The sequence below is a fragment of the Pinus tabuliformis genome, chromosome 7 (genome assembly GCF_031772625.1).
Source record: "Pinus tabuliformis cultivar Carrire ecotype Pingquan chromosome 7, CPIR1, whole genome shotgun sequence".
In the NCBI taxonomy this organism is placed as follows: domain Eukaryota; kingdom Viridiplantae; phylum Streptophyta; class Pinopsida; order Pinales; family Pinaceae; genus Pinus; species Pinus tabuliformis.
In genome coordinates this window covers 118,629,727-118,701,815 of record NC_142293.1, presented here as the reverse complement: position 1 = coordinate 118,701,815, position 72,089 = coordinate 118,629,727, and the positions used below count along the sequence as shown (strand labels likewise).

At 38.6% G+C, this 72,089-nt stretch overlaps 3 protein-coding genes across 3 annotated transcripts in view; all 3 read right to left on the bottom strand.

The window, feature by feature from the left end:
- Positions 1-39,536: 39,536 nt before the first annotated feature.
- Positions 39,537-43,875, bottom strand: LOC149246014 (uncharacterized). The gene is made up of 4 exons (XM_089439525.1): positions 43,725-43,875; positions 43,353-43,586; positions 39,997-41,192; positions 39,537-39,872 (listed from the first exon to the last, which is right to left on the bottom strand). The coding sequence occupies exons 1-4, from the start codon at positions 43,873-43,875 to the stop codon at positions 39,753-39,755; spliced, it is 1,701 nt and encodes a 566-aa protein (XP_089295651.1). The 3' UTR covers positions 39,537-39,752.
- An 8,583-nt stretch (positions 43,876-52,458) lies between these two features.
- Positions 52,459-53,566, bottom strand: LOC149246013 (germin-like protein subfamily 2 member 1). Its single transcript, XM_089455627.1, has 2 exons — positions 53,330-53,566; positions 52,459-53,213 (listed from the first exon to the last, which is right to left on the bottom strand). Exons 1-2 carry the CDS (start codon positions 53,457-53,459, stop codon positions 52,669-52,671), a joined length of 675 nt encoding a protein of 224 aa, XP_089311753.1. The 5' UTR covers positions 53,460-53,566; the 3' UTR covers positions 52,459-52,668.
- Positions 53,567-71,150: 17,584 nt separating this feature from the next.
- Positions 71,151-72,089, bottom strand: part of LOC149246012 (germin-like protein subfamily 2 member 1) — a 989-nt gene continuing 50 nt past the window's right edge. The window contains exons 1-2 of the mRNA XM_089455626.1: positions 71,925-72,089; positions 71,151-71,814 (exon numbers count right to left, since the gene is read on the bottom strand). The exon at positions 71,925-72,089 is cut by the window's right edge and continues 50 nt beyond it. Of these exons, the coding sequence (XP_089311752.1) occupies positions 71,270-71,814; positions 71,925-72,054 (675 nt within the window). The 5' untranslated portion in view covers positions 72,055-72,089 and the 3' untranslated portion in view covers positions 71,151-71,269. The remainder of the gene's footprint in view (positions 71,815-71,924) is intronic.

The following is a 72,089-nucleotide window of genomic DNA, read 5'->3' as shown; positions in this document are numbered from 1 at the left end:
AATGAAATAAACCAACCTGACTCAATCATGGTGATGGAGTGAAAGTGTCATGTTCAAGAGCAACCTGCTACCAATAAAATTCTTCAAGTTTTCTTCCCCTTTTCCCCAATCATTGCTGACCAGTACCTCTTTATTTTGTCAAGCTTGAGGAGGATAATCTATGCTTGTTCTATAATTTGCCTTTCAGGCAAACCTAACGCTATGTTTTAGCGAGCCTACCAATAGTGAAACTCATTCTTATCTAGATGGACAAGTTTGTCGCTATTGTTTAAACAAATTTAACGACAAACATAACTCAGTCTTTTTCATGTTTAGAGAGTTTGAAAAGGGACGAAAAGGAAACTCCAGTAGTCCATTTTCATAGCATAATCCCTTAAGTCTGAAAAAGTATAAAATAATACGAAAGGGATAACTTTTCGATCACTTTAGCAAGCCGAAAAAGACAAGCGCTTGATCTTTTTGTTTGACAATCCCTCGGGTCCAGAAAGATTAAAAATGTATAGGAGGGATGGCGCTTCCCCTTACTTTAACAAGTTGGAAAGTCCAATAGCTCGACAATTGTTTTATATTTAACAAATCTAAAAAGAGTTTAAAAGAGACTCGTTTTGAGGAACGAGTGGTGTTTTGGGGTAGCAACTAGTTTCGAGTAAGCTTGGAACTTCTAAAAACATGGTGATGTGAAGAGGGCGGCTAACAGGACCACTCGTCGCAGCTATTCCTCAAAAGGGTGAACAATCAAGTGGAAGCGTATGATCAGCCAAAAGAATGGAGGTGATAGCAGGAACACACAAAGGTTTTTTACCGAGGGCGGATTCATTTTCTAATGAGCTTGAACTGGGAGAAACTATGCCCATAGGCGGGTTTATTTTTTAACGAGCTTGATCCTTGCGGAAACATTGCTCATAGGTGGGTTTATTTTTTAATGAGCTTGAAACTTGTGGAAACATTGCTCATACCAGTCGTTTAAAGATGTCTCCCATTGGTAGGTTTATTTTTTAGTTAGCCTGAACTCTATGATAACTTATGCTCATTGCCTTTTTATGTTAGCTAGAAACGACCAAACTACAAAGCTAACTACACTAAAGCTAAGGAACTACTGAGGTTAGGTAAGATAGTTCTGTCTTTCATCTAGACAAAACACTTCCTTTTCTTCTTCCGCGTGATGCAGACAAAGGTGAATGGTGGATCAGACCAATCACCTAACCTGAGAAGTTGAACTAAAAAGCTAAGCTAACTATTGTTTAAACAAATTTAACGACAAACATAACTCAGTCTTTTTCATGTTTAGAGAGTTTAAAAAGGGACGAAAAGGAAACTCCAGCAGTCCATTTTCATAGCATAATCCCTTAAGTCTGAAAAAGTATAAAATAATACGAAAGGGATAACTTTTTGATCACTTTAGCAAGCCGAAAAAGACAAGCGCTCGATCTTTTTGTTTGATAATCCCTCAGGTCCAGAAAGATTAAAAATGTATAGGAGGGATGGCGCTTCCCCTTACTTTAACGAGTTGGAAATTCCAATAGCTCGACAATTGTTTTATATTTAACAAATCTAAAAAGAGTTTAAAAGAGACTCGTTTTGAGGAACGAGTGGTGTTTTGGGGTAGCAACTAGTTTCGAGTAAGCTTGGAACTTCTAAAAACATGGTGATGTGAAGAGGGCGACTAACAGGACCACTCGTCGCAGCTATTCCTCAAAAGGGTAAACAATCAAGTGGAAGCGTATGATCGGCCAAAAGAATGGAGGTGATAGCAGGAACACACAAAGGTTTTTTACCGAGGGCGGATTCATTTTCTAATGAGCTTAAACTGGGAGAAACTATGCTCATAGGCGGGTTTATTTTTTAACGAGCTTGAACCTTGCAGAAACATTGCTCATAGGTGGGTTTATTTTTTAATGAGCTTGAAACTTGCGGAAACATTGCTCATACCAGTCGTTTAAAGATGTCTCCCATTGGTAGGTTTAATTTTTAGTTAGCTTGAACTCTATGATAACATATGCTCATTGCCTTTTTATGTAAGCTAGAAACGACCAAACTACAAAGCTAACTACACTAAAGCTAAGGAACTACTAAGGTTAGGTAAGATAGTTCTGTCTTTTGTCTAGACAAAACACTTCCTTTTCTTCTTCCGCGTGATGCAGACAAAGGTGAATGGTGGATCAGACCAATCACCTAACCTGAGAAGTTGAACTAAAAAGCTAAGCTATAAATGCTAAAAAGCTAAAAAATAAAATTGGTCATTTTTTGCTCGCATAAAAAGGTTTGCATGCCCCTAGGTATTGAGAAAAGGAGAGATTCCAATAACCATATGAAAATCACTGTGGTTAAGCAGGATTCTTTTGTCCGCAGAGAAGATAAAACATTTCCTTGGCTTTGTCCGTAATGTAGACAAAGGTGAATGATCTGTCAGACCAATCACTTAAATTATAAGGAAATTCACATGGTAGGATGGTTTCATCAGTGGGTAGACAAAACAATTCCTGGCTTTGTCCACAGAGTGGACAAAAGTGAATGGTGTGGGTCGGCACCTCCAATCACATAACCTACAAGGAAACCTATATATATATATATATATATAGATATATATATATATATATATATATATATATATATATATATATATATATATATATATTCAGTTGGGTTCGTCTGTTGAAGTAGACCAAGGTGCATGCCCCTTAAGCTTCGTTACATTCATCGGACTACTCGCCACAATCAGGTGGATGGAATTAAGGTTGAAGAGACATTCTCAATGCAAAGAGACCATTTAGGGATGATGTTTGACTTGTAGTTGTGTTTGAACTAGGAAATGAAAGTTGGTCGATAAGCTGTACCACTTTTCCTTCATGCAAAAAACACATCACTTGAAAGAGTGTGGAAACTGTTAGCCTCCTGTAGCAATAGGTTTCATATTTCATGATCGACAGTGGAAGTGCCAAAAATGTTCATCTTTTCCTGCTGCAAAAGTTCCATTTTTGAAAGATTTCTTAGCTAAAGGAAAGCCAAACAACCTAAGCTTGGCTTCCTGAGGTTTAAATTACTTGTCTTAGAAGATAGAGGAAGAAAATTTGTCCAAACAGTTTAATCTTGGCAGGTTAGTAGCTAGGTAGAGAATAAAGAAGCCCAACTATTTAATCTGGGTCCTTGGAAGCAATAAGGGTAGTTTTTAGATAGGAGAGCAGTTAAAAAAGAAAAAAAAAACAATCAAGGTTTGCAAGTCTAAGTGCACCTTTCCTGAAGTTATAAAAGATGTTAGGTGTATTAGGTTCGGTAGGTAGCTTGGGGTTGCAGAAGCAAGATCATATTCAATGTTGGCATTGGCAAAGAAAGCTCATCTCATCAGTGGCAGAGGTACCAACGCAGTGTTTTAATGCCAGAGTTCTAGAAGCATGTCTAATTTCCTCTCCCCCTCAAAGTTTCTTACTAACACCCCTAAAGGACCTTGGGATCTACCCAACAAGTCCTGAGTCCATTTCATTTTTGTGAAACATTAAGTCAAAGTTTTGACTTTCTTCATGAAAAGAAGCCACATTTCTTGTGTAAAAGTCATGTTTTTATATTCTACGCAATCTCTATGTCTATCACCGCTTCATAGACTTGTCATTGGTCCTTATCATTTCCACTCTACCAGATCATATTAACTCTTGATTCTACTATATAGCTCCCTAACCGTTCCCCATCCCCATTTACTACTAAAACTATATAAAATCCCAAAAAATATTAAATAACCCCCCCTTGGCGCTATAGCCATATGTTCTAAAAAACTGGGGAAATATTAAGTCCATCTAGGATTTATATTTAACCTTTCCTCGTTTGTCCCTTGGGATCAGTTAACCCCTGGTTGAACTGATAGCCATTTATTCCCCTTCGCAGTCATTTCCCAAAATTAATGTTTAAAATGCTTTATTAAACATTAAACTCTCATTCCCCCGCTTAAGCCTAACCCACAAAACCCATGTTTCCGAAGTTTTTTCCGCTGGTGTATAACCCATAAAAACCTATCTTTGTTAAAGTTTCCCTCCCCACCACATGAATAATTAAATAAAATAGCGCGCGAGTCCCCGCCCTAATCTTCCACCGACTTACCCATCCCGTCAGCCGTTAGATCTGGCCCGCCCAAGATCTACGGTGGGCAAGTCTTTTCACACGCTAAAAACGCCGAGGGTTAGCATCCGGGAGTTCGGCGGTTTTCCGGTCATACTCCCGCCACGCGTCATCCTCCTGGGCGTGGCGAAGCCCCCTCCTCCCAAACCGCTTCAACACAAAAGCAGTGCGCCCGAAACTGAAAACCGCTCTCACCTACATGACATCAGCGCCATGTTCCACCATCCGTCATCCTCCTCGCCTCCGCTGCTGTGCCACGTTGCCGCCACCTCATCCCTTTCGTGCCCGCGCCCTGCCACCGTGTCATTGCCACGTCACCGCCCCGTCAGTTGCCCCGTCATCCATCCATACCTGGGACCCGCCAATGACGTCACGCTGATGTCATCTCGAAAAAGCGCCCAAATGTCAATTTTTGCTTAGAAAGAGCGCGCAAACGACCGTTGTAGTTCATTTCTATTGGTTCATTTGAAGGCTCCGGTTCGCTGTTTTATTCATTTCCTCATTCCCAAAGCTTGAAATCGAGCAACTGAGCTGCCGCGGCCTGCAAATTCGGCTTCATAGCCTACCTTCGCACCAACTTGTCCACTCTCGGCGCTGTTGAACCAGGTATTTGTCATATCTTCCCCTTTTTCGCTCCTGTTCTTCATTTCATCCACTGCACATACTGCAAACCTGCAAATTTCCCCAATTGGCAGCTCTGCCATGCATAAAACTCCATTAAAACCCACTGGAAACTCTTTACTTCAGGAAAAGCCTCATAAACCTTGTGCCCATTTATAATTGCACTGGCAAGTTCCGTTTAGAACTCGGCCCCCAGGAAAAATCTCGCAGTACCTCAGCATCGCCTTGTTTTACCTTATTCCACTGCTTAAATCAGTCCACTGAAACTATAATGGTCCTCTGCCCCTTTGGATTGTTCCTCGCAGTCTTTAACTCTAGAGAATTCACTAAGGGAAGCGAAGTTGACCCAGAATTCTGCAAAGTTGGTCTCTCATAAGATAAGTGCCAAGCAATCAAGCTTTTATTACATTTTGAGTTCAGTCCCGGGTTCCTCTGCTAGTCCTCACAGATAAGTTTGTTTAGTCAGTTGTTGCCCTGATTTTCTTTTCAGCTCAAGCATTCAAAAGTTGCATAATGGCCACTCCATCAGCTCTGAACATCACTCCCATAAATCCACCAAGCAAAGAACTTGAGTCAATGGCCTTGGCTGATACAGACTATCTTATTCAAGACCTAGTTGGAAACAGAAATCATTTACAGACCTACTGCCAGCTGAGAAACAGTTTCATAAACAAATCTGACATGTATGGCATATGGGAGTCCAATCTGCCACATTATTTCCTCCCTTCTGTCAATATTTTTCCTGAGATTATTCACTTGTGTGCTGCAAATTATGAGCCAAGTCAGAGGGTTGTTAAGTCTCCATCTGGGAGCATACTTTTTCATATCACACCTGACTCCATCAACCAGATGTTGAATTTCAAACAAACTCAAATACTGTTGCCCTTCTCCATGAACAACTTGCTGGAAGAGGCCTCCTGGCTCCCTAGCCCCAAGATTGAGAAAATTGCTAAGATATTTATGAGGGAAAATTGCCAACCTAAGGAGCCAACTCCATTCCTATACGACCATTTCAATGAGGTGGGAAAGTTACTTATAGACATGATGTCTTATGTGTTGGGTTTCACGACCAGTGAGCATGTGGATGAGACAGTATTGGTTCTGTTGTCTTCATTTAGCCAAGGACAGCCTCCTGCTGTCAAATATAATTATGCCAAGTTCATAGCAAATAAAATCCATGACCAGCTCATTAAGCTAGATAGGCAAGGAGTTTTCAAATATTCCTCATACATCTATCATCTGCTCATGTATTATCAGTCTGAAAGTTTCCAGTGTCCCATCAAGAAACTGGATTCAAAGGGAGAAAGGAGATCTGTAGTTTTCTGGTCATCAGTATTCCACCAAGTCCAGTATTCTCCTTACTCGTACTGTGAGTTCATTGACCAGTTCGTATATCCAGTCTCCTGCCTCTTAATGAAAGCTCCCCCTCCCAGACTAACTTATGAGATGCAGAAGTTATTGCAGCTATCTAAGAGCTACAAAGTAGGTGATTGGTACCTATATCAGAACCACACTGTGATTAGAATCTATGGCTGTGAGCTTTGTCCTTACAGGCTCCCAAGATATGTGCCAATGAGGCTCTTTGCCTTGGAATATTACAGGCAGCTTATAAATTCAGATTTGACTCATTTTCACAGCACCAAGAAGAAGGCTCAACTGAAATTTAAAGACCACCTAGGCCCCTTCATCATGAACAAGAAGGAAGGTTGGCAAGATGCTGACCTGATACTCAAGGATCAACTCAAGTTGAAAATAAGTTTCTGGTGGGTCCCTTATGACCCGCTTGGCTTTATTAATGCCAGAAGGGTCAAATATAGATTGACACCCTATGACCACTGCAAAAACCCACACATCGAAAAATATGCTAATCAAGATGCATGGGCACAAGACACTTTAGTTGAAGATTTCACTCAAGAGGAAATTTTGGAGCAAACTGCTAAAGATCTTGAAAGAATTCTTGACTTGGATTCTGCTGGCCAGGTAACTCTCAAGCTGCCATGCCAAGTTGAAGAAGGCACATCCACAGCTGCAGCTCCACAAGCTGCCCAAGGGGCATCTTATCAGCAATAGGTACAACTAAAGGAAAAGAGCCAATCGAGACAGAGCAAGAAATGGTCACAGAACAGGCTATCACTTCAATTGAAGAAACTCAAGGGCGAGCCCCTCCTCAACAAACAGAAAAACTACAAGTGCCACCTCTGCAAACTCTTGTAAATGAAGAAAGAGGCAAAAAGCGAGACCGAGAAGACTCCACACCTGCTAGTGTGTCTACACAGCAGCCTGAATCTAAGAGGTAAAGAGTTTAACCTCCAATCGAGGAGGAGGTCAGTGAAGAGGTCGTAGAAAGCCCGAGAAGGGAAGCAAGCCTGCATACACCTACAAGCTCTTTACAGCAAGAGCAAGACAGACAGCACGGCATGGAGGTGTCTTCCTCCACACAACAAAGCAAGAGACCAGCTAGTGTCAAAGCCAGCTTCAAAGAAATCAAAGCTCAAAATGAGCTACTTAGAGTGCAACTATATGATCAATTTATTAAAGAAACACCTGGCAAGCAGGAAAGATTGATGGCAGCATTTGACATCAAACAAGAAAAGATGATTCTCAGCCACTTCAAGCCCAAGGTTCAGCAGCCGCAGTCAGTTGCAGATTTTGTTAAAACAAGGTTAGAGGTCCTAGCCAAGGATATTCACCCCATGGATCAAATAGAGCTACATAAGCAAACAGGGGAAATGGTCTATGCCACCCTTGCACAGAAGGCCACATTGGCCCATGAGTTGAAAGAATCATTGAAGAATACCAACACTCAGCTGGATTTCGAAAGACTGTCCTCCACAGCCAAAGACAACAGAATCAAAACATTGGAGGACATTATTGTGGACTTAGGACATGATCCTAAGGATCCTAAGGGTGTGAGGGCCCTTATGAAGAAGAAGGATGATGATATTGCTGCATTGAAAAAGAGATTGAGATTTCTTCCTACTGAGCACCCTCAAACAGGAGAACTGCAGAAAGAGAAAGAAGCTGAGGATCAATTGGATTTGATGATGAAATTGAACCAAAGAGTAATTGATTTGGAAGGGGAGTTGGAGAGAGCACTACAAGGAAAGCAGGGAGAGTCGACCTCCCAGCTACCTCAAACAGTCCCAACTGTTGTTGCTATTCCACCTGCACAAGCAGCGGTGACCCCTCCCATTGTTTCGGCAGCCACAACAACTACAAATGCTACAACGGCAACAACATCAGCACCTGAAACAAGCATGAGCATAGAAGAATTGACAAGAGTTGTCAATGAGCTAAAGCTTCAGGGAACAGAAATAAAAGAGGCCAAAGAAAAGCTGGCCAAACTGGAAGAAAGATATGATAAGTCCAAAATGATAATGGCTGAGCAGACAAGGGAAATTAAGGCCCTGAAGGACAAAGTTAAAACTTTGGAAAAAGAACTGTCTTTGGACAAGACCCTGGCTGAAATAAAAAGAATTTTGTGTGACGAAATTAATCAGTCAATCACTGGCCAATGGAGGTCAATTCAAGCAATGTATGAACAGGTAGAACTAATTGGCCTTGCTCAGTTTGAAGTTCAGAGAGCCAAAGCAGCATTGGGAAACATGCCTGAGCAGGCCAACAGAATGATCAATTTTCTGAATCATCAGACTAAGGAAGAACTGGCAACACTGCATATCATGAACATAACAGATGCTATATTGAGAGTAAAGAGAGTGCCCACATTGAGAAGCTTGGTGCAAACTCTGGAAGAAAGGTGTCGAGAAATACAAAAGGATGTGGATAATTTTGAAATAAAACTTGCAGCACTACAGACTAGAGGACTGCCGAGCCTATTGACCAGCGCTGGAAAGTTATTGACACGTGACCAATATGCAACCAGGATTAATAATTATGTCACAAATCAGCTTACTGCCGCATCAACTTCTACAGCAGAGGTCGGGCCGCCTTCAGGACAAACTCTCTATGACAGGATGGAAAGCTTATTTTACATGGAGCATGAAATTAATCACCTGTTTGAAATGCCACCGAACTATTACAAGTAGACAGAGGTCGATGAGACACTTTTCAAAATACAAAAGCATCAGTTACCTCCCGAGGATTGGTGGCAGGCAATGCTGGCCGTTTTGCCCAGGTAATTCAGTTTTCACCCCTTTTTGGTTATTTCAAAAATCTCGGTTAGCTACAGGTCAGCAGCAAACGTAGGATAAGGCACGAAAGCACTGGACAGAGCAGTTAAGGAACGCGCAGGACAGGTTGGATCAGTTACAAAGCAAAGCACTGAGATGACAAGCCTAAGAGCACGGATTTTTGAAAGCACAGCCCCAGCCGACTCAATTGTACTCAAAAGTCAATATTCACTAACAGAAAGGGCAACTGTTACATTTGTATTTATTTCAGCATTTACTTTCTCATCAACCACTCCTTAGGAGTTGGTAAAGAAGTTATTAGTTAATAACTCATCCTCTAGGTATTTTTGTATCTTCTTTTTTTATATATACCGCCCTCTGTATTGTTTTAAGGGTTGGTCGGCTAATGTTTTCCAAGAGAGACTCGCATTGTATGTCTGATATCTTTTTATAATCAAAGACTGCTTACAAGCTTGGAGAATGGACTATTGATGTGTTGTTAATGGTTCTAAAGAATCAAATGTGGAATTCTTGTGCTGCAATATGAATCAATAAGTGTTCCTAACCTTTGTTATTTCAATTTCATATATGCTCAAGTCACAAAACGAAGGATTGGTTTAGACTTTGCTTAGCTGCACTCTATGCCCAGGTTCTGTGGTTTCTTTATGTTTTCCTCTTGATCTAGACATAAATATGAATTCTGTTATGGCTCATGTTTGATCTATTTCACATATGAATGACTGTTATCTAGGAATTCTTAGTTGCTCCTAGATAGAGTTCATTCATCTTCCTTCTGCTAACTTGTTTGAGAGATTCTTTGTTGCCTCTCTTTCCTTAGCATTCGTTCCATCCTTTGAAGCTTAAATATTGTTCATGAGCAGCTACCTTGCTCCTCTTTCTTCTTGTGACCAAGAAAACGCACCAGCAGTCTTACTCCATGACTCCATGCCCAATGGTTTGAAACTTGTTACGCTATGCATTGCCTCTCCACTTGAAAGCATCATCCTTCCCACCAAACTTAAACAAAACCCCTGAACCCAATAGCTAGCCTAAAATTATCATCAACAAAGCTAAATCAGAAAGAGAGAGCCCTCTCTGATTGCAGGTGGGCTAGAACCTGCAATCCAAAGATTGGTTTGTGGTTACCTCGGCTGTATCCTTTCAAGAGCTTAAGGACACCCTGAGTGATAACATAATGGCGACTCTGCTGGGGACCAATCCTCAGATAATTTCATAAATCAAGTTGGAAAGTTCTACTGGGAAAGAAACAGACTTTCAAGAGTTTCTTTCTAGGTTCCTGGAGAAGGTCATCGTTTCCTTTGTTACCATTATTACAAGTTTAGTTCTGATCTATGATGGTGGACAAAGATCAGGCACTCCAAAGGTGATTATCCACCTGGCAACTCTACATCATCTTCACAATCAAGACTCCACTAGGGGAGCGAACCTGAGAGAGAAATTTCCAAAGTTTTTAAGCAGTTCTACAGCCAACCAACCCCTTTTCAAAGTGTTAATAGTCAGACAGGATGACCGGGTGTGTGGAAGATGAAGTTAAACAAGCTGTAAATGAATTCAAGAAGTTGTTATCAGAATATGAACTTGATGAATTTTTTTTTAAATTAGTGTTGCTAAAGGTCAAAGCAATACAACAGCCTCAAATCAAAATGTGTTTTCTTGATTTACTTGCTGAAGAACATCAAAATGAGATTGAACATGTGCATTCTCAAATTCAGCCTTTTGATTTTCAAGATCCTAAAGAATTCCTCCAAAATTTTCCTTCTCCAAGTCATGAGGAAATTGTACTACCTTCTAACTTACAGATTGGGGATAAACTTGGTTTCAAGACAAAGACTGAAGTATTGACTGCAAAATTTGATACTGAGGATGCAGCTGTTCCATCAGACAAAGAAGGCCTAGAAGAAACTCTCCCACATGATGCTTTTGTTGATCCTATAGCAGATTACATGGAGGATCTCTTCAACTCAAAATCTTTAAAATATTTTCTCTATGAGGACCAAATGGTTCAGCAGTGGCCTTTATATGTTACAGTTTTGATTATGAGAGCACATGACCAAACAATGTTTCTGATTTCAACAACTGTCAGTCAAACAGTTTGTTTCTTTCTACAAGTGCTTAAGTGGTTGCACTGGTTGTTTCATTTTACCTAACCAGCAAGCAAGTGCTGATTAGGGTAGGTAGGTAGGATTTTAGTTTTTGTTTAGATGGAAAACTTGCTGTAGTTGAAGCCCGAAGTGAAGGCCCTAAGCTTTTCAAGTCTGTTGTCATATATATAAATAAAGCGGCCAGCAAAGGGAAAGTCTTTAGAACACAACAAATAATTTAAGATTAAGGCAGTCTGACCTGCTGTTCTTGACTTTTCACAAGGAAAAGCCATCCCCAAATGGAGCCACTGTTAGCCTCCTGTTGCAACAGGTTTCATATTTCATGATCAACAGTGGAAGTGCCAAAAATGTTCATCTTTTCCTGTTGCAAAAGATCCATTTTTGAAAGATTTCTTAGCTAAAGGAAAGCCAAACAGCCTAAGCTTGGCTTCCTCGGGTTTAAATTACTTGTCTTAGAAGATAGAGGAAGAAAATTTGTCCAAACAGTTTAAGCTTGGCAGGTTAGTAGCTAGGTAGAGAATAAAGGAGCCCAACTGTTTAATCTGGGTCCTTGGAAGCAATAAGTGTAGTTTTTAGATAGGAGAGCAGTTAAAAAAGAAAAAAAAAGCAATCAAGGTTTGCAAGTCTAAGTGCACCTTTCCTGAAGTTACAAAAGATGCTAGGTGTATTAGGTTCAGTAGGTAGCTTGGGGTTGCAGAAGCAAGATCATCTTCAGTGTTGGCCTTGGCAAAGAAAGCTCATCTCATCAGTGGCAGAGGTACCAACGCAGTGTTTTAATGCTAGAGTTCTAGAAGCATGTCTAATTTCCTCTCACTCCCCCTCAAAGTTTCTTACTAACACCCCTAAAGGACCTTGGGATCTGCCCAACAAGTCCTGAGTCCATTTCATTTTTGTGAAACATTAAGTCAAATTTTTGACTTTCTTCATGAAAAGAAGCCACATTTCTTGTGTAAAAGTCATGTTTTTATATTCTACACAATCTCTATGTCTGTCACCACTTCATAGACTTGTCATTGGTCCCTTTCATTTCCACTCTACCAGATCATATTAACTCCTGATTCTACTATATAGCTCCCTAACTGTTCCCCATCCCCATTTACTACTAAAACTATATAAAATCCCAAAAAATATTAAATAACCCCCCCCTTGGCACTATAGCCATATGTTCTAAAAAACTGGGGAAATATTAAGTCCATCTGGGACTTATATTTAACCTTTCCTCGTTTGTCCCTTGGGATCAGTTAACCCCTGGTTGAACTGATAGCCATTTATTCCCCTTCAAAGACATTTCCCAAAATTAATGTTTAAAATGCTTTATTAAACATTAAACTCTCATTCCCCCGCTTAAGCCTAACCCACAAAATCCATGTTTCCGAAGTTTTTGCCGCTAGCGTATAACCCATAAAAACCCGTCTTTGTTAAAATTTCCCCTCCCCGCCACATGAATAATTAAATAAAATAGCGGGCGGGTCCCCGCCCTAATCTTCCACCGACTTACCTATCATGTCGGTCGTTAGATCTGGCCCGCCCAAGATCTACGTTGGGCAGGTCTTTTCACACGCCAAAAACGCCGAGGGTTAGCGTCCAGGAGTTTGGCGGTTTTCCCGTCGTACTCCCGCAACGTGTCATCCTCTCGGGAGTGGGGGAGCCCCCTCCTCCCAAACCGCTTCAACACAAAAGCGGTGCGCCCGAAACCGCAAACCGCTCTCGCCTACATGACATCAGCGCCATGTTCCACCATGCGTCACCCTCCTCGCCTCCGCTGCTGTGCCACGTTGCCGCCACCTCATCCCTTTCGTGCCTGTGCCCTGTCACCATGTCATTGCCACGTCACCGCCCTGTCATCTGCCCCGTCATCCATCTGTACCTGGGACCCGCCAATGACGTCACGCTGACGTCATCCCGAAAAAGTGCCAAAAGCGCCCAAATGTCAATTTTTGCTTAAAAAGAGCACGCAAACAACTGTTGTAGTTCATTTCTATTGGTTCATTTGAAGGCTCCGGTTCGCTATTTTTTTCAGTTCCTCATTCCTAAAGCTTGAAATCGAGCAACTGAGCTGCCACGGCCTGCAAATTCGGCTTCATAGCCTACCTTCGCACCAACTTGTCCACTTTCGGTGTTGTTGAACCAGGTATTTGTCATATCTTCCCCTTTCTCACTCCTGTTCTTCATTTCATCCACTGCACATATTGCAAACCTGCAAATTTCCCCAATTGGCAGCTCTGCCGCGCATAAAACTCCATTAAAGCTCACTGGAAACTCTTTACTTCGGGAAAAGCGTCATAAACCTTGTGCCTGTTTATAATTGCACTGGCAAGTTCCGTTTAGAACTCGGCCCCCAGGAAAAATCTCGCAGTACCTCAGCATCGCCTTGTTTTACCTTATTCCACTGCTTAAATCAGTCCACTGAAACTGTAATTGTCCTCTGCCCCTTTGCATTGTTCCTCACAGTCTTTAACTCCAGAGAATTCACTAAGGGAAGCGAAGTTGACCCAGAACTCCGCAAAGTTGGTCTCTCATAAGATAAGTGCCAAGCAATCAAGCTTTTATTACATTTTGAGTTCAGTCCCGGGTTCCTCTGCTAGTCCTCACAGATAAGTTTGTTTAGCCAGCTGTTGTCCTGATTTTCTTTTCAGCTCAAGCATTCAAAAGTTGCATAATGGCCACTCCATCAGCTCTGAACATCACTCCCATAAATCCGCCAAGCAAAGAACTTGAGTCAATGGCCTTGGCTGATACAGACTATCTTATTCAAGACCTAGTTGGAAACAGAAATCATTTACAGACCTACTGCCAGCTGAGAAACAGTTTCATAAACAAATCTGACATGTATGGCATATGGGAGTCCAATCTGCCACATTATTTCCTCCCTTCTGTCAATATTTTTCTTGAGATTATTCACCTGTGTGCTGCAAATTATGAGCCAAGTCAGAGGGCTGTTAAGTCTCCATCTGGGAGCATACTTTTTCATATCACACCTGACTCCATCAACCAGATGTTGAATTTCAAACAAACTCAGATATTGTTTCCCTTCTCCATGAACAACTTGCTGGAAGAGGCCTCCTGGCTCCCTGGCCCCAAGATTGAGAAAATTGCTAAGATATTTATGAGGGCAGATTGCCAACCTAAGGAGCCACCTCCATTCCTATACGACCATTTCAATGAGGTGGGAAAGTTACTTATAGACATGATGTCTTATGTGTTGGGTTTCACGACCAGTGAGCATGTGGATGAGATAGTATTGGTTCTGTTGTCTTCATTTAGCTAGGGACAGCCTCCAACTGTCAAATATAATTATGCCAAGTTCATAGCAAATAAAATCCATGACCAGCTCATTAATCTAGATAAGCAAGGAGTTTTCAAATATTCCTCATACAGCTATCATCTGCTCATGTATTATCAGTCTGAAAGTTTCCAGTGTCCCATCAAGAAACTGGATTCAAAGGGAGAAAGGAGATCTGTAGTTTTATGGTCATCAGTATTCCACCAAGTCTAGTATTCTCCTTACTCGTTCTGTGAGTTCATTGACAAGTTCGTATATCCAGTCTCCTGCCTCTTAATGAAAGCTCCCCCTCCCAGACTAACTTATGAGATGCAGAAGTTATTGCAGCTATCTAAGAGCTACAAAGTAGGTGATATGTACCTATATCAGAACCACACTGTGATTAGAATCTATGGCTGTGAGCTTTGTCCTTACAGGCTCCCAAGCTATGTGCCAATGAGGCTCTTTTCCTTGGAATATTACAGGCAACTTATAAATTCAGATTTGACTCATTTTCACAGCACCAAGAAGAAGGCTCAACTGAAATTTAAAGACCACTTAGGCCCCTTCATCATGAACAAGAAGGAAGGTTGGCAAGATGCTGACCTGATACTCAAGGATCAACTCAAGTTGAAAAGAAGTTTCTGGTGGGTCCCTTATGACCCGCTTGGCTTTATTAATGCTAGAAGGGTCAAATACAGATTGACACCCTATGACCACTGTAAAAACCCACACATCAAAAAATATGCTAATCAAGATGCATGGGCACAAGGCACTTTAGCTGAAGATTTCACTCAAGTGGAAATTTAGGAGCAAAATGCTAAAGATCTTGAAAAAATTCTTGACTTGGATTCTGCTGGCCAGGTAAATCTCAAGTTGCCATACCAAGTTGAAGAAGGCACATCCACAGCTGCAGCTCCACAAGCTGCCCAAGGGGCATCTACATCAGCAACAGGTACAGCTAAAGGAAAAGAGCCAATGGAGACAGAGCAAGAAATGGTCACAGAACAGCCTGTCACTTCAATGGAAGAAACTCAAGGGCAAGCCCCTCCTCAACAAACAGAAAAACTACAAGTGCCACCTCTGCAAACTCCTGTAAATGAAGAAAGAGGCAGAAAGCGAGACCGAGAAGACTCCACACCTGCTAGTGGGTCTACATAGCAGCCTGAATCTAAGAGGCAAAGAGTTGAACCTCAAATCGAGGAGGAGGTCAGTGAAGAGGTCGTAGAAAGCCCAAGAAGAGAAGCAAGCCTGCATACACCTACAAGCTCTTTACAGCAAGAGCAAGACAGACAGCACAACATGGAGGTGTCTTCCTCGACACAACAAAGCAAGAGACCAGCTAGCGTTAAAGCCAGCTTCAAAGAAATCAAAGCTCAAAATGAGCTACTTAGAGTGCAACTATATGATCAATTTCTTAAAGCAACACCTGCCAAGCAGGAAATATTGATGGCAACTTTTGACATCAAACAAGAAAAGATGATTCTCAGCCACTTCAAGCCCAAGGTTCAGCAGCCGTAGTTAGCTGCAAATTTTGTTAAAATAAGGTTAGAGGTCCTGGCCAAAGATATTCACCCCATGGATCAAATAGAGATACATAAGCAAACAGGGGAAATGGTCTATGCCACCCTTGCACAGAAGGCCACATTGGCCCATGAGTTGAAAGAATCATTGAAGAATACCAACACTCAGCTGGATTTCGAAAGACTGTCCTCCATAGCCAAAGACAACAGAATCAAAACATTGGAGGACATTATTGTGGACTTAGGACATGATCCTAAGGATCCTAAGGGTGTGAGGGCCCTTATGAAGAAGAAGGATGATGATATTGCTGCATTGAAAAAGAGATCAAGATTGCTTCCTACTGAGCACCCTCAAACAGGAGAACTGCAGAAAGAGAAAGAAGTTGAGGATCAATTGGATTTGATGATGAAATTGAACCAAAGAGTAATTGATTTGGAAGGGGAGTTGGAGAGAGCACTACAAGGAAAGCAGGGAGATTCGACCTCCCAACTACCTCAAATAGTCCCAACTGTTGTTGCTATTCCACCTGCACAACCAGCGGTGACCCCTCCCATTATTTCGGCAACCACAACAACTACAGATGCTACATCGGCAACAACAACAGCACCTGAAACAAGCATGAGCATGGATGAATTGACAAGTGTTGTCAATGAGCTAAAGCTTTAGGCAACATAAATAAAAGAGGCCAAAGAAAAGCTGGCCAAACTGGAAGAAAGATATGATAAGTCCAAAATGACAGTGGCTGAGCAGACAAGGGAAATTAAGGCCCTAAAGGGCAAAGTTAAAACTTTGGAAAAAGAATTGTCTTTGGACAAGACCCTGGCTGAAATAAAAAGAATTCTGTGGGCCAAAATTAATCAGTCAATCACTGGCAATGGAGGTCAATTCAAGCAATGTATGAACAGGTAGAACTAATTGGCCTTGTTCAGTTTGAAGTTCAGAGAGCCAAAGCAGCATTGGGAAACATGCCTGAGTAGGCCAACATAATGATCAATTTTCTGAATCATCAGACTAAGGAAGAACTGGCAGCACTGCATATCATGAACAAAACAGATGCTATATTGACAGTAAAGAGTGTCCACATTGAGAAGCTTGGTGCAAACTCTGGAAGCAAGGTGTTGAGAAATACAAAAGGATGTGGATAATTTTGAAATAAAACTTGCAGCACTACAGACTAGAGGACTGCCCAGCCTATTGACTAGCGCTGGAAAGTATTGACACGTGATCAATATGCAACCAGGCTTAATAATTATGTCACAAATCAGCTTACTGCCGCATCAAGTTCTACAACAGAGGCAGGGCCGCCTTCAGGACAAACTCTCTATGACAGGCTGGAAAGCTTATTTTACATGGAGCATGAAATTAATCACCTGTTTGAAATGCTGCCCAACTATTACAAGTACACAGAGGCTGATGAGACACTTGTCAAAATACAAAAGCATCAGTTACCTCCTGAGGATTGGTGGCAGGCAATGCTGGCCGTTTTGCCCAGGTAATTTCAGTTTTCGCCCCTTTTTGGTTATTTCAAAATCTCGGTCAGCTACAGGTCAGCAGCAAACGCAGGATAAGGCACGAAAGCACCAGACAGAGCAATTAAGGAACGCGCAGGACAGGTTGGATCAGTTACAAAGCAAAGCGCTGAGATGGCAAGCCTAAGAGCGCGGATTTTTGAAAGCACAGCCCCAGCCGACTCAATTGTACTCAAAAGTCAATATTCACTGACAGAAAGGGCAGTTGTTACATTTGTCTTTATTTCAACATTTACTTTCTCATCAACCACTCCTTAGGAGTTGGTAAAGAAGTTATGAGTTAATAACTCATCCTCTAGATATTTTTGTATCTTCTTTTTTTATATATACCTCCCTCTGTATTGTTTTAAGGGTTGGTCGGCTAATGTTTTCCAAGAGAGACTCGCACTGTATGTCTGATATCTTTTTATAATCAAAGACTGCTTACAAGCTTGGAGAACGGATTTTTGATGTGTTGTTAATGGTTCTAAAGAATCAAATGTGGAATTCTTGTGTTGCAATATGAATCAATAAGTGTTCCTAACCTCTGTTATTTCAATTTCATATATGCTCAAGTCACAGAACGAAGGATTGGTTTAGAATTTTCTTAGTTGTACTCTATGCCCAGGTTCTATGGTTTCTTTATGTTTTCCTCTTGATCTAGACATAAATATGAATTCTGTTATGGCTCATGTTTGATATATTTCACATATGAATGACTGTTATCTAGGAATTCTTAGCTGCGCCTAGATAGAGTTCATTCATCTTCCTTCTGCTAACTTGTTTGAGAGATTCTTTGTTGCCTCTCTCTCCTTAGCATTCATTCCATCCTTTCAACCTTGAATATTGTTCATGAGCAGCTACCTTGCTCCTCTTTCTTCTTGTGACCAAGAAAATGCACCAGCAGTCTTACTCCATGGCTCCATGCCCAATGGTTTGAAACTCGTTACGCTATGCATTACCTCTCCACTTGAAAGCATCATCCTTCCCACCAAACTTAAACAAAACCCCTGAACCCAATAGCTAGCCTAAAATTATCATCAACAAAGCTAAATCAGAAAGAGAGATCCCTCTCTGATTGCAGGTGGGCTAGAACCTGCAATCCAAAGATTGGTTTGTGGTTACCTCGGTCGTATCCTTTCAAGAGCTTAAGGAAAACCCGAGTGATAACAGAAACAATAGCTTCCATGCTATATATATAGTCACGTCCAAGAAAAAAATTGTATTCTAATGGTCCCTGGACTACCATCACGTTCAATTGAACGGTTTTCCTTTTCAAAGTTATTGGCAACTTCCGAGGGTTCCCTAATGGTCAACTGGTTCCTTTGTTAAAGCCTGAAAAATGATGTGTGGTAGGCACAAGCGATGGTGAACCAAGCGCTTTCTAAGCAGTTGAGGAAAGGATACTCACTGAAGCCCCTTCATCTATGATAGTGCCAGACACGATCATTTTTCAAACTTGTACTATGATCCGGAATGGTACATTAGATGGAAGGCAAGGTCTTGCTAGTTGATTCCAATCAAAGGAAATAACTAGACTACTTAGAGGAGGTACCGGATAAATGACTGGAATAACCCCTTGAGTAGCGGGAACTAGGGGATTCTCTTCCTGTTGTGAAGGAATGGGTGGATTGCCCCCAAGTTCATCGGACTTTGAATTGACAAAAAGAATTTGAACAGTATCATTCTCACTCTCTTTGGGAATGATATCATTTGAAGGTGGATCTTCTGAAGGCAAGACTGGGTCGACTGCCATCTCGACCTGTTGACTTTGGTCCAGTGTGGACTTAGAAGATTTACTTTCAATGATAGGTGTTTCGACCAATGGTTGAGTTATGTCAGTCGGATTTTCAACTAGTAAAGGACTTGAGGTGAGTTTCTTGTATCTAGACGGAAGTCGCTGCGGTGAAGCAGGATGGTTATGCAAGACTCTCTTGGCCTCATCGAAAAAAGGACAATGGGGAAGGTGATGGTCCCCTTCATATAATCCACATAGAGTTCTGACCTTTCCTTTCTGTCCAAGAATTTCATTTTCACTAGTTGATGGTGTTCTGTCAACATGATCACCAGAAGTTGATGACATCAGATGGTGCGAATGGGGAGACCATACTCTCAAGATCTGATGAAGGCAAGTACTATCAAAATGGTTAGAGTTCTTCTTAACCTTAGATGATGTAGAAGAGATCATATGATAGGTTTCTACCATGGCCACTTCCGCCAGATTACTTGGAGGTGGGAGGGCAAAAGTACCCATTAAGGAAGGGTCTTTTAGGAGACCTACTCTTACATTTTGGAGCAATTGGTAACTTCCATGGATCAATGTAATGCTTCCAGTAGCTTGTGAACTATTGGGGAGAAATTTTAGTTGGTCAATGATTGTAATTCCACCTTGGAAGGGAAATGCAATCTTTCTAAAATAAGTTGACACAACGGCAGCCATAACATAAATCCAGGGCCTTCCTAGCAAGATATTGTAGTCAAGGTTTTCATCAATGACCTTAACTTCAATTTCTACTATCTTGAACCCCAGTTCAACTTGCAAGTTACTTAATATCCCATACGGTTTGTATGTTCTTCCATCGCATGCTTTTGATGTCGTTGATGATCGTGATAAGGGTGGTGAGACTAAAGTTTTCTAGCAACTCATTGACATAATACAGGTAGATGCCCCCTCATCAATGATTGTTCAATGAACAGTTTTATTAAGGGATTTTACTTGTATAAGGAAACCGAGTTGGGTTGGTAACTGAGGTTCATATCCTTTATGGTTGAAGGCCACAAGATTGGAATCCACTGGGTTAATCCCACCTATTGCTGATAACAAAGCCTTCTTTTGGGAGGGGAAATTTTGCAGTACTTCAAGTGTCAACATAACAGATGGCGATTGAGCCAAATCCTCCACTATATTATAATTATGTGCTACTCGAGCATGAGGATTAAATGTCGATTTATGTACTACTCCCTTTGGCAGTTTTACAGTTAATTTAGGAATGATGAGTGGAACAACTTCTGCTAAAGTTGTTGTCGAACTACTGGCTTGATCTGTAGCCTTGTTGTTCGACGGCTATGGATTCCCATAATATTTATTCCTTGTTGATATCAAAGCATAATTTTGTTGTTTCGATATGGATAGCATAAGCACTTGGGATGGGGAAGCGTGATCAATAGCAACCAGATTAGTTTCTAGGTTTGGAAACGGATCTGCCAATACCACTGAGGTACTTGAAGTCTTTAAAAACTTTGTGACCTCAGCTCGATGTGGACAATCTTTTGTATAATGGTCCTTATCACATATGAAACATGGCTGATTAGGTTTCTTTCACCCAGTAGGGTTTCCAGAACATTTCTTAGGAGTTGAATCTTCCTGTTTCTTCTTTTTGTTTTTCCCTTTCTTCTTGCCCCTTAGTTGCTTTGGTTCTTTGCCCTTGTCAGATGACATGGCATTAACCTCCGAGGCAAGAAGTTTATCATTTGCTTTTCTACTAGAAACTGCAAGGGATTTACTATATGGAGCCTTTGTGGTTTGCGTACTTGAGGTACCAATCACGTCATCACCGAAATAAGAGTCCCTGTTTGATTTAGGAGGGGGAGGAACAGAAAATTCTGGTCTAGGAGCATCAGGAATTTTGTCGTAGAGCATGCCAGACTGAGTATAGATCAAGTCTAAATATTGTGCATGAGCAATGACTTGCTCTTCAGTGACAACTCCTCCCTTCGCCACATCTTCAGTAATAGAAGGCAATAATGACTTAATAAACCACTTAGCTAGAAGCTGATCAGGAACATATGTCTTTACCATTCAACGATGACGTCGCCACTCATGAATATGATCATATATGTGAGTGGTTGTTGTCTGTTTAAAGTTGGTAAGGAGTTCTGTTCCTGTTTCGTACCTTATGGGTAACTGAAAGTGGGTTAGAAAAGTTGTGGCAAGGGTGCTGAAGTTATAAAACGAGGCTCTAGGCAATTCAATATACCATTTTTCTGCTAGACCAGTTAGCGTTCACTGAAAAAGGTGAAGCCTAATCGAATCATCATTTAGGGTGTTAGATGAGCACCACAAATGAAAATTCATTACGTGATTTGATGGATCTTCACCTGGATTTCCATTGAATATAGGAATATCAAAAGGATGTTTATGAGGAATTGCTGGCCACCAAGGGGTATAAGCAATTAGATCATTCGTCAGCTGGTTCAGATCTGTTAATTCTAGAGTTGCTACAGAAGCCAACTGTTGATTCATATTAGGTGAAGCATACCCAGGATAAGATGGAATCACCTGAGCAGTAGGTCTTTGCATACCAGCATAATGTATCTAATGTTGGTAACTTTGATAAGGTTGTTGGATATAACCATTATAGTATGGTTGTTGATCACCGTTTTGAAAATGCAGTTGTCTATTACCTACAAAACCTTGTTGCTCAGATCCTCGGTAGGTTTGCTAGAATTGTGTTTGTTGATATTGTACCAGCCATGGTTGTTGGACCATTTGTTGTTGCCCAATACTAGATGATTGACCAAGATGTAGAGTGATAGTACCTGTTTGAGCCTGAGTCATTCCAGGTAAGGAGGCACTAACCTGAGGTTATGATTGAGCCATAGAGACAAGAGGTTGTTGTATTGCAACTTGAGAGACGTGAGGTTGACACACAATAGGTAGTGCTTGTACTTGTGATACAGTCACAATAGTAGGTGTAGTGGGAATATTCGACACAGGTTGGACTGGTTGCATTGAATATACAACCCTTGGTTGTTGAGGCAGTATTGATACTGAACAGCTGGATGTAATTCCAGCTTTACCTAAATTTTGTTGTAAACTCTCATATTTTTGTTGTTCAGGAGGGAACAATGAAAAGGCATACTACCCCCCATATGGTGGCAATCCAGTGCTTAAAGGATAGATCGGTCTTTGAAGACTGGAATGCCCAATTGATGTTAACATACAGGAGCAATTTGTTGAGTTTCAACATAATAAATACCAGATGAGACTTTGGATGAAGAAATAGGAATGGACCATGTCATCAAAACAGTCCCTAAGTGGACTTTATCTATTGGTTGATAACTAGCTGGGACAGATGGTATACCAGCAAACATTGTAGGAATGGCAGCAGGAAGCTCTACCGTAGCTATGTCAGTTGACATAGTCCTAGATGTTTATGCTTGCTCAAATATATTTAGTCTATCCAAAATATTTCCTAGCGATTTGACAGGAACTTGCGATGAAATATGATTAAAATAAATAACTTCAGGAATAGAAGGATATCAGTGGATCCTAGTTCCAAAATGCAATGGAGTACTAGATGGAAGATCCTCTACTATCTCTTCTATGGCAATCAATCCAGGTGGAAGAGGTAGACTATCAGGTCTGTAAAATATTTATGGATACGAAGAAGGTATAGCTTCTGTAGTAACAGATACTGGAGGGGTGGCACCTTCTGAATTCTGGAACTCAACTTCTGGATGTTTAGGTAAGTGAACTTCAGTCCCTGGTTCAACTCTAGATGGAGTTGCCTCAGGTGTAAAAGTGTCTACTATTACACTAGGATCAGTTCTAATGTCCTCTTATAACCACAGAGCTTCTTTTGTAAAGGAAAATGTACCAGAAATTATCGGACTAACTGTAGTCTCTGACGATGTTGAAACACAAGTTTCAAATAAATCAGGTGAATTGGACTCAGTTAAACGAGACTGTTTTGCCCGGAATGGTTTCGTCTCTGGAGTCAAAGACGATTGACTCGCTAGTCTCTGCGAATGACAAGGTTTTGATTGAATTTCTTCGATGATTGTGGATTACTTGATCAACTCAAAAGTAAGGGGAAAAATGTTCTGTATTAAATAAATTTTAATGACGCTTTGACACAACTTTGCTTTTTCAATTTTTAAGAGTCGATAAAAAGCTAAAGATGACTCTAGTCGCCTTCAATTTTTAATGAGCCTGAAGTGACAAGTGCTCAGATGGACCTTTTCTTTTAAGGAGTCAAAAAGGAACGAAAGAAACTACTTTAGAAATCTAGACAGAGGGATTACCAAACCAATTGCAAAAATACAAAATACACCTTGGTGATAAATTAAATAGAAATTACCAAGGACTTATGTATTGCAGTCAATCTTCCCGAATGTTGTGTTCAGTGCATTGCGATCGATAGGGTGGCAGACACGGCTTCCTATGGATAAAGGATATCAGCCTATTGGTATCCCAATATATACTCGACGGTACAGGGAGCACAAGTCCGTACTAGCACTTGTCGTATCAAAGAGGAGGAATCACCCAACCTTCAATGAAAATGATAGTTACCAGGTTTTATGATGCTAAAACACATATCTAGCCTAGACTTCTAGATGTGTTGCGTTAGGTTCCAAAGCATTTTTATTTTCATTGAGATTTATTTTAGAGTTGATCTTGTTTAGAAGTTTGTCTTTCAAGGTTCACCACATGATGTAGATGTAAAATTCCTAAATATGCAATCTAAAATGATAAACAATCGTTTATTTTCTTTTAGCAATGAAAATCCTAGCTACTAAGGAAAGAAGATTACAATTCTTTCAACAAAGAGAAAAAGAGCACACACTAAATGCACTTTTCCTAAATCATTTTCTGCATACAATATAAATGCAAATGCAAATGCATGTATTTGTATTTTGTTTCCTTAATGTGAGAATGCCAAAAAAGGAAAACTAAGTATAGATCTAAACTATTTTCTTCAAAGCGACATTTCGACAATTTCTTTTCAAAATGAAAGGAAGACTAAACGACACTTTTCGATTTTGAATAGAAAACTGCTTTCGACAATTCAAGTCAAATACATGACAAAAAGTACAATCGACTATCTAGAGGAGGAAAACTTTACGACACTCTTTTTTTTACTCAGTATGATAGTTACGACACTTTTTTGCATCAAAATGATAGTTCGATTTAAGCTACTCTTGATGAAGGATTGTAAATGATGGACAAATACATAAAAGCATTTACTAATCCTAATCAATGGAGGCTGAAATATGTAAAGGAAGGAGGCTTCAGCAATGAGATACCGATCATAAGTAGCAACACAATTAAACATAGCTGAAAACAACAACAAAAGACAAATTTCAAAGAGAAAAATGAGATCACTCAGTCATCACACCTGTGCTTCTCAAAAACAGGGATGCATCTCACCTGCTACATAAGGGAGGTGCGATGCATATTGGTTTCTAGTTACAGACAGTGCGATGGGCCAGGGGTGAAACTGAGTTGGGTTTTTGGTCAAATTTGCAGCTACGTTCAGGGATTTAGGTTAAGCTATTATGAACAGTAAAGAACAAAGTATAGGGGTATGATCTTAGGAGGTTATTGGGCTACCACAAGGGCGCTTAGAATGATTGTCAGTCAAATGTTCAACTCATAAAGCAACCCGAAGGTTGACTGAAGCTCATAAAGCAACCCAGTGGAGTCGCCATTTTTTTTCCAGGAAAACTAGTGTCTTTTCGATCTACTAGTCCCACTAAGACAGGTAGCTATCTTAGAAACAAAAATCAAAGCAATTTGCAATTTCCTTTATGTATCATAGATAAGAGAGAAGCAAAGGGGACCAACTTGGATCTTTTGCTTGGCTCCTTGCTTGATTTCTCTCTTCCCTGATAGAGTTTGCAACTCCTCTCCTACTTGTCCCGCTTTAGAGAATACCTGTAGAGTCAAAGTAACAAAACACCATCAAAGCATCTCGATCTATAATATCATAAACAATGCAGAATCATAAATACATTGACCATACATTTGCATTCGCAAATAACAAGATTCACAAATACACGATTATATGGAGGAAAACTCAAAGAACTTTATTAATAGTAGAAGAGAGGATTACAACCCAGCTGTCTGATCCAGCATCATCCTCCCAACATCAAAGCCCTCTTCATCTCATAAAAAATCAAGATCACCCAACAATACAATGTCTCTTCTCAAAGATAAACCAACAACACTTCCTTACAAATTACAAAATTCCAGCCTCTAGATCTCTCAGATGAGGGATCCATTTAGATATGTCTTGCAAGGGTGTGATTCAGCTGTAGGTTTTTTATTAGTGTCATTCCACTTATATTTCTTGGTTCCACTTGGAGATTTCATTGATCTCTTACTCATCCCTCGATGAATTCAAAGACGTAAGCGTCATGGGAGAACTTTCTAGAAGATTCCATGAGCTTCCACTTAGTGAACTGTCTCTGCCATTTGTCAATTCTTTCTCATTGCACCCTACAGAAGGCCTCTTCAGTATGCATTGCACCTTGACCATGGAGCAGTCAATACGATCCAGTTTTGGCCAGTTCTGAGTGGTTTTTCAGGTGGAACTTCTGGGAAATGATGTAATCAGTTGACCATGATCCTTTAGGGTATGAAACAACACTTTTAGGGGTTAATGAGCCCTTGTTTTATCAACATATGTGACTGGGGTTGAAGTGCCCAAATATGTCTATAACATGTAGCCTGGCAACATGAAGTGCTAGCATCAATGTATTAAGCTTCAACTATACTCAGATAAACAAAGGTATTCTTTTTTCAAGATCAAGAAACCATAGCGGAGCCCTGGCTTAAACAATATCCAAAGGTGTTCTTTCTATCATCATATCTACTAACCTAATCAACATGAAAGAAACCATATAGTTCTCAATCCCCATTATAGGCATACATCAGTTAATACTCAATGGTACCTCGCAGGTATCTCAATATGTTTTTAGACGCAACCCAATATACATGATGAGGCTCAACAGAGAATTAGCTCAATGTATTTACTGCTTAACAATATTTGGCTTGGTATTCACAATATAACTCAGTAAGTCAATCAATTTGTGATACATAGTAGGATTCAATAACTCATAGCCATTATCCCATATCTTCTTCAAGTTCATCCCCATAGGAGTTTCCATGCACTTGCAGTCCATCATGCCAAATCTCTAATGAATAGTAACAATGTACTTGCATTGGACTACAAAGATCCCATCAGGTTTTTTCCAAAATTCCAATCCCAAATAGTAATGCATGAGGCAAATAACCTTCATCTCAACTTGAGAAACCAACTTCCTCTTGCATTATAAAATCAGTACTTCGCCTCCTCCTAGAAACAAATCATCTACATACAATAACAATATCATGGGTTCACCTTCAACAACCTTGAAAAATATATTCTAATAAGCATCGCTCTTCTTGAAGCCAAGATTCAAAAGATAAAAATCAATGTGGGAGTACCATGCATGAGGGGCATACTTTAGGCCATATAGGGCTTTCTCTATCGTGGACCTCAAAACCTTGAGTTTGTTCAATGTAGATTTCTTCTTAAATGAACCCATTCAAAAAAGTTATTTGGCATCCATTTGATGAAACTTCCAACCTGCAATAGATGCAAGAGCAATAATGAATATAATATATGCATACTTGACAATGTGATAAAAGGTATCTTCATAATCCACTCCCTCTTTCTAGGAGAATCCACAAGCCATGAATCTTGCCTTGTATTTTTCAACACTTCCATCAACAACATGTTTTATCTTGTAGATCCATTTTGAAGACACAATGAATTTTCCCTCGGGTCTAGGGATAATCTTCCAAACATCATTTTTCAATATGGATTGATATTCTTCAGTCATTGATTCTTTCCATACTTTTTCTTTAACAACTTCTTCATAGGAAGATGGTTCAAACTCAATGATATTAAAAATCAAAATTGTATATCTAGAATATTTCTCTGGCTTCTTGATCCGCTGAAAATTCCATGAGCAACATCATGACCTTAAGCTTTCTTCAATAACTAGCTTGGTTTGTTTCTTGTCTCAACTACATGGGATTTTGAAGATTGAACATGTTCATGATCAATGTCTTCTACATGTGGTTCTTCATTCATAGATTCATTTTCTTTGGTCCTTGATTCTACATTCTTTGGGGCTACTTGTACCTCATCATGAGAGTCCAAGTGTGAACTCTTAGACTTCTAGAATGTAGCATCCTCATCAAATTTAACATCTTTGCAAGTCTCAGTATTTTTTCACTAGAATATAGACCCTAAATGCCTTTGAATTGTCACTATAACCAACAAATGTTCCCTTCTTTATGAATGGTACCAACTTTGTCCTCTTCCCCTTGGGTACATTAACAAAAATAGGACAGCCAAAGATTCTTAAATGTTCAACACTTGGTCTCTATTTCTTCAGGATTCTTGTAATCCAAAATTTGATGTGGGCATCGGTTTTGAACGTAGACAATAGTACTTGTAGCTTCTTCCCAAAGAGGCATAGGAAATTCTTGGCCATGAGGCATGGTTTTGACAACTTCTAATATAGTGTTCTTTCTCTTTGTAGTTCCATTTTGTTGAGGGTAGTAGGGAATTATCAACTCCCTCTTAATTCTAGCATCCTTGTAGAAATAAATTAATTCATTTGCTACATAGCCCCCACCATTATGAAGCCTTAGAGTCTTGATTCTTCTTCCTATATAGTTTACAACCTGTGCCTAAAATCATGAAAATTCTCAAATACTTTACCCTTAGTCTTCAAGAGATATATCCATGTTTTGTGACAATAGTTATCAATGAAAGATACATAATACAAGTATTCTCCCAAGCTTTTATCAGACATGGGCCCATAAATATCATAATACAGAAGCTTCAATATTTCTTTTGAGCTACTATCACTACCATTGCCCTTCCTTTAACATTTTTCCCAAGAGCACATCCTTTGCATACTCCATCATGGTATTTTCTAAGTTAAGGTACACCTTTAATGAAATATTTAAATCTTCCCAAAGCTTTGTAGTGCATATGATCATACCTGTGATTTCAAACCTCACCGTGTTCATTGGTGTTGTGTAGAAGAGATTGGATTGAATGACCAAGGAGATGATATAATCCTCCAATTCATACCCAAATGACTTTAGCAGTTTCAAAATATGATTTACTCTTCCATACTAAGACATTTCCATAAATAAAAAAAGAAACTATATATCCTTTGTCTTAAAGAGATGATGTGGACACCAAATTTTTCTTCAAACCAAGAACAAATAAGATATCATTAATAGATACATTACCTATAGATTCTAATTGAAAGGATGGCATACAATTCCTTTGACTTGATATGTTCCATTATCTCCAAGCTCAACCTTTTGTGTAAATTTCTTTCTAGTCAATTCAGATAGATGATCATGGTTTCTAGTCATGTGCCTAGAAGCACTGCTATCCACAAGCCAAATTTCATCATGATTTTCAATGGATCCTGTAAGAGAAAAAATAAATGAGTATTTAGATTCATAATCATGTATCCTATGCCTCCTCTTTGAAGATTTTCCATTTAGATCAGCAGCAGATGCATGATGCCTTCCTCTTCTTTTACGATCATCATTCCTTTCTTAGTCATCTCTTTGATTCTTTTGAGGACATTGAGCTTGATAGTAATAAACCTAATAGGACATTATGTACTATTCTTTATATTTGAAAGTCAAATCAAATCAGTATCATGACAAAGATTTTCATTGTCTACCGATAATTAGATGATAATCATAACCCCAGTGTGTTGTAGAAAGGAGCAAAAATAGTAACAAACTATATTGAAAATCTTTCAAATTCATATAACTTTGATTATTTTTTCATAAAAATACGTTCAACAATGTAACCAATTAGTATAGTCAATTTCAATATACCTATTGGAGTAATGGACATTAAAAAATACCTAATTGTGGGTGAATTTAGAGCTAATTTTCTTGACTCACTCTCACTTCTCTGAAATGCCTTGGGCACCACATCCTCTATGAAAACATACATCAATCCAAACAAGGTGAATGGAAGCACTTAGGCTCTTAGTAGTTGTTTGTTTAATGGAGTGAAGGTCACGATGCAAAGGTAGAGGAGGAAAACAAAAATAAACAAAAAATTAAACTTATATTCATAAAACTTCTCACATGCAACCAACCACAAAACTACAACTCTCGATTTCACACACTTATTACAATGACCCAACAATGGGTATATAAGGACCACACTTACTAAATATGTAATCATGACAAACTCTAACTAGACGACCAAACTCTGCCTAACGTGTTCATGCAAACTCATACTAAATTAGACTTTTCCAAATTTATTCTAAACTCAAGCTAACACACAATGACTCTTTATGAATTACATGCACAAGGGAGTAATTCATGATTTCAAATGCTCCTATTAGGTCCCTATAATACCAATGTTTCCCTGTTTACTATTGTCATTGTAGCCCTTATTGTTATTGTTGTGCCCCTATTGTCCCCATATTGTTATAATTGTGCCCCATAGAAGCCCACTATTTTTATTTTTGAGCCCTTATATTATTATTGTTATGTTGGCTTTGATTATATTGTGACCCCTTAGACTCCTATATATAGAGAGGAGGTTTTTTCATTTGTATCATCCAAGAATTGTTCATTTGTGTAATGTAAAGGACTTTCCCCCCTCAAAAGAGACTCATTTCTAAGTCGTTGATCTATGTTTTCTATCTTTTTGTGAGCTGGTTTCATAACATTTGGTATGAGAGCTTTGGATTTTAGGGTTTCGCTGCTCCAAACAAGTCATCGTGGAATTTTCGCTATAACTTTTTCTATGCGATGTTTTAAAACTTAAAGAAGCAACCTATTTGAGTCGAAATCTCGATGATCCTTGGATTTGAATTTTAGATCTTTGATCATTATATTTTCGGAGATATGATATAAGGAAGTTAGGGTTTTTGTAGGCTCCCGAATTACATCCCAAAGAGATGACCTTGGGAAGATCGTAATAACTTTCTCCCTAAGTATTAGATTGAAATTTTGTAAGATGTTGTAGAAAGAGGAAAGACTTTAGTTTTCTATGCATCATGTTCAGGTCGGAAGGTTGAAAAAATTACACGTGGCACTTAGTACAAGTTCCCTCTACTGAAAAAGTGTATAATCAGGTCATCTTGGGAGATTGGGCATAATGTTTTCTTGGAGACTCAAATTTTGATTAGAATTGTGGTGTTAGAAAGAGGACTCAAAGGGATACCACATTTCATAATTTCAGACCTTGGAGATCCGAAATTTCATAGATACATCAGATATAATATTGAGTTCCTACAAAGTGAAACAAAGTGTGTAGTTTTTTTAAAATTTTGCATAAGTTTGATTTGAAAAATTAGTTTGTAGGAATTCAAAGGGCATGGTGAAGCATAATTATCATTAATCGATGCCCCAAAGAAAGAAAATGGAAACACCTAGTAAGAAGCCTAAAATCTCTAACATGAACAAGAGGAAGAAATGCAACATGACATATCAAAATTACGAGACCAAGGGCAACAAAATTCACTCTCACAGAAAGCAACAATTGCTAAGATGGATGGTTTAAAGAAAGACATGGAATCTCATATTGATGGCGTGGAAGCTAAGATGGATGGTTTAAAAAAAGTTATGAAAGCTAAGATGAATGCTTTAAAGAAAGGCGTAGAAGCTCAGATGAATGAGGTGGAAGCTAAGATGGATGGCGTGGAAGCAAAGATGGATGGTTTAAAGAAAGGCGTGGAAGCTAAGATGGATGGTTTAGAAGAAAAACTTAAATGAAACATGGAAGATTTGAAGACATATTTGACAAAGTTTCTACAAGAAATGCTTACTAATGGTGAAGGGTAGTAAAGGAAACTCATGATGAGAACGAAATAAATGTTTGTCATGATTTCATAGACTCTAATGTTGGATTGAAGACCCACCATGTCCCAAATATCTATATAAGGAAGTTTGATGGAAAGGATCCTGTAACATGGATACTATAGATGGAGAAATATTTCGATCTCCATAATGTGAAAAACACACGAAAGGTACCCATTGAAACTTTATATTTGGAACCAAATCAGTTTGTATGGTATCGACGACTTTTCTCTCGTAAACAAATTGTCACTTCAAAATTTTTTATGGATGAAATGATAGCACATTATGAGGATACAAAAAGAAACACTTTTTTTAGCCAATTGATAAATCTCAAACAAAAATGTTCAATGTTGGAGCACATTGAGGACTTCCAAAAATTGAATATAAGGGTGAAAGATATTCCAAAGGAGCATAGGATTGATGTGTTCATAGGGAGTTTAAAGGATAACATCCAACATGAGATTCACCTTCGCGAACCTGATTCATTAGAGAAGGCACTTAGGTTGGCAAGAAAAATTATGGCAAAAAGGAAGCCTACCACTCACAATTATAAAGATGGAAGTGTTGCTTCCCCTAGACTTCCACAACCTACAAGGATGTCACCACAACAATTGGAAGAAAAAAAAGAAAAAGGGCTTTGTTGCAGTTGTGATAGAAAATACACTAAAGGTCATAAGTGTGCTGAGAAGAAATTATTTTACATAGATTGTGAAGAGGAGGGAGAAAATGAACAATAAAATTCAAAAGAAGAGGATATACACCAAGAAAAAACCCTAGAGAAAGAAGAAATGAGTCTCACCATATCTTGTAATGCATTGGCCAGAATTACCACTCCTCAAACTATCAAGTTAGAAGGACACATCAAGAAGAAAACGTTAATAGTGTTGATTGATTCAGGCAGTACCCATAATTTTATTCATTCTAAGATAGCTAAGGAATTGAATTTCTACCTATATCCAGCACCAGAGTGTCAAGTGATGGTTACAAGTGGAGGAACCATAAATCGCTCTAGAAGGTGCCATAATATCAAGCTGTCCGTGGGAGAATATGTATTGAATAGCCCAATGATTTCCATTCCAATGGGTGGTGCTGATGTTGTACTAGGAGTCTAATGGCTACAATCCTTGGGTACAATAGCTTTTAATTTTCAAGAACTTTTCATGAAATTTTCTTCAGAAGGATAGGAAGTTGAATTAAAGGGTATTGCAGGGAAATCAGGAAATATAATCATCTCTAATGGAATGACAAAGCTTCTAAAGAAAGAAAAACGAGGTGTAATTGCACAATTATGTTCGCTAGAGGTTCACACATTGAAATAATCTATTTCTCCATATCTCCAAAAAGTCTTGGACAATTATTCCAATGTATGTGAGAGTCCCAAAGGCCTCCCACCTATTCATGATCATGATCATGCTATTCATTTGATTCCAGTAACTGTTCCTCCAAACATGTGGCCTTACAGATGTCCCTATGCCCAAAAGAGTGAAATTGAACATATGGTTGTAAAAATGCTAGAGGGTGGTCTAATTCAACCTAGTCAAAGTTCTTTCTCTGCTCTAGTAGTATTGGTTCACAAAAAGGATGGATCATGGTGCATGTGTCTAGATTATAGGGAGTTTAACAAGCTTACTATTAAAGGTAAATTTTCCATTCTTATCATTGATGAATTATTGGATGAATTGAATGGATCAATTTACTTGACCAATTTGGATCTTCATTGTGGATATCATCAAATCATAATGAAGAATGAAGATATTCTGAAAACACCATTTCGAACTCATGAAGGTCATTATGATTTTTTGGTCATGCATTTTGGCCTTACCAATGCACCTTCTACATTTCAAGGTTTGATGAATTCCATTTTAAAACCCTTCCTTAGAAAATTTGTGTTAGTATTTTTTTTGATGATATGCTAATCTACAACAAGTCTTGGAAGGATCATGTTCAATATGTTGACAGGATTCTCAAACTATTGGAGGAGAAAAAATTATATGCAAAAAGCTCCAAATGTTTCTTTGGAGTACAAGAGGTGGATTATCTGGGTCATATTGTATCTCATGAAGGTGTTAAGGTAGACCCTAGAAAAATTAAAACCATTAAGGAATGGAAAATCCCCACATCCATAAAGAATCTACGAGGATTTCTTAGGTTGACAGGGTATTACCACAAGTTTGTTAAGAATTATGGGAGAATAATAGCACCTCTAACAACATTATTGAAGAAAGATGCATTTTCATGGACTCCAGAAGCAATGAAGGCTTTTGAACATCTTGAAGAGGTAATGTGCCAAGCATCGGCCTTAGTTATGCCAGACTTCACAAAAACCTTAATCGTGGAATGCGATGCCTCAGGAAATGGAATTGGCGTTGTTTTAATGAAAGAAGAAAGACCCATTTCTTTTGAAATTCATCCAATCAAAGGAAAGTATTTACACAAAGCTATTTATGAGAAGGAAATGTTCGCAATACTACATGCACTTAAGAAATGGCAACCCTACCTAATGGTAAGACACTTCAAGGTAAAAACGGATCATGATAGTCTTAAATACTTTTTAGAACAAAGATTATATTCAGAAGAGCAACAAAAATGGGTCACAAAGATGTTGGGCTCTGAATTTGAAATCATCGACAAAAAAGGGAAGCAAAATGTTGTGGCAGATGCACTCTTAAGAAAGGATAAGGATGTGGAAGAACTTTTTTGTGCCATTTCTATTATCCAAGCAGATTGGATAAACAAAGCAAGGGATGAATGGAAGAATGATGAAGAAGTGTGGGAACTCATTCAAAAGCTACAACAAGATCCCAGTACATCTGATACATTTAGCTAGAAAAATTATTCGTTATCATACAAAGATCACTTAAACCTATGTAAGAATCCCCAACTCAAACAAAAGATTCTTATGGAATTGCACACATCTCCCTTAGGAGGTCATTCAAGATTTATAAAAAATTACCAAAGGGTTAAGAAGGAATTTTTTTTGGATGGCCTTAAATCAGATATTCAAAAGTTTGTGGCAGAATGATTGGTTTTCCAACAGAATAAAGTTGAAACAATTAAGACCCCGGGTCTATTACAACCTTTATCCATTCCAAGCCAATGTTGGGAGGAGGTTTCAATGGATTTTATCACAAGCTTACCAAAGTCCAAAGAAAATAGTGTTATCATGGTGGTAGTTGACAGACTTACCAAGTATGCACACTTTTGTGCATTATCTCATCCATTTAAAGCAAGTAAAATTTCTACTGCATTGATGGAAACAATTCAAAAGCTACATGGAAACCCAAAGATTATTGTAAGCAAAAAAGGTCCCATTTTCACTGGAAATTTTTGGACTATATTATTTTCTTATCTTGGTACATAGTTAGCTCATAGCTCATCTGATCATCCTCAATCTGATCGAAAAAATGAGATAGTATACAAATGTTTGGAAGGATATCTTCATTGCTTTATATCTAATAAATAGACACTATGGGTCAAATGGTTGACTTCGACTGAATGGTGGTAAAACACTTTATTCCATACTACAGCAAAAAATACCCCATTTAAGGCACTTTATGGATATCATCCACCATCCATCACATCATATTGAAGAGAAATATCTAAGGTTCAAGAAGTGGAAGATCACATCGAGCATCAATAACAAGTTGTCCAACTCTTAAAGGGTAACCTCACTTTGGCGCAGAATAGAATGAAACAACAAGGAGATCAACATCGCAGCGAAAGAAGTTTTGATGTAGGTGATTGGGTATTCCTATGGCTACAACCATATAAACAAATGTCCCTCAATTAAGCTAAAAAGGATAAAAAATTATCACGAAAGTATTATGGTCCATACAAGGTGTTGCAAAAGATAGGTACTATGGCATACAAATTGGAGCTTCTTGTAGCTTCCCAAGTGCACCCAGTATTCCGGGTTTCATGCTTAAAGAAGGTTATAGGTGACAAGCTTCCAGTTCAAACAATATTTCCAGAACCTGATGAGGAAGGAAAAATCATATTGGAACCTGAAGTAGACACAGAAACAAGAACTTGACAACTACGAAATCGATCAATTTCAGAGTATCTCATCAAGTGGAAGAACTTACTCGCTGAAGATTCCACATGGGAGGAAGAGAATTTTGATATAGAAGAATCCATAATTACTCAAGTGTTGAGGTGATCCAGGTGGATATTGGTGGCCACCTGCCAGGTCCACCTGGACCCCCACCATTGTCTTTCTCAGCATTTTCAGTTTCCTTAATTGTAGCGCAGTTTTTCGGGTCCTGAACTTCCGGAGCCGTTTTGAGGCCCTAAACGACGTTTTTTTGGAATTCTGGGGCGACCGAGCCCTATGTTGCCTCCCAAAGTGGTAGTACTCGAATAGATCTTTCTAACGAGCTATCGTACGCGTCAAACGGAGATCGTATGCCAAAGTTACGACCCCGGGAAATTGATGTACCAATTTACCCAAACGGGGCCCACAATTTGGCGTTTCATCTTCTAGGGTTAGGTTTCGGTATGTGAAGGGTTTTCCATTGTTTCTCAACAATAAATAGGCCTTCGAGCCTCATTGTAATACAGTTCGGAACAGTTCAGAGGCATGTAGCTGCACATCTCTTCTCAGAGATAAGCTACCATCGCCCTAGCTGGTTTATTTCCATTTCTGGTTGTAAGCATATTTCAGTATTTTCCATTAATGAAATGAAGCATTATTTCCGCTGCATCTATGTGTTTATGGTTATTGCATCTCTGTATTTATGGTTATCTCTGTAATCTATTGCGTTCCTGTCTAAATCCGGATCAGTGGTATCAGAGCGGTCTGCTTTTTCTCTGTTTTTCTTTGCATGTCCCCAACGAGGTCAGGATATAAGGAGTTAGGGCTTGAACTGGTCGAACCTTTGCAAGACCAGCCTCGAAAATCCCGATGGCCTCCCATGGCGGATGAGAAGAAAGACGAGGGGGCAGGAGATCCTATCAAAACCTTGCTCGAAGAAGCACTCGAGCGGCAAAGGAACGCGATGATGGATAGCTTTGCGCAGATCCTTCAGCGGCTACCCAGAGGCGACGCATCAGCTTCCAACAGCGACTCTGGAAACGCCACACCGTTTAAGGTACAAGTTAATTTTGAAATCCCCATATTCGAGGGTCAAATAGACGCAGATGCCGTAGATAAATGGTTAAATCTGCTAGAAGGGTATTTTTCTGTTCACGAATTTTCAAGTCGGGAGAAGATTGTTTTCGCTCTTCTCAAAGCAGCCCCCCACGTCAAGGACTGGTGGGAAACCTATTGCGAGCAGAAGGGTGAAAGTACAGGCTCACTATTTTCACCTGCACCCACTTGGAATGACTTCCGGGATGCCATCAAGGAGCAATACTACCCTGTCGGAAGCTATGAGGACAAATACATCAAATGGACCACACTGCGGCAGGGACGAGACCAAGATGTGCCGAAGTTCACAAACATTTTTCATACCCTTCGCACACAGTTGGGTATCAAAGATTCTGAGCTGCATTTGGTACTCAAATACCGCGGTTGCCTACACAGATACATCCAGGAAGAGATGGTGTTCTTGAACATCTCCTCACTCGGCACAGCATACCGATACGCTGTCAAAATCGAGCAAAAGTTCAAACAGAAGAAGCGAGACTTTGGATCTGCAAATCCGAAGCCCAAAGGACAAAGCCAAGGCGGGGTGACCCAAGACAACCCGTCGAAGCCGCAAGAAAAGAACAACACCATGAAGCCGAAGAAGGACACAGGGAAGTGGTGTGAGTTCCACAAGAGTCCCACTCATAACACAAGTGAGTGTCAGACCAAGCAGTCGCTGGTGGCTGAGTTGAAGGCTTCCGAATCAGATGCATGTTCTGACCCTGAGCCAGAACCTGACAAGGGGAATGGCAAAGGGAAGCAGATCATTGATGCGGATCCCAGCGCCACTGTTGCCACCGCCAAGATCAAGAAAAATGAGCCCGAAGATCCAGAGGAGGGGGAGCGTCTTTTCCACTCACAGATGTGGGTGAAGGGTTCACCGCTACAATTCATTGTCGACAGTGGCAGCCAAAAGAACCTGGTTTCAGCAGAGGTCATGAAGCGGTTGGGCCTACCGACTACACCGCACCTGCAGCCGTACAGTATCGGGTGGCTTCATGAAGGACGAGATCTGAAAGTTCGCCAGCAGTGCCGCCTTCCCTACAGCATCAAACCCTTCACAGACGAGGTATTGTGTGATGTTACACCTCTGGATGTTTGTGATGTATTGTTAGGCCAACCATACTTGTGGAGGCGACATGTTGTGTATGAGTCAAGGCCTCGTGCTGTCATTATTTCTTTGAATCATTCATTATACAGGATACCGGAGGTAGCCCCACCTACCGCCACATCTTTGTTCACTACCAAGAAAGGCAGCAAGCTCATATCACAGACCAGGAAATTCATCTGTCTAGTTCACTCCCAAAATAAGGGGAAGATCGTTGCTACATCCATGACCCCTGCAAAGGGTTCCTCCATGCAGCAGCAGCAGCAAAGGGATACGGTCATGAAAAAACACAGGAACAACTTCTCCTCACCCACATGGGTACCACACAAGTTTCAGGTGGGCAACAAAGTCTGGTTGCATCGACAGAAAGAATGCCTTACCAGAACCCATCAGAAGCTCAGACCACTCCGACATGGTCCTCACAGCAGTACCAAGGCTATGGGCAACAATGCTTTGAAGCACAACATTCCTCCATTCCTTCGCTTGCACCGAGTATTCAATGTGGATCATCATCGACCATGCTTCCCACCATCACTGGACACATCAGAGATTGCAGGACAAGTTCAGCAGATGGAGGAACTCAACGCAATGGGGACCATTGCTTCCTAAGGGGGGAGGAATGATCCAGGTGGATATTGGTGGCCACCTGCCAGGTCCACCTGGACCCCCACCATTGTCTTTCTCAGCATTTTCAGTTTCCTTAATTGTAGTGCAGTTTTTCGGGTCCTGAACTTCCGGAGCCGTTTTGAGGCCCTAAACGACGTTTTTTTGGAATTCTGGGGCGACCGAGCCTTATGTTGCCTCCCAAAGTGGTAGTACTCGAATAGATCTTTCTAACGAGCTATCGTACGCGTCAAACGGAGATCGTATGCCAAAGTTACGACCCTGGGAAATTGATGTACCAATTTACCCAAACGGGGCCCACAATTTGGCGTTTCATCTTCTAGGGTTAGGTTTCGGTATGTGAAGGGTTTTCCATTATTTCTCAACAATAAATAGGCCTTCGAGCCTCATTGTAATACAGTTCGGAACAGTTCAGAGGCATGTAGCCGCACATCTCTTCTCAGAGATAAGCTACCATCGCCCTAGCTGGTTTATTTCCATTTCTGGTTGTAAGCATATTTCAGTATTTTCCATTAATGAAATGAAGCATTATTTCCGCTGCATCTATGTGTTTATGGTTATTGCATCTCTGTATTTATGGTTATCTCTGTAATCTATTGCGTTCCTGTCTAAATCCGGATCATGAGGACAACACATTTTTGAAGGAGAGGGACATGTTAGGTCCCTATAATACTAGTGATTCCCCCATTAGTATTGTCATTGTAGCCCTTATTGTTATTGTTGTGCCCCTATTGTCCCCATATTGTTATTATTGTGCCCCATAGAAGCCCACTATTGTTATTTTTGTGCCCTTATATTATTATTGGTATGTTGATTTTGATTATATTGTGACCCATTAGACTCCTATATATAAAAAGGAGGCTTTTTCATTTGTATCACCCAAGAATTGTTCATTTGTGTAATGTAAAAGAGGTTTCTCCCTCGAAGATGTTGATTTCTAAGTCATTGATATACCTTTTCTATCTTTTTGTGAGATTGTTTCATAGAATATCCCCATTAATTACGACTGTATGACTCAATATAACTAAAAAATAACTCAACATGACTCAACTATGCTTGCTAGACTTACAATAAAAATTGACTCAATCATCACTTAAAAATTTTTGTTGGTCTAAGTCTCAGCCGGGATTACAATGACTCAAAATTTTTATAATGTTGGATTTTATTTTTCGTTTCTTCCAAATTATATACCCTCTAATTTTCTTCATTCTCAATTTCACTTTCTTAATGTAGGCTCCATATTTCTTTAGTTATTGTTGCTTCAATTTTTCTTTGACTTCTCTTATATTTGATTTGAGTCTATCTTCTACAACCTCCTCTTCAAAGATTTGTTTAACCCTAGATTATTCCAATGTTGCACGAAGCGGGAGCGAAGCGGAAGCGCGGAGCGCGGAAGCGTCATTTTCCAAAAATCTAGGAAGCGAAGCGTCCGCGGAAGCGTCTACGATATATATATATATATATATATATATATATATATTTTTGCATTTATACTCAAAACAAACATCCCAAATACCAAATTAATTGTAGAAGACATGAAAACATGCATATTTTTGCATAAATCAAGATAGATATGGCATCCATGATTCCATTGTAGTTACTAGTATGTACAACAATCATCTATATTCTAGCTATTACAAACATACGTCAAATTTTTAAGCATATTATAAAACATAAAACATTTAAGCATATTATAAAACATAAAACATAGAGCATATTATGATTTATCTAGCAAGTGAGCAACTGTCAACATTTGTCATGTCCAAAATTCAAATAATAATGTTTACAAAATATGTCACTTGGTCACCGCCAAGCCAAAAAGGTTCAAAATTCAAATTCACAAGTCTACAAGTCTAATGAGTAATCTATGACAAAAAGAAGTAGATTGTGAATATATCTACTAATCTCTCCTCCTTCCACCACGAATAGAACGTGATGGCGGGCCTCCACGTGGTGGCAATGAAGAAGATGGTCCCTGTGTAAGTCATGGCACTGGAACTGATGAAGAAGAACCCCCTGCTGTTGGTGTTGAACCATGGAACCTAGGAACCAAGGGACCAGATGGGGGTGGGGGTGGTGGCATATCAACACGGTCATCATCATCCTAGAATCGCTCAAAAAATTAATGCAAAAAAAAAAAAACACTAGTTAACAAAAAAATTAAAAACATGAATTAGAGAAATGCTTTATAAGGGAAAATTGGAAAATTCATACCACAATGGACATACCTGGATAAGAGCATCCTCTAATTGCTCTATTCGCAACACTCCATCCTCCAAATTGGGCTCCTCTGGATTCTTGTCCCAAATCAACAAGTCTTTATTAGACTTTGCATCTTCACAGTAATGGGACAACAATCGCAAGTTGTAATGAACATAAACCAAGCTCTCTGCCCGGTCTAAATTCAACCTGTTCCTTTTAACACTGTGGATGAAAGAATAAGAGCTCCAACACCTCTCTGCAGAAGAAGTGTTTACCACCTGTGATAGCACCCGCAATGCCAAACTCTGTAGAAGTGGAGTACCCCCTCCATGCATGTTCCACCACTCAAGAGCAGAAAAATGCTCTCGATCTTGAATTACATGCATGCTCCCAAATGGACCAGTGTTGAGCGTATAGTTGCTCACCTGTCTCCGTACCAATGCAGCCTCCTCATCATCAGGGATTAATCTACTCAATGCAGCCATATATTTTTCGTGAACCTCTCTATCTTGGTGTGGTTTTTTCCTGCTTCCCCCCCCAGGTGCTGGTGTTGAAAGCCATGATGGATGATAGTATTTAGGTGTCAAAACATATGCTAATGCATGCAATGGAATATTTAGCATTTCCCATCGGTTTTGCACCTCTACACGAATATAATTGTACAAGGTGGTATCTCTAGGCTCAACAATGTCTTTAATCTGCCCCAACATGCTATCCATTTGCTCATACACCTCCCCAATTACTGGTCGATCTGAATCTGCAAACTTGATCATGTAATAAATTGGTTTGGTGAATTGCAAAACATATTTAACCTGTGACCAAAAGTAACTGTCAAGAACAGTGTCCTTGACTACATTAGCACCATCTGTGTCAGTGTTAATTTCATCCCATGTTTCAGCACACACCAGATTAGTTAAAGCTTGTCTCACCCTCACTAGCCGCCTAAAGGTGAGGTAATAACTAGCAAATCTTGTCTTTGCAATTTTAAGCAATTGCAACTTGGAGTAAGTGCCATAGAAGTAGTTTACCCTTGTATGCCCTGTGATGAATTTAATGAGCTGCTTCCCTTTCCTGTAAACCTCAGCAATCCACCCACAATCTTTGTGTTTCACAATATCATGCATCAAAAGGTTCAATGTGTGAGCCAGGCACCCAGACCAAAAGATGTGTGGATGAGTACGCTCAATAATTTTTCCTGCTGCCTTACAATTTGCTGCATTATCTGTGATCACTTGAACCACATTATTCGGACCAACATCTTTGATTGATTTCAATAGGAGATCTGCAATGTTTTGTGCAGTTGCACTGATGGAGGAGGAGTCATGACATGCAATAAATACTGCACCACTAGAAGAAACACTAAGAACATTTATCAAATGTTGGTTTCTAATATTTGTCCACCCATCTGATACAATGGATACCCCAGAATCCACCCACTCATGTGTAAAACGTGTCAAAGCTCTTTGAACCTTAGCTTTTTCTCTTTCTAATAACACTGTTCTAGCTTTCTCATAGTTGAGGGCCTTGTATCCTTTTGGGGCTTCATTGATGGCCTTTACCATGTCATGCCAATAGGGAGAGCGAAGCACATTGAATGGTACACCGCAAGCACAAAGAAAACGGACTATCTTTCCATCCACATCATCCCTCCCAGCAACATTAAGGAAATCCCCTATTGTTTTTCTACCTCCAGAGGTTGCAGAAGTAGCATGAGGAGATGGGCAACTACCAAATTTAGAGGTTGCACTTGATTCAGAATGAGTTTTTTGTTTCTTGTTTTTTTGTTGTGCAGCCATCTCTATTTGGATGTATTTTTTTTTTTGTTCAGTTGAAATGTTTGGGCAAATTTGTACCCCCACAGAACCCTTTTTTTCATCACTGTCCAGCACCCCACAAAGATGCCTCCTCAGACGGGTATATGAACCCGTATATGGTTTTCCTCCATGACAACCATGAGGGCACACAAATTTGTAAGATCCACCACCCTTTCCCCCATCAAGTTTGGTCACATAGTTCCACAAGGGTGTTGATGTACCTTTCCCATCTTGTGCTTCAGTGTCCCCTTCAAGTTCATCCCCTTCCTCTTCAAACCCTTCCTCCTCATCATACATTGGGTCACTACTATTAGGACCAAGTTCATCCCCTTCCTCTTCCCCTCTATTCCTCACCCTTGCCATCATTAAAACCAAGAGTGGAATGATACATAGAAGCCAAAAGAACACCATCTTGGAATATGGATATAGGTGGTGGACAACCTGTAAATAAAGGAGCAAGTAGAAACAATGGGAAAGAGTAGGAGAGGGAGGAGAAAAATACAATTTTTTTTTCAAAAAAACAAGGGAGTTTGGGGTTTGAACTTACCTCTTTAGCTCTTGTAGATGAAGTCCTCCAAGCTCTTGCTCCAAGCTCCTCCTCCTTCTCCTAGCTCCTCCTTCTTCACTCCTCCAAGCTCTCCTCTCTTCTCCTCTCCTTTCCTCTCTTCTCTTCTCCTCTCCTCTCTTCTCTTCTCCAACTCTCATAAACTCAAAGTGAGAAAATGAGAAGAGAATGGGGGCTTTATTCTTTTCTAAACTCACCCTAAACTCACCCTAACCTCACCCTAAACTCACCCTAACCCACCCCCTCATGCTAAGTTAAGTTAACTTTTAAAAGAAATTAAAAAAAATTTAAGTTTCCTTGGCTGCCCGCGCGGAAATGTCCGGAAGCGCTCCGAAGCGCTCGGGAACCGTGCGCTTCCGGGCCCGAAGCGTGGCGCTTCCGGATGCCCGAAGTGCCCTCCGAACCGCGGATCCGGGGCAACGCAACCCAATTTCCAGGAATCGTTTCAAAAAATAGGAATCGCGCTTCAGAAAAACCGGAATCGCGCTTCGCCTGGAGGTTCCGGAACGCTTCCGTACGGGACGCGATTCCGGCTTAGGATCCGGGGGGGGGCGATTCCTGCAACTATGGATTATTCCCATAATGCTTCTTGTTAAAACTGTGAACTTTGCTTTGCTTCTTTCACTTCATATTCCTGATCTATTTCTGCCATATTTCTTGATAGTAGAATCTGATCTCTTCTTGACTCCATATTGGAAATATTGTTTCAATGCTTTATTCTTCGTCTTTATAAACTTCCATGTCCTTTCCTATTTACCTGTACACTCGAAATCAATGTGAAGAAAATATTCATTACACTCTGTAGTGAGAGTTTTCTCATCTTCCTCTTCCTTCTCTACCTCTATTGTTGCACTATGACCTTCATTCTCCACTTATTAAGAAAGCTTTGTTGCTGTAAATAAGTTGTCTTCCATCTGGCTTCCATAAGCAAGTGGGCTTCTCTCACCAAATAACAACATATCAATGAGATATTTTTATTGCATCATGTGCAACCACTTATCACCATTTAATGGTTCTTCATTAAATTTAACATCAAATATTTCAATTTTTTGATCCACCAAACCACCTGTTGCTCCATTAGTCACTTTATCTATGCCAAACTCAAGTGCTGCTACTAGTTCATACACTGCTTCATGAGGTATTCCAACTACTTCTTCATAACTTGTTCCTACATTGGTAGATTCAAGCTTCAATTCTTCATCAAACATGACACTTACCATATTTCCACGATCAATCCCTGTTTGAAAAAATATACCTCAAGTGTCATTAACATAATGTTCATCCACCCTATGGTGGGATATCCAAGCATGTATGTGATCATTAACAATTTCAACTTCATCAAATTCATCAGATGTTGATGAATTCACTAATTGACATCTCACTTTGCAGCCATTAGCCACATATATCTCATCATAGCAGGATTCACCATCATCTTCACCTTCCATGTGAATATGCTCTTGCTCTGCTTCACACATAGAGGCTTCAACATCTCTCTCTGCAATATTTGTTTCATCCTCTTCATCCATATGCATATTTTCATAATGGTTTTCAATTTTATAGTCTTCATGACCATCATCCGCTTTCAAGTGGGATTCTCCAACCTCCGTTGTTCTATCAGAGTCTTGTTCATCTATTCTCAAATTTGCGATTGACTTCTCTATTTATTCTTCAATAGATTGTGACACAACTTGCCGCTCCATGCCAGTTTCCTTTGTACCAAAATCTGCTTCTAGTATTTTCCATGCTTCCATGGAGGATGTAGCTTTTGCTACCTTTCACATAAGCTTCTCCTCTAATCCATGTTTTATAAAATCCAATAATGAAACATCACATACTTCATGACATGGGTTATTAAATCAATACTTAATTAACTCTTTAAATGAAAGAAAAGATAGCATTTTGGAAACCCAAAAATAAAAAGGTTTACCAATAAACATAGGAGGTTGTAGCAGATCAACACAACACCAATCATCCTCAATCTGTTCTCTATCTTTTTCTAGACTTCATAGTTCCTTGGTTGCAACCTGAACCGCTCTAAACATGGCTATGATCTTTGGCTCTTCTTTTCGATTTATTCTTTTGATCTATTTTAGTCTCGCTTTGCGACCCATGGCTGTTGTTTATCTTCTATTTTATGGTTGCTTTCCTTATTACATGAGGCTTCCTTCCATATCGCCCCCAAAAAGAAATATGATTTTCAATATGTGCTCCCGTAAGGCACAATCTTCATCGAATTCACGTACATAGAATGATTTTTCCAAACCCAAAACATGATCATTCTTGAAAATCCAGAAAAAAGTTGCAAATGAACAAACCTTTGCAAAGTCCTAAACTCTCTTTCCTATAAAATTCTCCCAAAATCACAAAAAAAAATGTCACTAAAGTCTTCCTTATATTAACACTTTTTATACCATAAACCTTTGCTTTTTAAATATTAAAAAAAAGAAACCCTTTTAATTCTCCCTAAAAAAAATCTCCAACCATAAAATCTCTTTTTGTTATAATAAACCCTTGTGTTTTACCTCAAAAAACTGTGAAATTACACCTTTCCAAACATTGTCAACCATGCACTTTGTGTTTTTTATTAAAAAATAAAAAAATAAAACAATACCTATTCTCCAAACTTAGGTATTTTGAGTGTGCTCACCCTAGAAACTTTTGTACATTGGCAGGTGTAACAAGTGACCTAAACATATTGTTAGTAGAAACTTCATTTCTTAGTCCTTGAAACAAAAAGTTGCAAGCTTTCACCATCTTGGGATCCTTGCATGGAAATTCTTTCACCTTCACACTATTTGTAATATATTCAATAACAAAGCCATTGTTATTGTTTAGTTAATAAAAAATCAAAACAGTAAGAAATAATGTAGAGAGAGAAATAATGAAGAAGTGATATATGTTTTTACCTGCAGGGGTATCGTCAGTGACTTAAGAATCTTGCAGAAGATCTGGATGATACGCTCCAGTGAGGACTAGGGCAATACATTGAAAAATAATGTTGAGTATCATAGTTTTCACGGGTTTAAATGCTATATATAAATACAAACTCGAGTAATATTAATGTAGAATTGAAGTCTGAGAATGGGAAATGATGGAATGCATGTTGAAGCTGGTAACTATAAGCACTGATTGTTATAAATTGAAAAAAAAGTAGTTACACTAGCATAATTTTGTTGTGTGATATTTTTCCACGAAAACATTTTCCTTCTGATAAATACTACTGAGAGTTATAAATATTGTCTGTTATGCCTCGTTTTATAGGGAAAGAGAATGAAAAAATCATTGCTATGGAAGGAATGGGTTTGTCATACGTTGCCCCGACGAGTTACGCTGGAGCTAACCAGCCATATATTGGGTATTTAATGCCCTCAGAGCAGTACGCCACTTAGCCCGATAACACGGGAGTGGGCAAATATTATTTAATGCCGAATTTGCCCGCTCCCGTGTTATCGCGTTAAGTCGCGTGCTACTCTGAGGGCATTAAATACCCAATATATGGCTGGTTAGCTCCTTCCGAGACGAGTTACGGTGAACATCATAAGACCGAGTCATCAAAAGACACTCATTGGTCCATTCATGAAGAGAAGGTACAAATATTGATTGAAAAAGTGGAACAACCATCATTGTTGACAAGAATGGAAAGTGATAACACGTCATACCATTTCAAAACCAGTTCCATGTATGTACTTGATTTTGGGATGAAGTCCTGATTTCGTATTTTAACCGGAGTTGGTTTCTTTGTCTAAAAAAATTAAAATAAACCAATATCTTGAATCATTGTTTTGTTTCCTTGAAAATAATAGGAAATTTTGTTTCCTACAAGAGAATGTCAAGTTCTAGAACGTCCTAGATAAGTGAAGATGAATGTTGATGACCCTTTTTTTCTCAAACACCAGAACGATCAAAATCAGAAAACGTTATCAAAGAAGTGAAATATTGAATTAAAAAAAAATGATGTTCTTAAAGGTTTCTGTAGCAAAGGAAAATGTGTATTATGTCCTTCGTGAAATTTTATATAAATTAAATCAACTTGCTCTTCAATCTTAGGAGGGATAGGCATATATATATATATATATATATATATATATATATATATATATATATATATATATATATATATATATATTATTATATGGTGTAGCTTTTTTCTATTTAAATTATTGGTGAAATTATTTTTTTTTGGCTCTGAGTCTGTCTTCCTCAAATGTATGGAAATAGGTTAATGATCCAAGATTTAGATGCATTTGGAAAGATTGAAAAGTTGTCCCTTTAACTACCACCACTATGTAATTCCAAGTGGTATGGTTCACGAATAACATTAATGAGTCAATTTGGATAGCACCGAGCGATAATTCTCCCCGTTGTTGACTTGAAAATTGAGTTCTGATAGGCTTTCTCACTATTTAAAAAAAATACAAAAGAATATGATGCAAATTTTCAATTAGGAAAGAAATTCAATAATAAATAACTTACATTATTTCAATTGGAGTGTAGTTTGAGGTTTCATATATTGAGCTGAGAGGCTCATTCTATAGCCTATTAGTATGAGGGTAATGTGTAATTTGTCCCTCTTAAAATAAATTGTGAGTGATAATAAACAAACAAGAATGAATATGTTATAGATGTCCAATTACTTGTGCATACGACATAATATAATTAAAAGTAAAAAACATGAGGGAGTAATATGTTTAAACATAAACTTTTGGGCGGTTTGGGAGGATGGCGCTCCGATATGAAACACCAAAGGAACTCGGCTAGGGTTTCTCATCTTCTGCCCTAGCCTACAGACTCTGTTGTTGTTATCCGCTTTCTCCACAGCTGCATGGCATACTCACCGTCATGGTTTGTGGGGCTATCCTTTGTTTTCGCCGTCAACATTTTTCTATGGAAGAGGACATTGTCACCGATTCCAAGGATCTGAATCTCTACGAGCCCATCTGGTCTAAACCTAGCACCCTGCCTAAGGTGTTGGTTTCTGGGTCCCTGGGATCATCTTTTCCGTCGTGGTCGGGGTTGCCGCTTGTCCGTTCTAATCCAGGTCTGTCTGTGCCCTGTTTATTGTTCTTAGCTCTATCCAACGCATCTCTGGGACTGTCCTCCCCTTTCTCTAGCCACATTATATTTACTTGCATCCTACATACCACCTTCCCCTTCTTTTGATTTTCCGCCTCCAGATCCTTCCCATGTATCATCCTCTTTTTCCCTCCCCTCGATGGTGTGTTTTGTCTTTGTAGTTGTTCCCCTCACTCACTCCTCGGATTCATCCCCTTTCCTAAATCCTCTCACTGACCCTGGGCAGTCATCTCTTCCATATGACTGTTTTGATCTACCAATTGTTAACCCTTAGACTTCTAACCCTAATTCTTAGGAGGATAACTCGGTTTCTTAGGATCCCCTTCGGGACCACCAAACGACACCCTACTCTGGCAAATCCAAGAAACCGAAGTGCGCCAAAGCTTCCCGCAAGGAATTGTCCCTTTGCTTCGATGAAGGTGTAAAAATAGGGGATGTTGTGGATACTGCGAATAAGGTTTTGGTAGGTAGAGTTAAAGGAAGGTCACACTCAACAGCCCAACTTCACCTCTGGGTCATGGAGATTTGGGGAAACATACTCAGGGAACTCTCGTCTATCACCACCCTGGCTTAGGGATAGTTCAAATTTATTTTTCAAAGGGAGGACTACACCTCATGGGTTCTCTCTCGATACTGGCACATTGAACTAGCTCTAGTGCTACTCAAGAGATGGAGTCCACTATTCAATCCTCAGAGGGAACAATTGGGTGCTAGACTACTTTGGGTCAGGCTACCCGATCTCCCCCTGCACTTCTGGGTTGAGGATATCTTCACCCAAAATGGGAATGCATTGGGTACTTTCTTGGATTATGACTATTCATATGTTACTTCTAGCAAGAAATTGATGGCACGCATATTGATGTACCTGGACACCATAGAAGGTTTGGAGGAGTAGATCACTCTACATTGGAGAAGATTCATGCACATCTAAATAAGAGATTATGAGGGGGTGTTATTCAGATGCAGAAGGTGTCATAAGGTTGGTCATATCTACAAGGACTCCCCCTTGGTTACCTCTGCCCCCTCCCCCTACAAAGCCATGGTTGATGTCGATCTTGAATCACCTACATCTACAGAAGGCTATCCTTCTCCGTCTCAACATCCAAAGGCAACAGATCATAGCTCTGGTCAAATTCCTTCATCAGTCTCCCCCCGGCCTCCTTTCCTGCCTAGGACGAGATCACGGGTTGCCGTTGTGGCCACTCTCTCTTCGGTTACTCCTCCTCCCCTCAAATCTATATCTATCTTATCTTTATCTAGTTTTGCACATCATTTGCATGTTGCGTTTGCATCCATTCCAAACATATCCTCCATGTCTCTTACTTGCCCTTTAGAGCTCCACACCCCATCCTACCCGATTGCCCCTCCCTCTTTTCCTCGTTTGACTATTTCATCTCCATCACTGGGGCTTTCGATCTCCTCTGGTCACTCACACTCCTACAATCTTTGCTCTCAGGTGACACACCCTCCTCAACCTACAGGGATTGGTCTAATTTCCCCTCCTAAAATCACCAAGCTCCCTAGGGGTCGGCATTCCAATATTTCTAAAGCCATTATCCAAGTTGGGGTGGATGTGGCACAAGGAAATCAATCTTCTCTTGACAGGGTTCTTATAGCATTGAATACCCATCCCTGGTCTCATCCATGAAGTGGATCTCATTTTACTGTAGTGGTTTGGTTAGCCCTGCTAAAAAATTAGCCCTAAGAAGACTACTAGATATTGAGTTGATTGACATTATATATTTACAAGAAACCCTAGGCATGGCTGATCAAGTCATCTTTGTCTTGCACTCTCTGAAGCTGGGGTGTACTTCTCATGCACTTGATGTCAATGGACGATTTGGGGGCATTTCACTAGGCATCAATCCATGCACTATCAAGATTATCTCAACCTGGGGGGGTCCGTGATTTATTGGCATGGACATTTACTCCTCGGAGCTGGGTATGGATTTCAAAATTATCAATGTTTATGCCCCTTGTCTTAACAGGGTTGAATATTGGAATCACCTAATTAACTTATCTCTAACTAACTCCAAAAATCTAATACTGGGAGGGGACATGAACTTCTCTATTGGACATGCGGAATCTTGGGGATATAATGCTCAGTTGGATCCCCTATCGAACACCATGGAACAACTTCTGGAGCGTCACCATTTGATAGATATCCCCATTAATAAGATGAAACCAACCTCGTGCAACATAAGAATAGGCGATTCATCTCTCGCAAGGCAACTGGAACGATTCTTAATCAAGGAGCACTTGGTAAGGACCTTGTCAAATTATCGTCAGTGGGTAGGATCTGGTGGTATCTCTAACCACTCTCCTATTTTTCTAGAACTATTGGGTCCCTTTATGAAACCAAGAGCCACATTTAAATTCAATTCTACTTGGTTGATGGACCCTGAATATATCAAACTCGTCAATGATTTTTGGCAAGCTCATCCACCTTCTAAGGGGAGATCCACAGCAGAAGGATTTTGCCACAATCTCATTGAGATTAAGAGTTTATCTACTCAATGGGTAAAAGACAAGCGAGATCGGGATGAGTAGACTTTTAGAATCATTGAAAACAATTTGGATGATCTTTTGGATGAGCAGTGGTGGGGACTTACATCTTTCAAAACTAAAAAAATTCTCACTGATTTAGAGGCTTAGAGGTCCAAAATTCTTAAATATCGTTAGGAGACACGGTGCCTTAGGGGTAGGCCTATATGGTTACGCGTAGGGAATGATAATAACAAATTATTTCATAATTATGCAAAGGGGAGATGAGCCAGTAACACTATATGAAAAATTCCTACTAAGGATGGACAATCTGCCTAAACCTTTCACCAACTAGCTCATCTTGGCACCTCCCACATCCAACAGCTCTTCAAGGCTCCTCCTGGGGCCACACATGTAGATATAGTCTTAATAGCTGGGATTTTCCCTCGATTTGTAGACCAAGATGCAACAGATGATCTTATTAAGACTATATCCATGGTGGAAATAGAAAGCACACTTAAATGGTTCAAAAAGGATAAAAGCCCTTACCCAGATGGCTAGTCTCTTGAATTTTATCTAGCCTTTTTTGAGACCATCGGATAGGACCTTCTTAAGGTTGTGGAGGTATGCAAGTCAGTCAGGCGTATGTATGAGGCTACCAACTCCACTTTCATTTCCCTCATACCTAAAGTGGACTCGCTACTCCCTTTCAATGATTTTAGGCCTATATCCGTCTGCAACTGTCTCTACAAGATTACTTCCAAGATCATTGCCAACTGACTAGATCCCATCCTTTCTGCCCACATCTCAACTGAGAAATTTTAATTCTTGCATAATAGACAAATTCATGATGCCATTGGTACTGCCTAGGAGTCTCTCCACTCCATAAAGACGAAGCCACTAAAAGGAGCCATCCTTAAGATTGATCTCTCCAAGGCATTTGATCGGGTTAGCTGGCTTTACATAAGGATTCTCCTCACACATATAGGTTTCCCCATTACATTCATTCAATGAATTATGTGTTGCATTACTATTGTGTCCTCCAGCATTCTTATTAATGGTTTAGCCTCCAATTTCTTTCATGTTGAGAATGGACTCAGACAAGGATGTCCTCTCTCTCTACTTATATTTCTCTTTGTAGTGGAAGGTCTGAGTAGATTAATATTGCAGGCAAGAAGAGATGGGTGACTTTTGGGCCTTAAGATAACAGACCATTGTACTATATCCCACCTTCTATTTGTTGATGATGTGCTCATCTTCCTCATTGGGGCAATTCGGGATTTCTCTGTTTTTATGATATCTTGCTGCTCTTCTCAGTTGCTACTAGTATGGAATCTAATTGGTTGAAATCCACTATCTCCTTCTTAGCTTGCACATGACAGGAAATTCGGATTGCCCTACAGAAATTTCATTTTCAAAGACAACATTTGGAAGATGGTCCCATATACCTTGGATTTCGCATAAAAGCTCACTGCTACAAAATTGCGGATTGAATTTGGCTTATGGCCAAGGTTGAAAAGAGACTTTTCAACTGGAACCATAGGTTCTCATCTAGAGCAAGGCATTTAATACTCATTAAATTGGTCCTGGAAGAAACCCTAGTTTATTGGATGTCCTTGGCTTCAATACCCAAAGGGATCCTATCATGGGCTTAAAAAATATTATGTAGATTCCTTTGGAATGGATACAAGGAAGGGAAGCCTTTTGCTTGGGTGGGATGGAGTCACATTGCACTTCCTAAAAAGTGGGGAGGCTGGGGTTTAAAAGATCTACCTTCATTTGCACATGCACTTGCTACCAAGATGGGATGGCTTATACTTAACTCTCATAGCCTCTGGACAGAGGGGGTACATTACAAATACATTTGGCCCTTACATAATATGGAATGGATTCACCTCCCAACATGTCAAAGAGTTGGTATATTGACAATCTGGTGGCTTGTTCTACATACTCTTCCCAGTACCAGAGATGGCCTTGCATGGCACATAAAAGCTGGCACATATGTGCGTATTGGCATGGATCCATGAACTCGTTGTGGCAATATGTATCGACTACCTCTTGATCTTATCAACTTTCTTAAGAACAGAGGCATATCTACGATTGCCAATATTGTTTATTCGGAGAACTCCATATTTCCACAAGCTTGGAAATCAACTATCCGTTTGGGAATTCCAGTCTAGTGGCACCAGATTTGGGCACGATATACATCCACATTCACTGAATCACATGTTCTACAACTCCCTTCTAACATTATTATGGTGTAAATATTTAATTTTACAATTATATTGCTCTTTGTAAACTAGGTTATACAACTCCCTTGTAACACCCTGGTATAAATATTTAATTTTACAAGTAGATTGCTCTTTGTAAAACTCGCTTTGCCACGTATGCCATTTTCAAATAAAATTAACTTTTGAATAGTTGAACGATCAAAATCAGGATTAGCCCAAGAAAAAGTGAAAAGTAAATGATATAAATGTGAATTATGAGACGCCCAATCATAACATCAAGTAGAACACCAAGCAAAAATCATTCGTTAACATTTTTAAGACAAATCACAATAACGGTACTCCAACGTAAACATTATATACTAACGTTTATATTTACAAATCAAATAAAGTCATAACCCCAATATGGCCAAGTTTATCATTGCCTAGCGGTAATGAGATGACAATCATAACCCCAATACGTTGGAGGAAGGGGCACCGGCAAGTACTCTCCATTTCAATACGTCAGCTGGAGTAGCAGACATTGAAAAAGACCTAATTGGGAGCGAATTTAGAACTGATTTTCCTGACTGCCTTCTCGCTGATCCGAAACGCCTTGGCCAACACATCCTCTGGAACAGGAGGAGTCGACCCAAACAAGGTGAATGGAAGCACTTGGGCTCCTGGTAGCTGGCTGTTAAATGCAGTGATGGTCATAGCCGAGGAAGCCCCAGTGTTGTACTGAAAATGCACCAAACCCCTCGGAAAAACGAACACATCTCCCTTCTCTAACTTCTGAGTGAACAAAGTATTGTTGGTAGTGATGAAACCAGCCAGAATGGTGCCCTCCACTACAAACGCAATTTCCGTGGCACGGGGATGGATGTGAGGAGGGTTGACGCCCCCGGGAGCGAAGTCCACGCGGTTCATAGATATTCCAAGCGTGTTCACCCCAGCAAACTTTTCTACATTCCCCGCTGTAACGAGGGACCCAAAAATATTGTTGGTAGAACCTTCATTTCTTAGTCCTTGAAACAAAAAGTCGGAGGCTTTCACCATCTTGGGATCCTTGCATGCAAATCCATTCACTTTCACACTACCTGTAATATATTCAGTAACATACCCCTTGCCCCTTGTTAATGTTTAGTTCTAAAAAACAAAACAGTAAGCAAGATTGCAGAGAGAGAAATAATGAAGAAGCGATATATGTTTTTACCTGCAGAGGTTTCGTCAGCCACGCAGAAATCTTGCAGAGAATCTGGATCGTATGCACCCGTGAGGACCAGGGCAATAGGTAGCCATAGAAGGCAGAGTATCATAGTTTTCACTGGCTTTGGATTCGCCATAACTATATGATCAATTTAAATGCTACGAATAAATAACGAATAGACTAGTATTAATTGGGAATTGCAGGCCAAGGCTGGGAAATGATGGAATGGATATTGAAACCGGTAATTGTAAGAGCCGATGGTTGTGAATATGGTGTATGTTGCTTGGTTTTATAGAGAAAGGGAATGAAAGAATCATAGGGTGGAGATCATAAGACTCAGTCGTCAAAAGACACTCCATTGGCTCATTCAAAGGAGCAGGTACGATACTCTTGTGTTTTTGAAGGGCATAATGTCAAATATTGATTGAAAAAGTAGAGCACCCATCATTGTTGACGAGAATGGATGAAGACTTCAAAACTAGTTCTGAAAAGGATAACGCGTCGTACCATTTCAAAACTAGTTATGAAAACGATGAAGCGGAGTCGGTAACTTCGTCTTAAAAAATTGAAATAAACCAATATCCTGAATTGCTGTTTCTTTTGCTCGAAAGGAATAGGAAACTTCGTTTCCTTGGAGAGAATGTCAACGGGCCATCTAATTCAAAGACGAAAACATCACCAATAACTTTATCAAAGAAGTCAACTATTAACATCTATGTAGGATATCCATAAACTAGCACAATTATATTTACCAATCGCAGATAGGTGTATATAGGCGAATAGGCGTATATACGGGGATAGGTTTATATTAAACATATATACAATAATAACTATATAATTATTAACAACTAGATTATTTATATATATTACTGTATAAATATTATATTAATATTATAATAATTATATAAATTTCTTATATATTAATTAATAATAAAAATAGTTCATAATAATAATATTATTTAAATAATCTAATAATATAAAATTATAAAAGATAATAAAAATTATATTGTATTATTATTATAATAAAAAAATATAATAATAATAATTTATAATATAATAATAATATTATATTATTATAATAATATATAAATATAATTATCATATTTTCATCCTAATATAATTAATATTATTATTATATTATTAAGAGTTTATATTGTTATTATAATATTAATATAATATTTATATAATAATATATAGAAATATTTTGGTTGTTAATATTTATATAGTCATTAATATTATTTGATTATAATATTATAATAATATTATATTATTAAAATAATAAACAAATTATTATTATAATAATAATATAATCAATATTATTCTAATATATTATTATAATAAGAACAATAAAGACCAATTATTTATTATTTATGATAATTAATAACTATACAAATAATAGCAACTATATTCTTATATAATTATATATTTATGATTATTATATTAATATTATTATAATAATACAAGCTCATAATAATATTAGTATTATCGATTATTATTATTATATTATTATAATAATATACAAATATAATTATTATTATAATAATAATATAAATTTTTTTTGGGTAGGTAAGCACCACAAAGATTTGAACCAGTGATCTATCGCAAGGAGTGCCTTAACAGTGCACCCATTCACTACCAATCCAAAGCCCCGTGGGCTATAATAATAATATAATCAATATTATTATTTATGATAATTAATAACTATACAAATAATAGAAACTATATTTATATATTTATGATTATTATATGAATTTTATTATAATAATATAAACTCATAACAATATAAAACCTATGATTAATATTATAAACCCGAGGAATTTATATCATAAACCTAATGGATTATAAACCCAAAGAATCTATATTGAACCCTCGTTAATATTATAAACCCTATCAATAATATTATATGCTAAGAATATGAACCCTTAGATTAATAAACCCAAGGGATCGATAATATAAACCTAAGGAACTAATAACAACAAGAGATTAATACTAAAAACCTAAAAAACCAAAAGGATTAATAGTATAACCCAAGGTATATTAGGGATACCCCCGCACATACCCACAGTATGCATAAAAATGCATAAACACATAAGTCCCATGTATTTAACTCTCAAAGGAGTCAAAACATCACCCATAAATGGTTAAGGCTGTCTTTTATCAGTTCCTTTATATCATAACCCAATCACGCCGCTAAAACCTCCTATCGGAACTTTAATCAACCTTTGAGCCTTCATATAAGACTTTATTGAAGTCTTTAATTAAACCTTCCTATCAGCGCCTTAAAACCCTTCATAACCTTTGTTTATGACTCTTAACCCCGTATATATAACCTTTTCCTTTATGAACCATTTGTTATATATAATTAACACATGAAAACCCTTTATCGGCGCTATTTCACTTATAAGCATTTACAAAGGAAAATACATGCCAACCATACCTTTTCCGCTTTTGGTACAGTCTTGACACACTTAACGAGGATACCTTTTCCGCTTTTGGTACGGTCCTGGCACACTTAACGAGGATCACCTTTATCGCTATCGAAACTTTCCATTCCCATGGTCATTTTAACACACGACTCCATCTCCTCTGATTTGTTTAACATAATGGACATCAATTCATATAAATCGCGCTTAATAAATCTTCGGGTCCACTCTTATCGCATACCCTAATACTCTTTACCCTGATCAAAATACACTGAGAAATTGCGCAAAAACACTTAGCGGATCTGTACAGCAGACTTGAAAACTTATAAAAGTTGCCCTATACCCTTATCGAGTCTGGAAGTTTGGTTAGATCAGCGCTTTGGAGTGAATCGGCTCCGACTATTGAAAAGGTCGATTGTGATAATGTGATGCATCATGGATTGTCGGATCGAGAGTCCAGATCGACGGTCCAGATGTGATCGGCGATCGCATATCGGGGAGGTCAAGGACTAATAGTTTATGAATGTTGCGATAGCGCGATGTGGCGGAACGTTGATACGCTGATAGTGATAAATCAGCGATCGGAGGAATCAGAAGTCGGGTGTCGGCAATCAGAGCTATGGAAAGGTCAGAAGAGCAGACCCGATCATCTTTATAGATGCGGGTGTATGAATTTTGAAGTCCGAACTAAGGTTTCGGAGTGGGTTTTCATGGTTTTCCCGTGTATTTCCCATATTCCAATAGATGAATGGTTAAAGTTTTAAGACTTAAAGGCCTATATGTAATGCTTCCGATAGTATAAAAGCCTCGATAAACTTATATGGTTCTGATTTAATGTAAGTCCATGGTTGAAAGGCTCAAGGACTAAAAAATGCTTCCGATAGGCTTAGTGGGCCATAAACCACAGGCCTCAAGATCGATTTTTTTTAAGGAAAGGGATTTTGGTTAACCCCCAAGATCTCTTTTCATCAAAAACCTAAGATAAACAAAAGGGACTAATATTATAAACCCGAGGAACTAATAAACCCAATGGTTTAATATTATAAACCCAAGGAATTATTGAACCCAATGGAAAAATATTAAAAACCTAAGGGATCAAGAAGTGCAGGGGATTGATATTACAAATACAAGAGATTAATAAAGATGGCCATGATTGATATTATAAACTGAAGTTAATAATAAACCCAAAGGATTAATACTAAAACCCCAAGGGATTATGAACCTAAGGAAATAATATTAAACCCAAGGGACTAATATTATAAACCTAACATTCGTAAACCCTAATATCAATATTAGAAAGACTAAAATAAACATGGTTTATTTTCATGTTGAGACAATCCTTGTCACGATGTGACATTCAACCATGGTTTTCCATGCTTGTCTATGATTGGTAATGGTTGACCATGATCGATATTATAAACCTAAGGGAATAATAAACCCAAGGGATTGATATTATAAACCTAAAGGAATAATAAAACTAAGGGATCAATAATGAAACCCCAAGGGTTTATGAACCCAAGGAAATAATATTAAACCCATGGGACTAATGTTATAAACCCAACATTGTTAAACCCAAATATAAACACTACAAACACTAAAATAAACATGGTTTATTTTGATGGTGAGATAATTGTTGTCACAATGTGACATTCAAACATGGTTGACCATGGTTTTCTATGACTGACAATGGTTGACCATGATTGATATTCTAAACGCAAAGCAATAATACAATGAAGAGATTAATACTAAACCCCCAAGGGATTATGAACCGAAGGGAACAATATTAAACCCATGGGACTAATATTATAAACCCAAGGAACTAGTAAACCCAATGGTTTAATATTATAAACCCAAGGAATTAGTGAACCCAATGGATAAATATTAAAAACCTAAGGGATCAAGAAGCGCAAGGGATTGATATTACAAATACAAGATATTAATAAAGATGACCATGATTGATATTATAAACCCAAGTTAATAATAAACCCAAGGGATTAATACTAAAACCCCAAGGGATTATGAACCCAAGGAAATAATATTAAACCCAAGGGACTAATATTATAAACCCAACATTGTTAAACCCAAATATAAACACTACAAACACTAAAACAAACATGGTTTATTTTCATGGTGAGTCAATCTTTGTCAAAATGTAACATTCAACCAAGGGAATAATATTATAAAACCAACATTGGTAAATCCAAATATAAATACTATAAATTTACTAAAATAAACATGGTTTATTTTGACGCTAAGAAAATTCTTGTCACAATGTGACATTCAACCATGGTTGATGATGTTTGGCTATGATTGACAATGGTTTACCATGATTTATATTATCAACGAAAGGGAATAATAAACTCAAGGGATTGATATTATAAACCCAAATGAATAATAAAACCAAGGGATAAATACTAAAACCGAAGGGATTATGAAGGCAAGGGAATAATATTAAACCCATGGGACTAACATTATAAACTTCACATCGAGTAAAGGCAAATATCAATAGTACAAACACTAATTATAAACCCAAACGAATAATGAACCGAAGGGAGTAATACTAAAACCCCAAGGGAATATGAACCCAAGGGAACAATATTAAGCCCAAGGGACTAATATTATAAATCCAATGTTCGTAAACCCAAATGTAAACATTACAAACACTAAATTAAACATGTTTTATTTTCATAGTGAGAAAATCTTTGTCAAAATGTGACATTCAAGCATGGGAAAAATATTATAAACCCAACATTGGTAAACCCAAATATAACTACTACAAACACTAAAATAAACATGGCTTATTTTGATGGTGAGACAATTCTTGTCACAATGTGACATTGAACCATGATTGACCATGTTTGTCTATAATTGACAATGGTTTACAATGATTCATGTTATAAACCAAACAGAATAATGAACCCAAGGGATTGATATTATAAACCCAAATGAACAATAAACCCCAAGGGATTAATACTAAAACCCCAATGAAAAATAAACCCAAGGGATAAATACTAAAAGCCCAAGGGATTATGAACCCAATGGAATAATATTAAACCAAAGGGCCTAATACTATAGACCCAAAAATCGTAAATCCAAATGTAAATACTACAAAAATCAAAATAAACATTATTTATTTTGATGGTGAGACAATCCTTGTCAGAATGCGAGAATCAACGATGGTTGACCATGATTGATATTATAAACCTAAGGGAATAGTAAACCCAAGGGATTGATATTATAAACCCAAAGGAACAATAAAACTAAGGGATTAATACTAAAACCCTAAGGGATTATGAACCGAAGGGAATAATATTAAACCCATGCGACTAATATTATAAACCCAAATATAAATACTACGAACACTAAAATAAACATGATTTATTTTGATGGTGAGACAATCCTTGTCACAATGCAACATTCAAACATGGTTGACCATGGTTGGATATGATTGACAATGGTTTACCATGATTGAAATTATAAACCTAAGGGAATAGTAAACCCAACTTATTTACATTATAAACCCAAATGAATAATAAACCCAAGGGATTAATACTAAAGCCCCAAGGGATTATGAACCCAAAGGAATAATATTAAGCCCAAGGTATTAATATTAAAATCCCAAGGGATTATGAAACCAAGGGAATAATATTAAACCCAAGTGACTAATATTATAAACCCAACATTTGTAAACCCAAATATAAATATTACAAAGACTAAAATAAACATGATTTATTCATGGTGAGACAATCCTTGTGACAATGTGACATTCAACCATGGTTGACCATGATTGATATTATAAACATGAGGTAATAATAAACCCAAGGGATTGATATTATAAACCCAAATGAATAATAAACCCAAGGGATTAATACTAAAACCCCAAGGGATTATGAACCCAAGGGAATAATATTAAACCCAAGGGACTAATATTATAAACCCAACATTCGTAAACCCAAATATAAATATTACAAACACTAAAATAAACATCATTTATTTTCATGGTTAGAAAATCCTTGTGACAATGTGACATTCAAGCATGGTTGACCATGGTTGGCTATGATTGACAATGATTATAATACAATATACATAGGCTATAGGATAATAGTTAGTGAGAATAAATAAAAAAAGAAAAAAATAATAAAAAATATAAATGAACCAAGCTAGTAAGGGTAAAAGTTAGTTGAAAAGACAAAATTAATAATAAATCAAAATAAAAGAGGAAAAACAAACAAATAAAAATAAAAATAAAATATATAAAACTAAAATAAAGCTAATAAAGGTACAGGTTAGTTTAAAAATTAAAAAATAAATAAATAAATACATAAATAAAACTAAAACTTAGGAAAAAACTCAGAAGGAGGTTAGTAAAATAAAAATAAAAATAAAAATACATAAGAATAGATAAATGAAAATAAAATAATAATAATAATAATAAAATAATAAAATAATAAAAATCAAAATACATAAAAGAGAACAGAGCTAAGGTAAAGATAGTTGAAAAAGGAATAAAAATAATAAATAGATCATTATACTGAAGAAAAAAATAAAAATAAAAATAAATAAAATAAACAAATAAAATAAAAAATAAAATAAAATAAAAATTAATTAGTTAATTAATTAAAAAATAAATAAAAATAAAAAATAAGAAATAATAATAATAATAATAAATATATGTATATATAAGGTATATAAATAAATAAATAAATAAATATAAAACAGAGAGAACGACAAAAATAAAAAGGGGGAGGGACAGGGAAAAGAACAATAGAAACCACAGAGCAAAACGGATCAACCCTAGGAGGAAGGAAGGCTCCAGGGGGAACACAGAAAGCTAGCACAAAGATTAAAAAGGGGGGGGGAGGGAAGTAGAAACTGTGGCTCTCGTCATCAAGTCCAGTAGTTCTGTGGGCTCTCTAGGCCACAAACTCATTGAGAGCAGTCCCCTTACTCCTAGGATCTATGGGTTACCTAAGATTCACAAAGAAGGGGTCCCTCTGAGGCCTATCGTCAATACCATTGGTGGTCTGACCTACCTTCTAGCTAAGTTCCTCGCCCTGAAACTTAAGCCCCTGGTTGGCCGCACTGAGTCCTTCGTGAAAGACTCTGCATCCTTCATTAAGGAGCTTAAAGATATTAAACTTGACCCTGATGAAATCCTTGTCAACTTTGATGTGGTCTCCCTTTATACCTGCATCCCTACAAAGGAGGCCTTGGAAGTGATCTATCGCCTTACGGATCTCGATACCGCACATCTAGTCGAGATCTGTCTCACTTCCACTTTCTTCTGTTTCGAGGGTGAGTTCTTTGAACAGACTTGTGGTGTTGACATGGGTTCCCCCCTTTCCCCAATTGTCGCCAATCTCTTTATGGAAGATTTCGAAGCCAAAGCTCTAGCCTCGACTCGTCTCCTTCCTAAGCTTTGGAGAAGGTATGTAGATGACACTAATGTCATCTGGTCCCATGGCGAAGAGGAGTTGGATCGCTTCTTCAATCACCTCAACTGTCAGTCCTCTGCCATTAAGTTCACCATGGAAAAAGAGGTCAATGGTTGCCTCCCTTTCCTAGATATTATTATTTCTAAGAATATGGATGGCTCTCTCTCCCACTCAGTATTTCGAAAGAAAACACATACTGAGCAGTATCTTCATGCCGATTCCCATCATTTCCCTGCTCAAAAGATGGGTGTTCTTAACACCCTTGCCACTCGTGCCCTGAGGATTTCTGATAATAAGAGCTTTGATAAGGAGAGATCCCATCTCCTTAATGTCTTTGTGGAGAATGGCTACAGTAGGCTCCTAGGTCAGAAGGCTTTCCTTAAAGCCTCTAAAAATGCGATAATTAATAGAGAACCAAAGGAGCGCCGACTAGGGGTCCATCTTCCCTATGTTCAAGGAACCACAGACAATATTGCTCGGATCCTTAAGAGGTATGACATCCCCTCTACCTTTAGGCCCCTCAACACCATTCGTAAATCCCTCCGATTGGTGAAAGATCCTGTTGACCCTATGGACATGAAGGGTGTCTACTTGATCCCTTGTTCTTGTGGAACCCCTTATATCGGGGAAACATGACGCTCCATCCATCAGAGGATAAGCGAACATGCAACTGACCTTAGACATGGGAGAACCAAGTCTTCAGCGTTAGCGGAGCATGACCAAGCATCAGGTTTGTATTGAGGAGGCCAAGGTTGTTGCTAAGGTTGCTCAATTCCATCATCGTAAATTCAGGGAAGCTATTGAGATTGAAAGAAGGCCTAACAATCTCAATAGAGATGACGGCTGGAAAATCAGTAGCTGTTGGATCCCTGCCATGTCGTCTTAGTCTTTCTCCTTCCCCCCCCCTTTTAATCTTTGTGCTAGCTTTCTGTGTTCCCCCTGGAGCCTTCCTTCCTCCTAGGGTTGATCTGTTTTGCTCTATGGTTTCTATTGTTCTTTTTCCTGTCCCTCTCCCTTTTTATTTTTTGTCGTTCTCTATGTTTTATTTTTATTTATTTATTTATTTATTTATATACCTTATATATACATATATTTATTATTATTATTATTATTATTTCTTATTTTTTATTTTTATTTTTGTTAATTAATTAATTAATTAATGTATTTATTTATTTTTATTTTATTTTATTTATTTATTTATTTTTTCTTCAGTATAATGATCTATTTATTATTTTTATTCCTTTTTCAACTATCTTTTACCTTAACTCTGTTCTCTTTTATATATTTTGATTTTTATTATTTTATTATTATTATTATTATTTTATTTTATTTATTTATTCTTATGTATTTTTATTTTTATTTTTATTTTTATTTTACTAACCTCCTTCTGAGTTTTTTCCTAAGTTTTAGTTTTATTTATTTATTTATGTTTTAATTTTTAAACTAACTTGTACCTTTATTAGCTTTATTTAGTTTTATATATTTTTATTTTTATTTTTATTTTTATTTATTTGTTTTTCCTCGTTTATTTTGATTTATTATTAATTTTGTCTTTTCAACTAACTTTTACCCGTACTAGCTTGGTTCATTTATATTTTTTATTATTTTTTTCTTTTTTTATTTATTCTCACTAACTATTATCCTATAGCCTATGTATATTGTATTATAATATTTCTTATAACTTATATTTTTATTAAACTTTTAACTAACTACTAACCTTAACACCTATTAAATTATTTTATTTATATAAAAATCTTATATATTTTAAAAGAAAGGTCATCTAATATAACTATATTATTAATTTGACATTTTAACTCTGGTCCCATAGTCAAAATTAGGCGTTGGATAAGATAGCCGTTGGGGGTCTCTGCTCATACTATTTAAATTGCTGGATCTATTTCTTCAACTTGTCCTAACGATGAACCACACAAGTTGGTTCGAAACGCGTCGTCGACAAAGGTATTTCCTCATGTGATTTTCGCCGAAGTTTTGCTTACAATGGCTATGATCTTTGGCTCTTCTTTTCGATTTATTCTTTTGATCTATTTTAGTCTCGCTTTGCGACCCATGGCTGTTGTTTGTCTTCTATTTTATGGTTTCTTTCCTTATTACATGAGGCTTCCTTCCATATCTCCCCACAAAAGAAATATGATTTTCAATATGCGCCCCCGTAAGGCACAATATTCATTGAATTCACGTACATAGAATGATTTTTCCAAACCCAAAGCATGATCATGCTTGAAAAGCCAGAAAAAATTTGCAAATGAACGAACCTTTGCAAAGTCCTAAACTCTCTTTCCTATAAAATTCTCCCAAAATCAAAAAAAAATTGTCACTAAAATCTTCCTTATATTAACACATTTTATACCATAAACTTTTGATTTTTTAATATTAAAAAAAAACCTTTTAATTCTCCCAAAAAAAATTTCCAACCATAAAATCTCTTTCTGTTATAATAAACCCTTGTTTTTTACATCAAAACACTTTGAACTTACACCTTTTCAAAAATGGTCAACCATGCGCTTTGTGTTTTTTATTAAAAAAATAAAACAATAAAACAATACCTAATCTCCAAACTTAGGTATTCCGAGTGTGCTCACCCCAGAAACTTTTGTACATTGGCAGGTGTAGCAAGTGACCAAAACATACTGTTAGTAGAAACTTCATTTCTTAGTCCTTGAAACAAAAAGTTGCAGGCTTTCACCATCTTGGTATCCTTGCATGGAAATTCTTTCACCTTCACACTATTTGTAATATATTCAATAACAAAGCCATTGTTAATGTTTAGTTAAAAGAAAAAATCAAAACAGTAATAAAGATTGTAGAGAGAGAAATAATGAAGAAGTGGTATATGTTTTTACCTGCAGGGGTATCGTCAGTGACTTAAGAATCTTGCAAAAGATCTGGATCATATGCTCCAATGAGGACTAGGGCAATAGATTGAAAAATGATGTTGAGTATCATAGTTTTCATGGGTTTAAATGCTATATATAAATACAAACTAGAGTAATATTACTGTAGAATTGAAGTCTAAGAATGGGAAATGATGTAATGAATATTGAAGATGGTAACTATAAGCGCTGATGGTTATAAATTGAAAAAAAATTAGTTACACTAACATAATTTTGTTGTGTGATATTTTGCTAGGAAAACATTTTCCTTCTAATAAAGACTACTGAGAGTTATAAATATTGTCTGTTATGCCTGGTTTAATAGGGAAGGAGAATGAAAAAACCATTTCTATGGAAGGAATGGGTTTGTCGTGCGTTGCCCCGACGAGTTACGGTGGAGATCATAAGACTGAGTCATCAAAAGACACTCCATTGGTCCATTCATGAAGAGAAGGTACAAATATTGATTGAAAAAGTAGAGTAGCCATCATTGTTGACATGAATGGAAAGTGATAACATGTCGTACCATTTCAAAACCAGTTCCATGTATGTACTTGACTTCAGGATGAAGTCCTGATTTCGTATTTTAACCGGAGTTGGTTTCTTTATCTAAAAAATCTAAAATAAACCAATATCTTGAATCGTTGTTTTGTTTCCTTGAAAATAATAGGAAATTTTATTTCCTGCGAGAGAATGTCAAGTTCTAGAACATCCTAGATAAGTGAAGATGAACGTTGATGACCCTTTTTTTCTCAAACACCAGAACGATCAAAATCATTAAACTTTATCAAAGAAGTGAAATATTGAATTAAGAAAAAATGATGTTGTTAAAGGTTTCTGTAGCAAAGGAAAATGTGTATTATTTCCCTCGCGAAATTTTATATAAATTAAATCAACTTGCTCTTGAATCTCAGGAGGGATAGGCATATATATATATATATATATATATATATATTAATTATTGTATGGTGTAGCTTTTTTGCTATTTAAATTATTGGTGAAATTATTTTTGTTTGGCTCTAAGTCTGTCTTCCTAAAATGTATGGAAATAGGTTAATGGGCCAAGATTTAGATGCATTTGGCAAGATTGAAAAGTTGTCCCTTTAACTACCACCACTAGGTAATTCCAAGTGGCGTGGTTCATGAATAACATTAATGAGTCAATTTGGATAGCACCGAGTGATAATTCTTCCCGTTGTTGACTTGAAAACTGAGTTCTGATAGGCTTTCTCACTATTTAAAAAAATACAAAAGAATATGATGCAAAATTTCAATTAGGAAAGAAATTCAATAATAAATAACTTACATTATTTAAAATGGAGTGTAGTTTGAGGTTTGATATATTGAGGTGAGAGGATCATTCTATAGTCTAGTAGTATGAGGGAAATGTGTAATTCGTCCCTCTTAAAATAAATTGTGAGTGATAATAAACAAACAAGAATGAATATGTTATAGATGTTCAATTACTTGTGCATACGACATAATATAATTGAAAGTAAAAAACATGAGAGAGTAATATGTTTAAACATAAACTTTTGGGCGGTTTGGGAGGATTGCGCTCCGATATGAAACACCGAAGGAGCTCGGCTAGGGTTGCTCATCTTCTTCCCTAGCCTGTAGACTCTGTTGTTGCTTTCCTCTTTCTCCACAGCTGTGTGGCATACTCACCATCACGGTTTTTGGGGCTATCCTTCGTTTTCGCTGTCAGCATTTTTCTACGGCTCGTTCCTCTTGTCCCCATTATCGACTGCAAAATGTTGGTGATGGAAGAGGAAGTTGTCACCTATTCAGAGGGTCTGAATCCCTACGAGCCCATCTGGTCTAAACCTACCACCCTGCCTGAGGTGCTGGTTTCTAGGCCCCTGGGATCATCTTTTCTGCCGTGCTCGGGATTTTTGCTTGTCCGTTCTAATCCAGGTCCATTTGTGCCCTGTTTATCGTTCTTAGTTCTATCCACCACATCTCCGGAGCTTGACTGCCCTCCCCTTTCTCTGGCCACATTATATTTACTTGCATCCTACATACCACCTTCCCCTTCTTTCGATTTTCCGCCTCTAGAGCCTTCCCATCTATCATCCTCTTTTGCCCTCCCCTCGACAACGTGTATTGTCTTTGCAGTTGTTCCCCTCACTCACTCCCCGGATTCATCCCCTTTCCTGAATCCTCTCACTGACCTTGGGTAGTCATCTCTTCTGTTTGACTATTTTGATCTACCAGTTGTTAACCCTCATAGTTCTAACCCTAATTCTTAGGAGGATAACTCGGTTTCTCAGGATCCCCTTCAAGACCACCCAACGACACCCTACTCCGGAAAATCCAAGAAACCGAAGTGTGTCAAATCTTCCCGCAAGGACTTGTCCCTGTGCTTCGATGAAGGTGTAAATATAGGGGATGTTGTGGATAATGCGAATAAGGTTTTGGTGGGTAGAGTTAGAGGAAGGTCATACTCAGCCGCCCAACTTCACCTCTGGTTCATGGAGATTTGGGGAAACATACTCAGGGAACTCTCGTCTGCCACCACCCTGGCTAAAGGATGGTTCACACTTAGTTTTCAAAGGGATGACTACACCTCATGGGTTCTCTCTCGGTACTGGCACATTGAACTGGCTATAGTGTTGCTCAAGAGATGGAGTCCACTATTCAACCCTGAGAGGGAACAATTGGGTGTTGGAATGCTTTAGGTCAGGCTACCCGTTCTCCCCCTGCACTTCTGGTCAGAGGATATCTTCAGCCAAAATGGGAATGCATTGGGTACTTTCTTGGGTTATGACAATTCATATGTTACTTCTGACAAGAAATCGATGGCACGCATATTGGTGTACCTGGACACAACAGATGGTCTGGAGGCGCAGATCACTCTACATTGGAGAAGATTCACGCACATCCAAATACGAGATTATGAGGGGGTGTGATTTAGATGTAGAAGGTGTCATAAGGTTGGTCATATCTACAAGGACTCCCCCTCGGTTACCTCCGCCTCCTCCCCCTACAAAGCCATGGTTGATGTCGATCTTGAATCACCTACATCTGCAGCAGGCTATCCTTCTCAGTCTCAACATCTGAAGGCAACAAATCATAGCTCTACTCAGATGCCTTCATCAGTCTCCCCTCGACCTCCTTCCCCGCCTATGACGAGATGACGGGCTGCTACTGTGGCCGCTCTCTCTTCGGTTACTCCTCCCCTCAAATTTGTATCCGTTTTATCTTTATCTAGTTCTGCACATCATTTGCATGTTGCATTTGCATCCATTCCAAACATATCCTCCACCTCTCTTACTTTCCCTCTGGACCTCCACTCCCCATCCTACTCGACCACCCCGCCCTCTATTCCTGGTTTGACTATTTCATCTCCATCACCGGGGCTTTCGATCTCCTCTGGTCACTCTCACTCCTACAATCTTCACTCTCAGGTGACACACCCTCCTGAGCCTGCAGGGATTGGTCTGATTTCCCCTCCTAAAATCACCAAGCTCCCTAGGGGTCGACATTCCAATATTTCTAAAGCCATTATCCAAGCTGGGGTGGATGTGGCACAGGGAAAGCAATCTACTCTTGACAGGGTTCTTAGAGCATCGAATACCCTTCCCTGGTCTCATCCATGAAGTGGATCTCATTTAACTACAGAGGGTTGGCTAGCCCTGCTAAAAAATTAGCCCTAAGAAGACTACTAGATACTGAGCTGATTGACATTATATATTTACAAGAAACCCTAGGCATGGCTAATCAGGTCATCTCTGTCTTGCACTCTCTGAAGCTGGGTTGGACTTTTCATGCTCTTGATGTCAATGGACGATTTGGGGGCATTGCACTAGGCATCAATCCCCGCACTATCAAGATTATCTCAACCTGGGGGGGTTCTGGATTTATTGGCATGGACATTTACTCCTCGGAGCTGGGTATGGATTTCAAAATTATCAATGTTTATGCCCCTTGTCTTAACAGGGTTGAATATTGGAATCACCTACTTAACTTATCTCTGACTAACTCTGACAATCTTATACTGGGAGGGGACATGAACTTCTCTATTGGACATGCAGAATCTTGGGGATATAATGCTCAGTTGGATCCCCTATCGGACACCATGGAACAACTTCTGGAGCATCACCATTTGATAGATATCCCCATGAATAAGATGCAACCAACCTCGCGCAACATAAGAACAGGTGACGCATCTCTCGCAAGGCAACTGGACTGATTATTAATCAAGGAGCACTTGGTAAGGACCTTGTCAAATTATCGTCAGTGGGTGGGATCTGGTGGTATCTCTAACCACTCTCCTATTTTTCTGGAACTATTGGGTCCCTTTCTGAAACCAAGAGCCACATTTAAATTCAATTCTACTTCGCTGATGGACCCTGAATATATCAAACTTGTCAATGATTTTTGCCGAGCTCATCCACCTTCTAAGGGGAGATCCACAACAGAAGGATTTTGTCACAATCTCATTGAGATTAAGAGTTTATCTACTGAATGGGTAAAAGACAAGCGAGATTGGGATGAGTAGACTCTTAGAATCATTGCAAACAATCTGGATGATCTTTGGATGAGCAGGGGTGGGGACTTACATCTTTCAAAACTAAAAAAATTCTCACTGATTTAGAGGCTTAGAGGTCCAAAATTCTTAAATATCGTGAGGAGACACGGTGCCTTAGGAGTAGGCCTATATGGTTACACGTTGGGGATGATAATAACAAACTATTTCATAATTATGCGAAGGGAAGACGAGCCAGTAACACTATATGGAAAATGCCTACTGAGGATGGAGAATCTGCCTATACCTTTCACCAACTAGCTCATCTTGGCACCTCCCACTTCCAACAGATCTTCAAAGCTCCTCCTGGGGCCACACATGTAGATATAGTCTTAATAGCTGGGCTTTTCCCTCGATTTGTAGACCAAGATGCGACAGATGATCTTATTAAGCCTATATCCATGGTGGAAATAGAAAGCACACTTAAATGGTTCAAAAAGGACAAAAGCCCTTGCCCAGATGGTTGGTCTGTTGAATTTTATCTGGCCCTTTTTGAGACCATCGGACAAGACCTTCTTAAGGTTATGGAGGTATGCAAGTCAGTCGGCCGTATGTATGAGGCTACCAACTACACTTTCATTGCCCTCGTACCTAAGGTGGACTTGCTACTCCCTTTCAATGATTTTAGGCCTATAGCCGTCTGCAACTGTCTCTACAAGATTACTTCTAAGGTCATTGCCAAACGATTAAATCCCATCCTATCTGCCCACATCTCAACTGAGAAATTTTAATTCTTGCATAATAGACAAATTCATGAGGCCATTGGTACTCCCCAGGAGTCTCTGCACTCCATTAAGACGAAGCAACTAAAAGGAGCCATCCTTAAGATTGATCTCTCCAAGGCATTTGATCGGGTTAGCTGGCTTTACATAAGGATGCTCCTCACACATATAGGTTTTCCCATTACATTCATTCAATGGATTATGTGTTGCATTACTATTGTGTCCTTCAACGTTCTTATTAATGGTTCAGCCTCCAATTTATTTCATGTTGAGCGCGGACTCAGACAAGGATGTCCTCTCTCTCCACTCCTATTTCTCCTTGTAATGGAAGGTCTGAGTAGATTAATATTGTAGGCAAGAAGAGATGAGTGACTTCTGGGCCTCAAGATAACAGACCATTGTACTATATCCCACCTTCTATTTGTTGATGACGTGCTCATCTTCCTTAATGGGGGCATTCAGGATTTCTCTGTTTTTATGATATCTTGTTGCTCTTCTCAGCTGCTACTAGTATGGAATCTAATCGGTTGAAATCCACTATCTCCTTCTCAGCTTGCACACCACAAGAAATTTGGATTGCCCTACAGAAATTTCATTTTCAAAGACAACATTTGGAAGATGGTCTCAAATACCTTGGATTTCGCATCAAACCTCACTGCTACAAAATTGCGGATTGGATTTGGCTTGTGGCCAAGGTTGAAAAGAGACTACACAACTGGAACCATAGGTTCTTATCCAGAGTAAGGCGTTTAGTACTCATTAAATCAGTCCTGGAGGCAACCCCAGTTTATTGGATGTCCTTGGCTTGGATACCCAAAGGAATCCTATCACGGATTCAAAAAATATGTTGTAGATTCCTTTGGAATGGATACAAGGAAGGGAAGCCTTTTGCTTGGGTGGGATGGAGTCACATTGCACTTCCTAAAAAGTGGGGAGGCTGGGGTTTAAAAGATCTACCTTCATTTGCACATGCACTTGCTGCCAAGATGGGATGGCTTATACTTAACTCTCATAGTCTCTGGACAAAGGTGGTACACTACAAATACATATGGCCCTTACATAATATGGAATGGATTTGCCTCCCAACATGTCAAAGAGCTCGTATATTGACAATCTGGCGGCTTTTTCTACATACTCTTCCCACTACCAGAGATGGCCTTGCATGGCATATAAAGGATGGCACATATGTGCGCATTGGCATGGATCCATTGACTCGCTGTGGCAATATGTATCGACTACCTCTTGATCTTATTAACTTTCTTAAGAATAGAGGCATATCTACGATTGCCAATATTGTTGATTCGAAGAACTCCTCCATATTTGCACAAGCTTGGAAATCAGCTGACCATTTGGGAATTCCAGTCTAGTGGCACCAGGTTTGGGCGGGATATACATCCACATTGAATGCATCACATGTTCTACAACTCCCTTGTAACAGTGTTATGGTGTAAATATTTAATTTTACAATTAGATTTCTCTTTGTAAACTAGGTTATACAACTCCCTTTTAACACCCCTGTGCTGTAAATATTTAATTTTACAATTAGATTGCTGTTTGTAAAACTGGCTTTGCCACATATCCCATTTTCAAATAAAATTGATTTTTGAATAGTTGAACGATCAAAATCAGGATTAGCCAAAGAAAAAGTGAAAAGTAAATGATATAAATGTTAATTATGAGACACCCAATCATAACATCAAGTAGAACACCAAGTAAAAATTCGTTAACATTTTAAAGGAAAATCACAATAATGGTACTCCAACGTAAACATTATACACTAACGTTTATATTTACAAATCAAATAAAATCAGAATCATGGCCAAGTTTATCATTGCCTAGCGGTAATGAGATGACAATAATAACCGCAATACGTTGGAGGAAGGGGCACCGGCTAGTGCTGTCCATTTCAATACGCCAGCTAGAGTAGCAGACATTGAAAAAGACCTATTTGGGAGCGAATTTAGAACTGATTTTCCTGACTGCCTTCTCGCTGATCCGAAACGCCTTGGCCAACACATCCTCTGGAACAGGAGGAGTTGACCCAAACAAGGTGAATGGAAGCACTTGGGCTCCTGGTAGTTGGCTGTTAAATGCAGTGATGGTCATAGCGGATGAAGCCCCAATGTTGTACTGAAAATGCACCAAACCCCTAGGAAAAACGAACACATCTCCCTTCTCTAACTTCTGAGTGAACAAAGTATTGTTGGTAGTGATGAAACCAGCCAGAATGGTGCCCTCCACTACAAACGCAATCTCCGTGGCACGGGGATGGATGTGAGGAGGGTTGACGCCCCCGGGAGCGAAGTCCACGCGGTTCATAGATATTCCAAGCGTGTTCACCCCCGCAAACTTTTCTACATTCCCTGCTGTAACGAGGGACCCAAAAATATTGTTGGTAGAACCTTCATTTCTTAGTCCTTGAAACAAAAAGTCGGAGGCTTTCACCATCTTGGGATCCTTGCATGCAAATCCATTCACTTTCACACTACCTGTAATATATTCAGTAACATACCCATTGTTAATGTTTAGTTCTAAAAAAACAAAACAGTAAGCAAGATTGCAGAGAGAGAAATAATGAAGAAGTGATATATGTTTTTACCTGCAGAGGTTTCGTCAGCCACGCAGAAATCTTGCAGAGGATCTGGATCGTATGCACCCGTGAGGACCAGGGCAATAGATAGCCATAGAAGGCAGAGTATCATAGTTTTCACTGGCTTTGGATTCGCCATAAATATATGATCAATTTAAAATAACAAATAGAGTA

Bases quoted from the DNA above. Each gene is read 5' to 3' on its own strand.
- LOC149246014 (XM_089439525.1), bottom strand. From the start codon at position 43,875: ATGGATGAAGAGGATGAAACAAATATTGCAGAGAGAGATGTTGAAGCC. The intron at 43,587-43,724 runs GTCAATTAGTGA...TTTTTCAAACAG, and splicing joins TAATGGCTGCAAAGTGAGAT to GGATTGATCGTGGAAATATG. The intron at 39,873-39,996 runs GTATGTCCATTG...GAGCGATTCTAG, and splicing joins TAGAGGATGCTCTTATCCAG to GATGATGATGACCGTGTTGA.
- LOC149246013 (XM_089455627.1), bottom strand. From the start codon at position 53,459: ATGGCGAATCCAAAGCCAGTGAAAACTATGATACTCTGCCTTCTATGG. The intron at 53,214-53,329 runs GTAAAAACATAT...AATATATTACAG, and splicing joins GGCTGACGAAACCTCTGCAG to GTAGTGTGAAAGTGAATGGA.